General features: G+C 38.1%; 3 protein-coding genes and 1 pseudogene across 3 annotated transcripts; 3 read left to right on the forward strand and 1 right to left on the reverse strand.

Moving 5' to 3' along the window:
• The first annotated feature begins 18,534 nt into the window (after positions 1-18,534).
• On the forward strand, positions 18,535-21,183 carry LOC116584126 (annotated as a pseudogene).
• A 7,286-nt stretch (positions 21,184-28,469) lies between these two features.
• On the forward strand, positions 28,470-38,042 carry LOC116584127 (beta-defensin 43-like). The gene is made up of 2 exons (XM_032332065.1): positions 28,470-28,527; positions 37,861-38,042. Exons 1-2 carry the CDS (start codon positions 28,470-28,472, stop codon positions 38,040-38,042), a joined length of 240 nt encoding a protein of 79 aa, XP_032187956.1.
• A 5,208-nt stretch (positions 38,043-43,250) lies between these two features.
• Positions 43,251-46,240, forward strand: DEFB134 (defensin beta 134). Its single transcript, XM_032332063.1, has 2 exons — positions 43,251-43,308; positions 46,098-46,240. The coding sequence occupies exons 1-2, from the start codon at positions 43,251-43,253 to the stop codon at positions 46,238-46,240; spliced, it is 201 nt and encodes a 66-aa protein (XP_032187954.1).
• A 23,862-nt stretch (positions 46,241-70,102) lies between these two features.
• DEFB135 (defensin beta 135) lies at positions 70,103-71,924 on the reverse strand. The gene is made up of 2 exons (XM_032331576.1): positions 71,867-71,924; positions 70,103-70,272 (listed from the first exon to the last, which is right to left on the reverse strand). The coding sequence occupies exons 1-2, from the start codon at positions 71,922-71,924 to the stop codon at positions 70,103-70,105; spliced, it is 228 nt and encodes a 75-aa protein (XP_032187467.1).
• Between the last annotated feature and the right edge of the window lie 165 nt (positions 71,925-72,089).

The following is a 72,089-nucleotide window of genomic DNA, read 5'->3' on the forward strand; positions in this document are numbered from 1 at the left end:
ACCTTTGTTGTCTTTACTGTGTGGAATTGCATGAGTATGACAAATGTCATGGTGAAAATATCTAGATTTTCATTTATATGAGAAACATGATGGGAAGATAATTTTGTGATAGTGGTAAAAAAATATATATATCTTGGTGACACTGTGATAAGTCAGAATCTGTTTGTAGGTGCAGAGTGAGGAGTCTTTCCCTGCTACAAGGGGATGAACAGTAGACACTCAGAAGGACATTCAACCCCCAAAGCAGCAGCCAATGACACGTATCTGTGGGAAATGCCCACAGATGGAAAAGGACAGAAGATCGAGTCAAAAGATCCAGTCAGAAGCAGAGAATGCACATACAGAACAACATACAAGAAAAGAATTAAAAGACTGGTGGCTCTTGATACTTGACGAAGCACAGAATTTAGAGAAATGCCTTCGTTTGTATTTGTTGTTTTGTTTCTCATTGTTGTATGGCTTTTCATTGGTATACTTACCTTTATGAAATAAATACAAATACCAAATACACATGATTTCATATTTCAACCGCATTACATTTAGGTGTCTATCAATAGTTTTTATAAGAAAAATACTTTTTGTTCAACTACTCTTGAAAAATAAAAACTTATTTTTGGCTCAATTAATGTGTATGTAATCTGACACACAATGGAAGTTGAAAGTGCTTCCCCAAACAATACTTTCAATCAAAACCTGGAATCCTTTGGGGCTATTGTTAAAAAAGAAGGTTTCTAGAGCCCTCTAAAGTTCTGATTAGGTAAGCTCCTTGGAAACCACTATTTGACATCACCAACTGTTAACTCTAGCATAATACAGAATAGAATATACCAATGCACTTACTGTCAGTGTCCACACATGATTTGGAGTTATATTTTCATTTGTTACTTGTATAGGCCTTTCTGTATCTGTATATAATGCTTGACTATTTAAACCTTTATTTTAATTCAGTTGGCTAACTAACATACAGTGTTATATTAGTTTCAGGTATATGTATAGTGATTCAACACTTCCAAAGGAAAGAAATTTTAATGGTTGTTTTCTGTAAAGCAAAGTCAATCCCAAGGAAAGTGGATAAAGCAGATTAGTAAGGAAGGCACAGTTTACTAGGTGTAATCATTTATTAAGGTAAAAAATTCTTTCAGGATATAAAAATAAAAGGGATTATTTTACACTGAATTACTGGGTAAATGTCTCAAACTTTTGCCTTGATTTTAGGATTAGAAATTGATAGTTCCACACCTATACTCAATCTATTTCAGGATTCCATCATTATGGAAAGTCGTGGTGGCCTCTTTAACATTCATTTTAAAGATTATATCTACTCTAATTATTAATATTTTTATTAATATTTATGTGTCTCTGGCATTTGAAAATTTATCTATGCCAATTTGTAAAACAAAAAACAAAACAAAAGCACCTTTCTACTCCCATCCTCAAATGCTTAGTTTTATAAATATATTACGTGCTTTACAAATAATACTACGCTCAAATTTTCAGTGTTTCATTGATCCAGGTTTTTCTTTAGCCATGTTTCTGTAATTCTGTCATTGTGCCATGTTAATTCTATACCTTGGTCTTTTTAGACAGAGGGGTCCCCATAAGTGTGACTTCTCTATGAAAGCCCTTATAATAAACCTTAACTCATTGGAAAATGTAGTTACTCTACTCTTCACGGTCCTTAATTTGATCACAGGCCAATAGTTTAATTAAATACTATTATTTAGTTAAGTTGACATCAGTTTTGTGGAAAAAGTATTATCCCTGGAACACAAGACTACCAATTTCGGCAGTCACCTACATTTCTGTGTCTCCATCTATAAAACTGGGGTAATTTGACCTCTTGCTTCCTTTGACAGTTTTAAGGAAAAAATGGGAAAATAAAAATAAAATTGCTTTTAAAAGATTATTTTGAGGGCGCCTGGGTGGCTCAGTGGGTTAAAGCCTCTGCCTTTGGCTCAGGTCATGATCCCAGGGTCCTGGGATCAAGTCCCATGTTGGGCTCTCTGCTCAGCAGGGAGCCTGCTTCACCCCTCTCTCTCTGCCTGCCTCTCTGCCGACTTGTGATCTCTCTCTCTCTCTCTGTTAAATAAATAAATATCTTTTTTAAAAAAAGATTATTTTGAATAGCGCTCATAAATATAAGTATCAGTAAATCTGAGCTTGAAGTTAACACATAACTTGTGTCCTGCTGAACTGCTTACCAACAACTATGGATTTGCTCTTCAGGAACACTATATCCAGATCTATGGGGAAAAAACACTGGAAATGGGTTGTTACTCACTGATAGGCCAGTTCGCTTCATTTCTTTTAACTTCAGCTTCATTATTAAAGTGGAGGAATTATGCTGATCAGTACACAAAGGAAACTGCTGTGAGGCTCTGAAGCTGTGTTCAGAGACTGAACTTACAAAAATTCTAAAATAATAGATGAAATCAGAAATGACTAGTCCTGCGGCACCTGGGTGGCTCAGTCTGTTGAGCGTCTGCCTTCAGCTCAGGTCATGATCTCAGGGTCCTGGGATTGAGCCCTGCGTCAGGTTCCCTGCTCAGTGGGGAATCTGCTTCTCCCTCTTTCTCTCCCTGTCACTCTCCCTACCTGTTCTCTCTCTCTCTCTCTGAAATAAATAAATAAAATCTTAAAAAAAAATGACCATTCCTAAGGAAGAATAAAATATACCATATAAGGTAAAAAAGGGTAAATCAAGAAGATGGAAAAGTAAGGTGTTTCTTCACATATATAAATACACGCACATCCCCCTCCCTCCTAGAGTGAGTGTCATGTAGGAAATTAGTCAAAAGAGCATGATTATTTGAACAGAGGCTCAAGGATGACAGGAAACCTGCCAGAGAAAGACAAGGGGAAGGGGCATTCCTGAAAGAGGAAACAGCCAGTGGAAAACTGTGGGTAGAAAGTAAGTTGGCCTTGCTCCCATGAGACTCAAATTTAAAGGCATGTGGAGGCCAGCTCACTTGGGACCTTGTGATAAGAAGCCATTGGAACAGTAAGCAGGAGACTGACGTAGTTTAAGACTTGAAAGATTACTCAGCCGGTTCTGTGACAATGGACAATACATAGACAGGTGACAGCAAGGAAGCCCACTGAAGAGGTACCTGTGATGATTCAGGCTGACAATAATGGGGGCTGGGCCAGGTTGGCAGCTTGGAGGGAGTGTAAAGTAGCTGGTTGTGAGATACATTTTGAAGTTGAACTAATAGGACCTATTTGATGGATTGGCTCAAATGCTCAGTAGACAGTGTGAATTTTGGTGAAAGGCTTTGGGTCCAAATACCCACAGTGCCCTTTGTTATGGTTAGGGCCAATTTAATGTTAAAACCTGTTTAACTATTAGGGCCTGCTTAGCCAGAGCAACTCCATATTGCCTAGGTAACCATATTGTTGTTTACATCCACAGACTTCATTCCAGGAATAAACACCCCCTTAGTTCCTGGTATGGTTCCAGGTATCGATTCCGGGAGTAAACACCTTAACAATAGAAGCCACATACCTTGGGTCTGCCGTTATGCCCTATAAAACCAGCCTGTTAGATCGGGAGGGGGTCGCTCTCTTCGGAGGTGGCCCTGGCCGGTCAGTCTGACTTCTAATGCTTGGCATAGAATAAAGCTTCACATAACTTTCCCTTTGTGTCAGTCTCGTTCCCCTGGCTGGTCAGCCTAACTTCTAATGCTTGGCATAGAATGAGGCTTTGCATAACCTTCATTTTGTCTCAGTCTCATTCCTTTGATAACAGACCCCAACAGTTATGAGTGTGAATTTCCTAGTGTTCACTTTCCTCATTTGTAAGATAAACATGAGCAAATATCACTGATCTCAAAGGATTGTTGCAAGATAGAAGGAAATAATCCATAACAGCTTTCAGTCTAAAAAACGTTCACTGTTCTTATCACCACTACTATAATTCCTACCACTTTCCACAGACAATTATATTAAACCTTGGGACTGATCTCCCAGCTACTGGTCTTCCTGTCCTCTGTACTCTTAAATTCCTCTTTCTCAGATACAAATTTCACAGCTCTGTCCTGCTGAAAACCTTCAGTAGCTCCCCATTCAGATAGAATCAACGATTGAGAATAGTATATTTGGTACTCGATAATCTGATCCCTTTCTTACCTCTGTCACACTTCAACCCACTTCTCACTTAACCTTTGGGTTCTAAGGAGACATTTTTTACAGTTCCGTCAAGAGGTGACAGGTCTTATTTCCTTGCTGCCTGTGCCTTTTCTTGTGCTTTTCTCTCCGCCTGAAATGACCTTTGCTGAGGTTCTTTTCAGGACTCAACTTGAGTTGTAGCCTCCTCCAGGGAGATTTTCTTACTTAACAATCCAATTCAGAGTCCTCTCTTAAGAAACCCCATAAGGGGGGGACAAGATGGCGGGGAAGTAGGAGGAGGCTCCTTTTCAACCTGTACCCTAAAGTGAGCTGATTACCTACCAAAGAACTCTGTTCACCCATGAAATCAGCCTGAGATCAGAATTATACACGTCTGGATCTCTACAGGAACAGAAGACACCAGTGGGCAGGTAAAGCGGAGTGGGAACGAAGGACTGATATCGGAAGATAAACAAAAGGGGGAGGGAGCCACCAGAGGTGACCGGTTGGAAAGTAATACCCCTAATACGATCAAGAGTGCCTCGCGTCTGGGGACCAGCATTAACTTGGAGACTGGTTGAAAGCACTCCAAAAGAGCAAAGGATCGCGGGGGGGCAGGGAATTGTAAGAAACCAGGTCTTGGTCCCTGAGCCACCAGCGCGCCCAAGATTGCTTGGGGTCCGGCTCCTGTGAGGGGATGGGAGCCACGCCGGATGGCAGAATGCGCAAGCCCTGCTACAGAGCCTGAGACACGCACGCCCCTCATCCTCCCCTGAGAGAGGTACACAAGGGCCCAGCCGGCGCTCTTTGACCCATGCCATCATTTCAGAGCCTAAGACGCGCGCCCCAAACTCTCCCCTGAGAGAGGTGCGTGAAGGCCCAGCCTAGTGCTTTCGGACCTGTGCCCCGTTCTCAGAGCCCGAGATGCGCGGGGCCCACAGCCTCCCCTGAAAGAGGTGCGTGCAAGCCGGGCGCTCTTAGACACAGAAAGACAGGCACTCCCAGCCTGGGCCAGCGGGAAAATCTCAGTGTGCTATCGCTGCTTGGGACCTCTCTGGCAGTCTGGAGCTGCCCAGACAGCAGCCACTGCCCTGGTTTTGGGTACAAGCAGAAGATCCTGCGTCCCCAGGGACCGTGACTCGGAACCTGCTCTGCCAGCGGCCAAGGGGAAATTTATATGGGCTCTGTAGCCAGACTGAGGCTTCTCTCTGAGAGGGAGGTCAGGGTACAGTTTGCTTTCCTCTAAACCTACAAAAACCATCAAAAGCGGTCAAGGCGAGAGGGGGAAAAAAAAAAAAGAAAAAAGTGAACAAACATAAAAACCTCCAGAGAACAAAAGCCCGAAAAAACCGGTTTCCTCAGAGCCCACCCCCTTGAGGGGGACTGGAGGACTTAACTCAGGGAACATTATTGACTGAAAACCCACATGGCAGGCCCCTCCCCCAGAAAACCAACCAGGAAAGAAAAAAAAAAAAAGACTACAGAAGAACCACCATCACTACTTCATAGGACAACTTTTATTTTTAATTTGTTCCCACTATTCTGGCTCATTTTTTTTTAAATATATAGATAATTTTTTAACCTATTTACCATCACAGCGAGCTGTCCAGTACATTGAATTCCATAATAAACTTCTAACCTGAACTTTTTGATACATACACCTGTGTTTTTCTTTTACATTTTTATTTTTTAAATTTCTTTTATTTTCAATTTTAGTTTAGTTTAGTCTAGTTTATTCCTTTTATATTTTTATTTTCTAATATTCATACAGAGTTAAACTTCAAAAGTAATCCCCTTTCCCCAATCAATACTACCCCTATAGGCAAACCAATTTTTAATTCCCCTTTATCTTAGGAAAGTTGGGTCCTTTAACAAAGATATCAAGATACATCCAGGAAGAATCAAAACGACCTTCCTCGCCCACACTGAGAATTTATAACCACTCTCCCATATTTTTCTCACACCACTGTTTCTGTGTTTTTGTGTTTGTCCTGATAGTATATAAATCTAACATTTGGGGTTCTTTTTGACGAGGTTCTTCCTTTATTTGCATATATTTTTTTTCTCTCTTGTCACATACTTTTATCAGTCTTTTTGTTTGTCTGTTTTTGTTTGTATATTTCATAAATCTTACCTTGGGGCCCATTTGGGCTGAACCTTCTCTTTCATCTTCCCTTTCTTTCCTGTCTCTCTCTCTCTCTCTCTCTCTTTTTTTTTTTTCTTCCTTTTTCTTTTCTTTTTTCTCTCATTTGGGCAGGGAATCCTGATTGCTCAGAAGGATTCCAGGATGCACCTTGACTGCACCACGGTCGATACATGTAGCTACATCTGTTCAGTCATCTCTCACCAAAATGACTAGGAGGAAGAATGCCCAACAGAAGAAAAATACAAAGGATGGACCTTCTGCAACAAAGCTAACAGCTATCAACATAGACAATATGTCAGAAAGAGAATTCAGGCTAACAAATATCCAGGCAATAGCTAGGTTGAAGAAAGCCATGGATGACCAAACGGAATTGAATAGGGCCAAGCTGAAAGCTTCCAGAGAAGATGTTCACAATGTTAGGGCAAAGCTAAAAGCTACCAGGGCTGAGGTTCACAATGCTCTCAATGAATTCCAATCTAATCTAAATTCTCTCAAAGCTAGGGTAACTGAGACAGAAGACAGAATTAGTGATCTGGAGAACAAACAGATAGAGAGAAAGGATCAGGAGGAAGCCTGGAACAAACAGCTTAGAAACCACAAAAACAGAATCAGGGAAATAAATGATGCCATGAAACGTTCCAACATCAGAATTATTGGAATCCCTGAAGGGGAGGAGAAAGAAAGAAGTCTAGAAGATATAGTGGAACAAGTTCTTCATGAAAATTTTCCCAATCTCGCAAATGGAACCAGCGTTCATGTACTAGAGGCCGAACGGTCTCCACCCAAGATTATAGATTCCAAAAAAACATCAAGGCACCTGATAGTCAAATTGAGAAATCATAATTGTAGGTATAATCTCTTGAAAGCTGCTAGGACAAAGAGGCTCCTTACTTACAGAGAAAAGCCCATCAGAATAACGTCAGACCTGTCCACAGAGACCTGGCAAGCCATAAAGGGCTGGAAAGATTTATTCAGGGCACTAAATGAGAAGAACATGCAGCCAAGAATACTTTATCCAGCAAGACTGAAATTCAAAATGGATGGAGAGATAAAGAGTTTCCAAGACAGGCAAGGCTTATAAGACAATGCAACCACCAAGCCAACACTGCAGGAAATATTAAGGGGGGTTCTATAAAAGAGGAAAAATCCTAATAATAGCATTGAACAGAAATATAGAGACAATCTACAGAAAGAAAGACTTCAAAGTTAACACGATGCAATAAAAATGTATCTATCAATAATCACTCTCAATGTGAATGGCCTAAATGCACCCATAAAACAGCACAGGGTTGCAGATTGGATAAAACGACCGGACTCATCCATATCTTGTCTAAAAGAGACCCATTTTGAACCTAAAGATACACCCAGACTGAAAGTGAAGGGATGGAGAAGTATCTTTCATGCCAATGGGCCTCAAAAGAAGGCCGGGGTAGCAATTCTCATATCAGATAAATTAGATTTTAAACTAAAGACTGTAGTCAAAGATACAGAAGGACACTACATAATTCTTAAAGAGACTATCCACCAAGATGACCTAACAATTGTAAATATCTATGCCCCCAATATGGGACAGCCTATTACATAGAAAAACTGTTAATCAAAATAAAGAGTCATATTGATATGAATACATTAATAGTAGGAGATCTTAACACACCTCTCTCAGAAATAGACAGATCATCAAAGCAGAAAATCAATAAAGAAACAAGAGCATTGAATGACACATTGGACCAGATGGGCCTCATAGATATATACAGAACATTCCACCCTAAAACAACAGAATACTCATTCTTCTCAAGTGCACATGGAACTTTCTCCAGAATAGACCACATACTGGGTCACAAATCGGGACTCAACCAACACCAAAAGACTGAGATTATTCCCTGCATATTCTCAGATCACAATGCTTTGAAACTGGAGCTCAATCACAAGGAAAATTTCAGAAGGAACTCAAACACCTGGAAGCTAGAGACCACCTTGCTTAATAATGCTTGGATCAACCAGGAGATCAAAGAAGAACAGAAACAATTCATGGAAACCAATGAGAATGAAGACACTTCGGTCCAAAACCTATGGGATACAGCAAAGGCAGTCCTAAGGGGGAAATACATAGTCATCCAAGCCTCCCTCAAAAAAATTGAAAAATCCGAACACACCAGCTGACTCTACACCTTAAAGAACTGGAGAATCAACAACAAATCAAACCAACTCCACACATAAGAAGGGAAATAATCAAGATTAGAGCTGAGATCAATGAGATAGAAACCAGAGATACAGTAGAACGTATCAATGAAACTAGAAGCTGGCTTTTGAAAGAATCAATAAGATCGATAAACCATTGGCCACACTAATCCAAAAGAAAAGAGAGAAAGCCCAAATTCATAAAATTATGAATGAAAAGGGAGAGATCACAACAAACACCAAGGAAGTAGAAACAATCATCAGAAGTTATTATCAACAGTTATATGCCAATAAGCTAAGCAACCTAGATGAAATGGATGCATTCCTGGAAAACTATAAACTCCCAAAATTGAACCAGGAAGAAATCAACAACCTGAATAAACTGATATCTAGTAAAGAGATTAAAGCAGTGATCAAAAACCTCCCAAAAAACAAGAGCCCAGGACCTGACAGATTCCCTGGGGAATTCTACCAAACTTCCAAAGAAGAAATAACACCTATTCTCCTGAAGCTGTTTCAAAAAATTGAAGCAGAAGGAAAATTTCCAGACTCTTTCTATGAAGCCAGCATTACCCTGATCCCCAAACCAGGCAAAGACCCTACCAAAAAGGAGAATTTTAGACCAATATCACTGATGAATATAGATGCTAAGATTCTCAACAAGATCCTAGCAAACAGGATCCAACAGCACATTAAAAAGATTATCCATCATGACCAGGTGGGATTCATCCCTGGGCTACAAAGATGGTTCAACATTCACAAATCAATCAATGTGATAGAATAAATTAATAAGAAAAGAGAAAAGAACCACGTGGTCCTCTCAGTGGATGCAGAAAAGGCATTTGACAAAATCCAGCATCCGTTCCTGATTAAAACGCTTCAAAGTATAGGGATAGAGGGAACATTCCTGAACTTAATCAAATCTATCTATGAAAGACCCACAGTAAATATCATCCTCAATGGGAAAAAGCTTGCAGCCTTCCCGTTGAGATCAGGAACACGAGAGGATGCCCACTCTCACCAATCTTGTTCAACATAGTATTAGAAGTCCTAGCAACAGCAATCAGACAACAAAGAGAAATAAAAGGTATCCAAATTGGCAATGAAGAAGTCAAATTCTCTCTCTTCGCAGATGACATGATTCTTTCTATGGAAAACCCAAAAGACTCCATCCCCAAACTACTAGAACTCATGCAGCAATTCAGTAATGTGGCAGGATACAAAGTCAATGTACAGAAATAAGAAATCAGGGCGCCTGGGTGGCTCAGTGGGTTAAGCCGCTGCCTTCGGCTCAGGTCATGATCTCGGGGTCCTGGGATCGAGTCCCGCATCGGGCTCTCTGCTCAGCAGGGAGCCTGCTTCCCTCTCTCTCTCTCTGCCTGCCTCTCCATCTACTTGTGATTTCTCTCTGTCAAATTAATAAATAAAATCTTTAAAAAAAAAAAAAAAAAAAGAAATAAGAAATCAGTGGCCTTCCTATACACTAACAATGAAAATACAGAAAGGGAAATTAGAGAATTGATTCCATTTACTATAGCACCAAGAACCATAAGATACCTGGGAATAAACCTAACCAAAGAGGTAAAGGATCTGTATTTGAGGACCTACAGAACACTCATGAAAGAAATTGAAGAAGACACAAAAAGATGGAAGACCATTCCATGCTCTTAGATTGGAAGAATAAACATTGTTAAAATGTCTATACTGCCTAGAGCAATCTATACTTTTAATGCCATTGCGATCAAAATTCCACGAGTATTCTTCAAAGAGCTGGAGCAAATAATCCTAAAATTTGTATGGAATCAGAAGAGACCCCGAATTGCTAAGGAAATGTTGAAAAATAAAAATAAAACTGGGGGCATCATGCTACCTGATTTCAAGCTTTACTACAAAGCTGTGATCACCAAGACAGCATGGTACTGGCATAAAAACAGACACATAGACCAGTGGAAAAGAGTAGAGAGCCCAGATATGGACCCTCAACTCTATGGTCAATTAATCTTCTACAAAACAGGAAAAAATATACAGTGGAAAGAAGACAGGCTCTTCAATAAATGGTGCTGGGAAAACTGGACAGCTATATGTAGAAGAATGAAACTCGGCCATTTTCTTACACCGTACACAACGATAAACTCAAAATGGATAAAAGACCTTAACGTGAGACAGGAATCCATCAGAATCCTAGAGGAGAACATAGGCAGTAAACTCTTTGATATCAGCCACAGCAACTTCTTTCAAGATATGTCTCCAAAGGCAAAGGAAACAAAAGTGAAAATAAACTTTTGGGACTTCATCAAAATCAAAAGTTTCTGCACAGCAAAGGAAACCATCAAGAAAACAAAGAGGCAACCCACGGAATGGGAGAAGATATTTGGAAATGACAGTACAGACAAAAGGTTGATATCCAGGATCTATAATGAACTCCTCAAACTCAACACACACAAAACAGATAAGCATATCAAAAACTGGGCAGAAGATATGAACAGACACTTCTCCAATGAAGACATACAAATGGCTATCAGACACATGAAAAAATGTTCATCATCACTAGCCATCAGGGAGATTCAAATTAAAACCACGTTGAGATATAACCTTACACAAGTTAGAAAAGCCAAAATTAGCAAGACAGGAAACAACATGTGTTGGAGGGGTGTGGAGAAAGGAGAACCCTCTTACACTGTTGGTGGGAATGCAAGTTGGTGCAGCCTCTTTGGAGAACAGTGTGGAGATTCCTCAAGAAATTAAAAAATAGAACTTCCCTGTGACCCTGCAATTGCACTACTGGGTATTTACCCCAAAGATACAGATGTAGTGAAAAGAAGGGCCATCTGTACCTCAATGTTTATAGCAGCAATGGCCACAGTCGCCAAACTGTGGAAAGAACCAAGATGCCCTTCGATGGACGAATGGATAAGGAAGATGTGGTCTATATACACTATGGAGTATTATGCCTCCATCAGAAAGGATGAATACCCAACTTTTGTAGCAACATGGACGGGACTGAAAGAGATTATGCTGAGTGAAATAAGTCAAGCAGAGAGAGTCAATTATCTTATGGTTTCACTTATCTGTGGAGCATAACAAATAGCATGGAGGACATGGGGAGGGGAAGGGAGTTGAGGGAAATTGGAAGGAGAGGTGAATCATGAGAGACTATGGACTCTGAAAAACAACCTGAGGGTTTTGAAGGGACAGGCGGTGGGAGGTTGGGGAACCAGGTGGTGGGTATTAGAGAGGGCACGGATTGCATGGAGCACTGGGTGTGGTACAAAAATAATGAATACTGTTATACCGAAATAAAAAGTAAATAATTAAAAAAAAAAAGAAAGAAACCCCATAACATCTGATCTAGATTATAAAGTCTAAACAAGAAAAACTGCTGTCTAATCAAAGCTGGGTGCAGTGCAGAGCAAAAGTAGATGCTCAATAAATAAATGTTGAGAGAGTTGCACTTTTTTAAAAAACCTTAAAACATAAAATGTGTTCTTTTTTCAATTGTCTTTTGAGCAGAGCAGGGAAGACCTCATATGGGACCCAGGATTGCTGAGATTCTCAGCTGTCATAAAAGAATGCTAACCCTACTCACACAGCATATATTACATATGCTTTTAAATTCAACAGAAAGCTACATGAAGTTAGTTTTCAGAGACTAGCCCACTGGACTGAACAGTATTATACCTACTCTTATCAATCTAGATCAGTCAAGGGATGTGTATTTAAACCAGTTCATTTTTGCCCCCAACCAAATTATTTTTACTAAAAGGAGCTCCAGGGCGCCTGGGTGGCTCAGTGGGTTAAGCCTCTGCCTTCAGCTCAGGTCATGATCCCAGGGACCTGGGATCGAGCCCCGCATTGGGCTCTCTGCTCAGCAGGGAGCCTGCTTCCTCCTCTCTCTCTCTCTGCCTGCCTCTCTGCCTACTTGTGATCTCTCTCTCTGACAAATAAATAAATAAAACCTTTAAAATAAATAAATAAATAAAAATAAAAGGAGCTCCAGTGTAGGGATGCTTATGTGGCTCAGGTCATGATTCTGGGGTCACAAGATCGAGCTCCTCATTGAGCTCCCTGCTCAGTGGAGAGCCTGCTTCTCCCCATCCCTCTATTGTTTCCCCTACTTGCGCTCTCTCATGCACTGTCAAATAAATAAATAAAATCTTCAAAAAAAAAAAGGAACTCCAGTGTAATGACATCAACATATATTGTGGATCATTAAAATCGTCCTTGAAACACTATAAGAATATTGCCCCAAAGTTTGTGGAAACACGTTTATATAATTGCTACTTTTGGTTGAATGGCAAGAGAAATCCTTATATTGTCATACTTCATCTTGTGAAATTGCTCGCATTTGTGTTCTTATATGGTAATTTGCTTATTAATCAGAATTCCTTAGTCTCTTTTGTCTTAGAGCCAAATCAGTATAGAAGTTATAATAGTGTGGGGTTTGTGTTGTTTGCCACATTCCTAATCTATTGTCCTCACCCTGTTCTATTTTCTCCTTTTGTCTGACCTCAAATCAGGAATTCCAGTATTAACTGGTAACACTAGGGATGCCTGAGTGGCTCATTTGCCTTCAGCTCAGGTCATGATCTCTGCGTCTGGTCCCAGGATGAAGCCCCACCCAAGGGCTTCCTGTTCATCAGGGAGTCTGTTTCTCCCTCTCTCCCCCTCCCCCTGCTCCTCGCCACTGCTCTTTTTCTCTCTCTCTCTCAAATAAATAAATAAAATCTTTTTTTAAAAAAATTGGTAACACTAGTTATAATAAAGAGTAACAAATGTGCTGCAGAACCTCTCCCACGCACAAAATCTATGGACACGTACAGTCCAGGAAAGTTGTCTCAAGCAGGCTGAGTCTACCTCTAGGTGGTCACTCCAGAACCCAGCTAACAACGACTTTGCCATCTCTAGTACGTGGCTTTCAATGTAACAGACATCATTTATACCCCATTCAACAGGAAGAAAGAAAGAACATGGAGGAATATACATAGAACTTTCTTCTGGCCAGGCCTGGAAGGGATACCCACCACGTCCGCTCACACTCTCTGGCTAGAATTCAGCAGCATGGCCTCACTTACCTGCTCTGGAATCTTGGATATATAATTTAACTATAAACCCCAAGCAGAAGCCAATGGTAACTTGTTAAATGGTTAACAGTATCTTCTATAAACATATTGGCAAGTCCCAAACCCTTACTAGACAGAGTAAGATTAAATAGAAACATCCATATGGAAAAAATGTTTTTAAGACATTTATAATATAAGCAGGGTATTAGGAAAAAAACAAAAAACAACAACAACAAAAAAAACCCTCAAGTTAAATAATGTAGGATATAAAAGTAGTTAAAATTTCAATCTCCCTTAATCTCATATTTTTGTCACATTTGAGGAAAATTAAACACTTAAGAAAGTAAATATTGAGTGTTCTTTATTTGGATTAAGTAAATGTATCTTCATTTTGGAAGAGAAAACATAGCCAAAACTAAACTGCATTTAGTGTATAGTGTTTATATTTTGTGGAACATATATTTTTCAGATTAAGTTTCATTGCTGATTCATGTATACAGGATTTATTGGAGAATGAACATAATATTTTATTAGCAATTCCGTCTTGTTATGCTGAATTATAGAACATTTTAGAGAATGAGCCAAATAAAGAAGAAAATGTTTTTCATGCAGCGCCAACAGGGAGATGGGGACATCTTATATACCAGTACTACATGAGTACCTAGAGTTGTCAAAATCATAAAGACAAAAAGTGGTGGTGGCCAGGGATAAAGAAGGGGGAGCCAAGGTACAGTTTGAGCTTTAGCTCAACTTCACAAGATGAAAAGACTTAGGGGCAGGGATGGTGTGTGGTTGCACAACAGTGTGAATGTATTTTGTACCGCTGAACTGTACACTTAAAAATGGTTCCGATGGTAAGTCTGTGTTATGTGCATTTTAGACCAACTGAAAAGAAGGGAAAAAACCCAAAGGATCACACACAAAGAAGAAAGAAAGGGTTAATCTGGCCTTTCAAGTATGAGCAAAACTCCTAAATAAATACTAGCCACGTGAGCCATGCACTGTACTGAAAGCCTAATGCATTGTGACTGTCTTAGAAATCCAAGAAGACTGCAGTTTATTAGAAAAACTACTAAGGAATGAGTGTCAGCGGATGAAAGGAGAGCAACCTCTCATCATCCATAGATACTGAAATGGCAACGGACAGAATGCAACATTGCTGCTTTAAAAAATCCTAATCAGGTAGAGAGAGGGTGGCTCAGTGGGTTAAGCCGCTGCCTTCCGCTCGGGTCATGATCCCGGGGTCCTGGGATCGGCCCCGCATCGGGCTCTCTGCTCAGCAGGGAGCCTGCTTCCTCCTCTCTCTCTGCCTGCCTCTCAGTGTACTTGTGATCTCTGCCTGTCAAATAAATAAATAAAATCTTAAAAAAAAAAAAGAAAGAAGAAAGAAAGAAAGAAAGAAAGAAAGAAAGAAACCTCTTTAAGTTGCTGAAGGCATACGCGGCATAAGCCAGCTGGGGCAACAGCCAGGGAGTCCCTGGCATTATCACCACCAAAGTGTCTCTCTATTGACCTGTCTGTGCCTGGGGCTTGATCCCTGTGAGGAAACTTAATGTTTACTGTAGGTTCAGTTTAGTAATCGCATTCTGTTTTAAGAAACAAAAGAGGAAACAATGGCTCCAGGAGATGATTCAGTCTTGTAGTTTCTAGAATTAAACACAATGGCATTTTAAAACTCTGATGGGAATCACCTATAATTTCACTGCTTTGTTTGTGACATTCCTTGGGTATTTATTGCAACCAATTTTGAGTTGGGAAAACTATGTGCCTTAATTTTACCTATCTTTTTTCCTTCTTCCCCATTAACTCTTTAACTGGCCCCCATATTTAGAAAAGTATGTGCATTTTCTTGTTCATTGTACATTTTTCCCCCACGCACGTATGAAACACTGAAGTATAGGCAGGGTGTGTGCTCAGAAAACAGGACGTGCATGGGAAAGCAAGAAGCCGTACCCTTGAGCTCTACTACCACCTTCTGTACAACCAGAGAGGATTCCAGTTGCCAACATGGTGAGGCTCAAGAACCAAAAAAAAAAAAAACCATAAAAACTTAAGAATTCTGCCAAAGGGGAGAGCAAAAAGAGTGGAGCAGGTGTGCTGATACAAAGAGAAAGCCTCAGTTAATAACAACACCATCAAACAGAATACCCTGTCTAAAGGTAACTAGCAAAGATTTCTGTTGCTTCAAATGTAAAGACAGCAACATAAAACTGTAAGAAACATGAAAAATCAAGGAAACATGTCATCACAAAAGAAAATAATTTTTCAATAACTGAGCTTGTCTTCCCAGCTGTGCTGGTCATGGCCAGAGAAGTCTTGTTTCTCTCAGGCAGCACTCAGAGTTCTGACGCATGACCTCCAAATCTGAGGGGAGGGAGAAGGAAAAAATGGGAGCAAATAAGAATTTCAAAGGGACACAGCTCCTGCTGACTGCTTCAGAATCCTGCATGCAAGCTTTTGGGAGTAACCCACTGGAGGATCACCCCACAGGGGCACCCTCAACACCCCCCTCCCCAATGCTAAACTCAACCCTCCACCCCACCCCACCCACCCCCACCTCCTAGCCAGACCCTCAGACTTGCTCCCAAGTGCTGTGGGAGACAGGTCTGGTCAGAAGAATGCTCGCAGAAAAACAGATCAGGGCCAGCAAGGGAAGAACTACAAACTGGTGCTTTAGTGCCACCCTCTGGAAAATAAAAAAAGTTTCCAGCAGCCAGCCTGGTGAGTTGTAACACAGGAAAGCATAAAGAATTTAGAATTTTGCCACAAGAGGGAGAGAGGAGTGGAGCAGGTCCACCGCACAACTCCTCAACAACCCCAGATAAAGCAACAACAATGAAGAGTGTCACCTCTGAATAAAACTAATCAAGGAAATACATCATCACCAAAAGGAAAATAATAATTCCCAACAACTGCGTTCAAATCCTTGGAATATTGTGACCTAGGTGATGAAGAACTCAAAATAGCTGCTTTGAAAAAACACTAATTCAGAAAGATATCTGTATCCTCGTGTTCATACCAGCATTGTTTGCAATAGGCATGGACATGTAAACAACCCAGGTGTCCATCAGCAGATGAATAGATAAAGAAGTTGTGGTACAATGGAACATTATTTGAAAAATGAAAAATACAATGGAGCATTATTTAACTATAACACACACACACACACACATATACAAAGGGGGCACATGGGTGCCTCAGTTGGTTAGGCAGCCAGCTCTTGATTTTGGCTCAGGTCATGATCTCAGGATCCTGAGTGTGCTTGAGGATTTTGTCCCCCCTCTCCGTCTGCCCCTCTTCCTGTATTGTATTTTCTCTCTCTCACTCTCTCAAATAAATAAATCTTCAAAAAAGTAAAATTAAAATTTAAAAATGCGAGGAAATCCTGCCATTTGCAACAACATGGATGAACTTTGAGGGCATTATGCTAAATGAAGTAGAGAGACAGAGAAAGGCAAACCTATATGACCTGACTTGTATGTGGAATCTAAACAAACAAGCACACGAAAAAACACACCAAACTCAGGCAAAGATATGATTTGTGGTTACCAGAAGCAGAAGGGTAGGAGGGGAGGGAATGGAGGAAGGAGGTCAAAAGACAAAAACTTCCAGTTAGGTAAATTAGTGTAAGAGATATCATATATAGCATGACTATAGTTGATGCTGTTATATTATATACAGGAAAGGTAAGAAAAAAAATCCTGAGTTCTCATTAAAAGGAAAACTTTTTTTAATTTACTTACTTTCTCTTTTTATTGTATCTATATGAGACAATGGATGCTAACTAAACTTGTTGTAATCATCTCACAATATATGTAAGTAAAGCCATTACTCTGTACCCCTTAAACTTATACAATGATGTATATAAATTCTATTTCAATAAAACTGGGAAAAAATTTAAAATAGCTGTTTTGAAGAAAAAAAAAACAGTGAGCTACAAGAAAACTCAAATATCTCAATGATATAAGGGTAAAAAATATACAACCAAAATGAGCTTATTACCAAAGATACTGTTACAGAACTTGGACTAGTTCCTGGCCAAAGAACCACTCAGGACTCAGAGACCTTGGAGGATGGGAGGTTTATTTAACACTAGCGGGCTCAGAGGAGCATAATCTCTCAAGGTCTGAGACCCAAGCACAAACAAAGGAGGTAGTTTATACACTTTTACTTCCATATCTGTGCCACTCTTGTGCCTGTGGCCAGGGCGGGGGGGTGGTTAGGGGGGAAAACCTGTAATGGCCCTAGGACCTGGACTGGGATTCCCCTTCTGGATCGATTGGCCAACTTAGAACACAGATTTCCCTTATCAATATCAACAAATTCCAAAGTTAAGAATTCAGCAAATGAGGACAGGGTTCAAGGTGGCCATGTAGGAAAATCCTGAGCTCACCTCCTCTCGTAGACCCAACAAATCCACAACTACATATGTAATAATTCCCTCCGAAGGGGACCTAGAAACTAAATCTATAGAGCCTCTACAACAAGGGACAGTAGACACCCAAAAAGATAAAAGACGTTCCACAGCTCTCAGATCCTGCATAGGAGAGAAAAGCCCCCAAAACACATGGATTTGAAAACCAACAGGGAATATCTCCAGGAAAACTATCGAAGTGAAGGGAAAGGAAAACCCACTCTTAAAGGACTCATTCACAAACTCACTCAACCTGGAAACCAGCACAAAAACACCAGACTGAAAAGCATATAGACCATAGGTGATGGAGACCCACTGACTAATCTTGGAGTGCCTACAGGAGAGGGAGGAGACAGCCAGGACTCTCCCTGAGGATTGGGACACTGGTAGCAGCCACTTTGCTATCTTGCGCTGCTCCACTAAACCTGGATCTGGCAGGCAACATTTTAGAATCCTCCCTTTAGACTAATAACACCAGGTGTCCTACCACATTGCCAGCCATGCACAACCATTCACGGTTGCCAGAACTATAGGTGACACAACAATATCTTCACCCAATAACACTCCCACAGCAGTCACAACCAGTCTTCGTAACCAACCTGACTGGTGGGCCACTCTCATCTACCCGCATGATCTTAGGAGTTATGGAGGAGCCAGCCAGGAATGGGATAGTCCTACAAATCAGTACATCTCCAGCAGGTACGGCCCCACCACAATAGGAAGATTGCATTAGAAATACTAAAAGCACTTCTTTAAGTGAAAAGGAAAAGGCCATTACTAGAAATAAGAAAATATATGAAAGAAAAAAAATCTCACTGGTAAAGGCAAACATGTAATATAGGTAAAGGATCAATCACTTATAAAGTTAGTATGAAGTTGTTGAAAGACAAAACTTATAAAATCAAGTATAACTGCAATATTAGTTAAGGGATACACAAAATAAAAAGACTTAAAAGATAACAAAAATGTAAAACATGTAGGGGAGAGAAATGTAGAGCTTTTATAATGCATTCCAATTTAAATCACCACCAATTTAAAATAGACTGTTTTATATATATAGGTTTTTATACATGAACTTCCTAGTAACCACAAACAAAAAAACTATAATAGATACACAAAAAGTAAAGACAGTGGAATCCAAACATAACGCTAAAGAAACTCACCAAATCATAAGAGAAGAGAGCAAGAGAAGTAAAGAACAGAGAACCACAAAAACAGTCAACAAAATGGCAATAAGTACATACACATCAATTGTTATTTTAAATGTAAATGGACTAAATGCACCCAGCAAAAAACATAGGATAACTGAATGGATTTAAAAAAAAAAAAAAAAAAAAAAACCACCAAGATCTATTTACATGCTGCCTACAAGAGATTCACTTCAAACCTGAAGACAGGGGCGCCTGGGTGGCTCAGTGGGTTAAAGCCTCTGCCTTCGGCTCAGGTCATGATCCTAGGGTCCTGGGATCGAGCCCCACATCCGCCCTCTGCTCAGCAGGGAGCCTGCTTCCTCCTCTCTCTCTGCCTGCCTCTCTGCCTACTTGTGATCTCTGTCAAATAAATAAATAAAATTTAAAAAAAAAAAAAAAAAACCTGAAGACACACACTGAAAGTGAAAAGATACAAAAAGATATTTCATGCAGGGACACCTGGGTGGCTTAGTTGGTTAAGTATCTGCCTTCAACTCAGGTCATGATCTCAAGGTTCTGGGATTGAGTCTTGCATTGGCCTCCCTGCTGGGCAGCAGTTTGCTTACAGTGTAATCAGTTTCAAGTGTACAATATAGTGATTCAACACCTCCATACAACACCCAGTGCTCATCACAAGCACACTATTTAATCCCCATTACCTATTTCACCTATCTTCCCCCACCCTTACGTCCCCTCTGGTAACCATCAGTTTATTCTCAAAGGTTGAGTCTGTTTTTTGGTTTGTTTCTCTCTTTCTTTCCCCTTTGTTTTGTTTTTTAAACTCCACATATGAGTAAAATCATATGGTATTTGTCTTTCTCTGACTGACTTATTTCACTTAGCATTATACTCTCTAGCTCCATCCATGGCTAGCTTTCATTCTTTTTTATGACTGAGTAACATACTATATCTTCTTTATCCATTCATCAATTGACGGACACTTGGGCTGTTTCTATAATTTGGCTATTGTAGATAATGCTACTATAAATATCAGGCAAACGAGATTTTAAAACAAAGTGTAACAAGACAAAGAAGGTCATTACATGGATAGGAGCACCTAAACATACAAAACAAATATTAAAAGACAAAAAGGGAGAAATTAACAATAACACAATAGTAGTAGGGGACTTTAATAGCCCACTTACATCAATGGATAGACAAAAAATTAATATGGCAATGTTGGTCTTAAATGATACATTAGGCCAAATGGAACTAATAGACATATATATAGAATATTTAACCCAAATCAGCAGAATACATATTCTTCTTAAGTGCACATGGAACATTCTTCAGGATAGATTGCACATGAGGCCACAAAACATGTCTCAATAAAGTTAAGAAGATTGAAATCATATGAAGCATCTTTTCCAACCACAATGATATGAAACTAGAAATCAATTACAATAAAAATGGAACAAACAAACATACACATGGAAACCAACATGCCACTAAACAATCAATGGGTCAAGAAAAAAAAATCAAAAACTACCTAGAGACAAATGAAAATGAAGACACAGGCCTTGCAGACACAGCTGCCCTAGAACGACCCATATCACCAGCCAAGGACAACCCCACTGTCTTCTTCCACATTTCCATGGATAGAAAGCCTTTAGGTCACATCTCATTGAGCTGTTTGCAAACAAATTTCCAAAGACAGCAGAGAACTTTCACGAACACCAGGGAAAATGGATTTGGTTATAAAAGCTCCTGTTTTCACAGGATTATGCTAGGATTTATTTGCCAGAGTAGTTATTTCACATCCTATAATGGCACTGGCAACAAGTCCATCTCTGGGGAGAAATTTGAGAACGAGAATTTCATCCTGAAGCATACAGGTCCTGGCATCTTGCTCATGACAAATGCTAGACCCAATACAAATGGTTCCCAGGATTTCATCTGCACTGCCAAAATTGAGTGATTGCATGACAAGCACATGGTCCTTGTAAGGTGAAAGAGGGCATGAATATTATGGAAACCATGAAGTGCTTTGGGTCCAAGAATGCCAAGACCAGAAAGAAGATCACCATTGCTGACTGGACAAATCTGATAAATTTGACTTGTATCTTATCTTTTAAAAAAATGAAATAGGGGGCGCCTGGGTGGCTCAGTGGGTTAAAGCCTCTGCCTTCAGCTCAGGTCATGATCCCAGGGTCCTGGGATTGAGCCCCTCATTGGGCTCTCTGCTCAGCAGGGAGCCTGCTTCCCCCTCTCTCTGCCTGCCTCTCTCCCTACTTGTGATCTCTGTCTAATAAATAAATAAAATCTTTAAAAAAATAAAATGAAATAGGTCCACCTCTGGAAACAAGAAAAATTTCAAATGTAAGCAATCTAATCTTACTCCTAAGGAAATTAGAAAAAAAAAAAAAAGGACAAAATTAGTTGAAAAAAGAAAATGATAAAACTGAGAGCAGAAATAAACAGAGACTAAAAAAATAAAGCTTTTCTTCAAAAAGATAAACAAAATTGATAAACCTTTAGCAAGACTCATCAAGAAAATAAGAGAGAGGGCCCAAATAAATAAAATCAGAAATGAAAAAGGAGACATTACAACTGATACCACAGAAACACAAAGAATCATTAAAGACTACTAAAAGCAGTTATACACAAATAAATTAGAAAACCTAGAAGAAATGGATAAACCCCTAGAAACAACCAATATTCCAAGACTGAACCAGGAAGACACAAAAATCTGAGCAGATTAATTACTAGTAATGAAAATGAATCAGTAATCAAAAATCCTGACAAACAAAAATCCAAGCCCAGATGGCTTCACAGTTGTATTTTACCAAATACTTAAAGAACAGTTAAGATCTTTCTCAAATTATTCAAATTATTATTGAAACGGAAGGAATTCTTCCAAGCTCATTTTATGAGGCCAGAATTACAGTAATACCTAAACCATCCAAATTAGAAAGGAAGAAGTTAAATTGTCAACTACATTCCGGTGACATAATGCCATATATATATAGATATATCTATCTATCTATCTATATATATATATATATATCTCAATCATATATATATATACACATATATATACTTTAAGGCAGCCACCAAAAACTATTAGAATAAATAAATTCAATAAATTTGCAGGATACAAAATCAATATTTGGAAATCTGTTGTCATATACTAATTTCTAAACACTAATAATGAACTATCAGAATGAGAAATTCAGAAAACAATGCCATTTACAATTATATCAAAAAATAAAATAAAATGCCAAGGAATAAATTTAACCAAGGAGGTAAAACACATATATTCTGAAAGCTATAAGACACTGATAAAAGAAACTAAAGATATCACAGATAAATGGAAAGGTATACTATGCTCATGGATTAGAAAATTTAATATGGTTAAAATGTCCATACTACAAAAACAATCTTCAGATTAATGCAATATCTATCAAAATACCAATGGCACTTTTCACAGAACTAAAACAAATAATCCTAAAACTTGTATGGAAGCCCAGAAGACCCTGAATAGCCAAAGCAATCTTGAGAAAGAAAAAAGCTGGAGGTATAATTGTCCCAGGTTTCAAATCATACTACAAAGCTATTAGTAATCTAAACAGTATGGTAATGACATGAAAATAGACACATTGATCAATGGAACAGAATAGAAGCTCAGAATTAAATCTATGGCTTAAATGGTCAATTAATCTGTGATAAAGGAGGCAAGAATATACAATAGGGAAAATACAGTCTTTTCAGTAATTGGTGTTGGGAAACTGGGCAGCTACATGCAAAAGAATGGAACTGGACAACTTTCTTACACCACATGCAAAAATACATGCATAATGAATTAAAGATTTAAATATAAGCTCTGAAACCATAAAACTCCTAGAAGAAAACTTGGGCAGTAAGCTCTTTGACATTAGTCTTAGCGGTATTTTTTTGGATCCATCTCCTCAGGCAAGGACAACAAAAACAAAAATAAACAAATGAGACTACATCAAACAAAAAGATTTTGCACAATAAAAAATACCATCAACAAAATAAAAAGACAACCTGCTGAATGGGAGAAGATATTCACAAGTAATATATCAAATAAGGGGTTGACATCCAAAATATACCTTAAAAACATAAAACTCAATATCAAAAAAATCAAACCATCTGATTGAAAAATGGGAAGATGGCATTTTATCCAAAGAAGACATACAGATGTCCAATAGACATATGCAAAAAATGTTCAATATCACTAACCATCAAAGAAATGCAAACCAAAGAGTGCCTGGGTAGCTCGGTGGGTTAAAGCCTTTGCCTTCGGCTCAGGTCATGAGCCCCGCATCAGGCTTTCTGCTCAGCAGCGAGTCTGCTTCTCCCTCTCTCTTTGCCTGCCTCTCTGCCTACTTGTGATCTCTATCAAATAAATAAATAAAATCTTTAAAAAAAAAAAAAAAAAAGAAAGAAATGCAAACCAAAATCACAGTGAGCTATCACCTCACGCCTGTCAGTATAGCTATTAGCAAAAAGACAAGAAATAACCAGCATTGACAAAGATGTGGAAAAAGAACTCTCATGCACTGCTGATGGGAATGTAAACTGGTATAGTCACTATGAAAACCAAAATAGACATTCTTCAAAAAATTTTAAAAAGAACTATCAAACAATCCAGGAATTTCACTTCTGAGTATTTGTCCAAAGAAATGAAAACATGAATTCAAAAAAACATATGCATGCCTATGTTTACTGCAGTATTATTTACAATCACCAAGATGTGGAAGCAACCTAAATGTCTGTCAATAGACAAGTGGATAAAGATGTGGTGTGTGTGTGTAAGTAATATTACTCAGCCATAACAAAGAATGAAATCTTACTATTTGAGGCAACATAGATAGATCTAAAGGGTATTATGTTAAATGAAATAAGTTAGACAGAGAAAGACAAAATACTATGTGATTTCACCTGTATATAGAATCTAAAAAACAAGCAACAAACAAACAAAACAAAACAAAAAAAGACTCATTGATACAGAGAAAAAACTGGTAGTTACCAGAGGGGAGGTAGTGGAGGAATAGACAAAATAGGTGAAGGGGATTAAGAGGTATATTCTTCCAGTTATTAAATAAATAAGACAGGGAGATATAATATATAGCATAGAAAATATGGTCAATAATTATAACAACTTTGTATGATGACAGATAAGTTTGCAATATATAAATACCAAATCACTATGTTATGCATCTGAAACTAATACAATATTGTATGTCAGTTATACTTGATTTTAAAAAAGGATTCAATGAATGAAATGAAGAATGAATAGAGAATGCCTGTAGTAGAGTAGAACAGATAGAATAGTAAATAAGTTAGAGAATAGGAATTTTGAAATAACACAGTTGGAAGAACCAAAACAAAAGAATTTTAAAAAGCAAAACAAGCCTGAAGGATCTATGGCATTCAAACAAAAAAAATGTTAGAATAAACTGGATTCCAGGGGCGTCTGGGTAGCTCAGCCAGTTGGGCATCTGACTCTTGGTGTCAGCTCAGTTCATGAACTTGGGGCTCAGGTCATGAATACAGCCACCTGCCAGACTCTGTGCTCAACGGGGAGTCTGCTTGAGATTCTCTCTCTCCCTCTCTGCTTCTCTCTCTCTCTCTCCAAAATAAATAAATAAATATTTAACAAAGAAAAGAATAGAAAAGAATCTGGATTCCAGAAAGAGAAAGAGGAATTATGGGACAGAAAGTTTATTTAAAAATGTAATAGTTGATTAATCTCCCAAACCAAGGGAGAGATTTGGACATTCAAGTTTTCAAAGCTAATAGATCATTATCTGTGCCCTATTATCTCAATGTGAAAAGATGTTCTCCAAGAACATTTATAACAAAACAATTGAAAATAAAAAATAAAAAAAGAAACCTAAAGAAATTGAGAGGGAAAGAGTGCATAACTCACAAAGGAACCACTATTAGTCTGTCAGGGACTACCTCAGTAGAAACCCTACAGGCCAGGAGAGTGTAATAATGTACCCAAAGTGTTGAAGATAGTAACTGGCATCCAAGAATAGTCAATGGCAAATTCTGCTTCAGATATGAAGGAGAAGTAAAGACATTCCCAGATAAACAAAAATGAAGAAGCTGATCACCACTAGATCAGTACTTCACAAAAATAAAATAAACTGAGTCCTTCAAGCTCAAATAAAAAGATGTTAGTCAGCAACATGAAAACATATGAAAGTATACAACGAACTGTTAAAAACGAAAAATATATTGTCAAGTTCAGAAAACTTTAAGTCTATAATAAGATAGTGAGTTAACCACTTAACTATAGTATAGAGGTTAAAGAAGGGAAAAAGTACTAAAGTAACTCTAGTGACTTTAATTGGTTAATAAATGAACAATATATAATGACATAAATTGGGACATCAAAAATATAGAAGGTAGGAGTAAAAGTAGAGAGCTTTAGTCAGCTATTGAAGGTAAATTGCTATAAACATAAAATGGTCACCTAGCTAAGCCACACCCAGATTCTTGACCCACAGAAACCTTAAGATAATAAATGTTTGTTATTTTAAGCCATTACATTTCAGGGTATTTTGTTATGCAATTAATACGTAATACATTGTCCTTGTGACGTTTCTATATAGTAGTCATTCTATTTCATTAAATGTTGATAAGCTATTTTATTCTATCATGTGAATTACTCTCATAAAATAGAAATTATCCAAAGAAGATGTAGTGTACACACACACACACACACACACACACACACACAGCGAATACTATGCAGCCATCAAAAGAATGAAATCTTGCCATTTGCAATGACATGAATGGAACTAAAGAGTATTATGCTGAATGAAATAAGTCAATCAGAGAAAGACAATTATCATAGGATCTCTCTGATATGAGGAATTTGAGAGGCATGGCAGGGGGTTGTGGGGGTAGGGAAGGAAAAAATGAAACAAGATGGGATCAGGAGGAAGACAAACCATAAGAGAATTAATCTCACAAAACAAACTGAGGGTTGCTGGGGGCTGGGGGGAAAGGGAGAGGGTGGTTGTGTTACGGACATTGGGGAGGGTATGTGCTATGGTGAGTGCTGTGAAGTGTTGTAAGCCTAATGATTCACAGACCTGTACCCCTGGGGCAAATAATACATTATATGTTAATAAAAATAATTTTTAAAAAAGAGAAATTATCCGTTTCTTGAAAGTTGTACATAAATTCTAGCTTGAATGTGAAAAGACAGAACTTTGACTACCTGCAATTTTATTTTATTAGCCAACTTTGTTGACAACTGTATTTCCCTTAAAGTGTCCATTTAATTCAGATATTTGATATAGGAAGTTTGTGGCATCGTGTTATAATCTTTAAGGTTTCTGTGGGTCAAGAATCTGGGTGTGGCTTAGCTAAATTCTTCTCTACCTGTTATTGGAAAAGAAATAAACCAAAATAGTAGTGAACTTTAAGTGGTAGAATAATGCATTATATTTCTTATTACCTTAATATTTTTATGGGTTTTTCAATTTTAAAATAAAAAGACTATTGAGGAATCAAAATTTGAAAAAAATGAAAATATAACAGTTTATAAGCATCTATGGGTATATATGTGAACATGTATTTGTTTATATAGAGAGAAAAGTTATAAGTGACTTAGCACAAGTATTTTCAGTAGAAAAATGAAGGAAAATGTCAGAAACCTACAAGGTAGGAAGTGACTGGAAAGAATTGGGTTTAAACAGAACATATACTACTATTTTCCTGAGAGGAAAGGTGAAAAAGGTAGAGTCTTACATAAAAAGTAAACTAAAGACAAGAAAAATAATTTTATATTTTGTTTTTAAAGTACAAGAACTTGAGGCTCTTTACAGACCAAAGGTAAGGAAACATTTAATTTAGGAAGACTGCAACAAGAAGAAAAAGAAATAATTGATGCATTAAGGACTGCACAGCTTTCAATATTACTGAATACAGGGAGGGAAAGCAGACAATAAACACTTGATTATAAATTATTTATTGAGTATTTAGTGCCTTTCTGGAGAGCTATGTCCAATCAAACCCAGTAATTTTCCTAGTTCTAATTTACTATCTCATGGTAAATTAACTCCTATCTCCTTCTGCTGTGACAGTTTGTACTTTGATAACTTGATAGCTATCTGATTTTCTTCTCCGTGTTCTTCTAAGGAAAGGTATTTCTCAATGTGCCTTTTATTTCTCAATGTGCCTTTTCCCCCACCCCGAGGCCCTAAACAATTTGGTGATAAGCAACCTTTCAACATTCACCTGATGCACACCAACCCACCCCCAGAACACAGTGAACTTCTTCTTATCCTTTCTTTGATGTCCCTGATTGCCAGCCCATGGATCACACAATGTTCTTGGGCCTCCTGGGCAGGCTATCAAGCCCACCTCCTGGTTCCAGATTTACCTGGATGGGAAATAAATATTTATAGAAGATGTCAAAGTATCACTGAAAATTCTGCCCTCAGTGTCTCATAAGGGATCTTGATGATGTGTGTCCATAAATTTGATTTCTTTGCAATGTAAGCTATACCTCCAAAGCTTTTCCTCACAATCAAGAAGGCAAGAATTCCAAGACACATAAGAAAAATCAGTAACTTCTGAATTTATAATCAGAGATACTAAAGAATCCAGGTCAGAAAAGTTTAAGTAAATGGAACAGTCCTCAATAACCAGCACACACCCCCAAAGACCCTAAAATCTCACTGTGAGTTTTTAGGGTTAGGGGAGATACTTATTCCCAGGTACTACTGTCCCAGCAATTTCAGAGGAGAAAAATCATGAACCCAGACTTAGGGAAAGTCATCTCCAGAGCTTTCAGCAACCCCACTGGCTTAGACTAAGACTTCGGAGGTTTGTCTTTCAAGACCTACAGTAATAGCACCACGTGCCTCCACCAATCTCATATCTTGAGTCAGCTCAAGAAGTCATTTTCAAAGTCTCAATAGCCAGGGAGGACCTTCTCAAATAATGAAACTATGTGTCCCATTCTCCTCCTGTTAGTGAGGAAATAAATTGAATAGTTTAACTCTGGAAATGCCTTAACCTTTACACTTCTGCCAGGACCCATAAGACAATGATTTTTCACAGACTCTCTTCTCCCTTCACTATGGTTTTCCTCCTCTGTAAGTGTTGTGCATCCTATTGTCCTTGCCTACACCCAATCAACCATTTGACAAATGTACTTTGAATGACTGATAGTCATCACTTCTCGGCCTTTCCGCTAAGATCAAGTGAATGACTGATAGTCATGTCCATTGCATGCTGTTTCCTGATATGAAGGCTCATTGGAACACAGAAATGTTCTTGCTACTCAGAGGTTCAATAATCATACAACAACTCATCTCTTGAGTCCTAAATATGCAAAGACATTCTCTTCATCCAATCTACTGATTCTCTCCAGTTATTCAACCATGAGGGTCTTGTATTCCATCCTTGGAGTCCTTGCTTTGCTGTCCATAGTTCCTCAAGGTAAGACCAAAATCTTTCATTCCAGAGATATGAAAATATACATGAAAGAAAATACAAGGTCTTCCAAGAGTTTAAAAATAAATTAGACAGTTGCAGATTAATGAAGAATGTGAGAGGAGTGAATTGGCCCTCACAGGAAGAGTTCATGCTCATGACAAATTCTTAAGGTGGTCCCCTTCAGTGATTACACTTATTTTGAACTCTAACTTGAGGACTGTTGTTTGATGCAAAGATGGTGAGAGGATGTTCACAGAACACAGGAAACTTGGGCAATTGAAATAATGGGAAGTAAGTGGTGATTAGAAAGGCCAAGGGTGAAAAGAAGGCTTCCCCATCATAATCTGTGGTTCACAGAACTCTGATCACCAATCTCAGTAAGGACATCAGTGGAAATGACTTTGTGTATGGTGGGAACTAAGATTCCATCTTAACACTATCCAAATGACCAATTATACAGGCATATTATTGAATGATTAATCTAACCATCCCAAGTTAATTTTTAAATCCACCAATACTATTTAATAAAAGTATATTCATCATTGGATTTATTACAGGAATTTATATTATTATCTATGGATTTACCTCTCTTTTCTGATGCACCCATTACCTTAGAGTACATTTTAATAGCTGGCAATTTAAGATTCCTCTCTTTGTTCTTATTTTTTAATGTACTTTTGATGAGATAAAATTAACTCTTTTAAAGTATACCATTTCAGTGGTTTTCTATATATTCATAAAGTTGTGCAACCATCACTACTATCTAATTTCAGAACATTTCATCAATTCCATAAAGAAACTCTGTGTTCATTAGTAGTCATCCCCAATTCTCCCCTCCCTTCAGACTCTGGCAGTCTCTAATCTACTTTCTGTCTCTATCAATTTACCTATTCTGGGTATTTCATATAATCAAACAATATGTGACCCTTAGAGTCTGTTTTCTTTTACTTGGCATATTTTTCAAAGTTCATCCATGTTGAAGCATCAGTGCTCAATTTCTTTCAACTGAGGAATGGTATTCTATTGAATGAATATACTACCTTTTACTCATCCATTCCTCAGTTAATGGACACTTAATGGACACTAGATAGTTTCTACTTTGGAGCTATTATGGATGGTGTGCTATGAACATTTATATCTAGGTTTTTTTGTGGACATATTTTCAATTCTTTTGAGTATAAAACTTAGAATTGCTGTGTTATACAATAACTATGTTCAGGGGCACCTTCATGGCTCAGTTGATTAAGCATCTGACTACTGATGTGGCACAGGTCATGATCTCGGGGTCCTGGGATCGAGCCCCAAATCAGGCTCCTCACTCAGTGGAAAATCTCCTTGTCTCCCTCTCCCTTTGCCCCTCCCCTTGCTCACTCTTTCAAATAAATAAATACATCTCTTTTTAAAATGTACATTTGGGGCACCTCGGTGGCTCAGTGGGTTAAAGCCTCTGCCTTCAGCTCAGGTCCTGAACCCAGGGTCCTGGGATCGAGCCCCGCATGGGGCTCTCCGCTCATCAGGGAGCCTGCTTCCCCCTCTCTCTCTGCCTGCCTCTCTGCCTACTTGTGATCTCTGTCTGTCAAATAAATAAATAAAATCTTTTTTAAAATGTGCATTTAACTTTCTGAGTAATTGTCAAACAATTTTCTACAGTTGTATGTTTCATCTTATAATCCTACGCTGTGCATGAAGGTCCAATTTCTCTACATCTTCACCAACATTTGCTATTGTCTGTCTTTGTTATTATCATTATCCTAATTGCTGTAGCAATATCTCATTGTAGTTTTAATTTGCATTTAACTTGCAACTTAATGATGCCTATCATCTTTTCATGTTTTATTGGCCATTTTTGTATCTTCTTTGTAGAAATGTTTATTCAAATCCTTTATTCATTTTTTAATTAGGTTGTCATTTATTATTGAGTTGCCAGTTCTTTATTATTCTGGGTGAGAAACCTTTATCAGACATAGGTTTGCCAACATTCTCTCCCATTCTGTGAGGTTTTTTTCTTTTTTAAATATTTTACTGTAAATGTTTGCTCTACCACTGAGTATGTTTTCAGGTTCAAGCTACAAACAACTCAGATTCAACGGACTTAAACAATAAAAAAATATATATTATTGCACATAAGAAGTCCAAAGGTCAGAGAGTTCTGAACTGGTTAATCCAACAGATCACCCATACCATCAAATGTTGGAAGAGAGTCAGATTTATTCTTGACTAGCTTTTCCTATGGTCACAAGATACCTGTCACTGCTTTGGACATCATATCCAGATCCACCAAATTACATCAGTATAAACAGAGTACATTTCTTCTTATATTGAAAAGGAATATTTTCTCAGAAGCTCCCCAGAAATGAATTGCATACATACCCTCAAACTAATCACTGGCAGAGAAATAAAGAACACTATCATTGGCTTAAGCTAATACAGATTTTTGCCTAGGATAACTAGAAGAATGGTAGACAACCAAACATTAGTATTTTAGCTATAAGAACACATACTAAGATTCTGATTCCAAAGCACATATATCTATACACTGTTATTTAGTTTTGTTACCTTGCTTTATGTTCCTTCATAGTAATATGCCACAATACATTTATTCATTTTACCATTGAACATTTAGGGCGCCTGGGTGGCTCAGTGGGTTAAGCCGCTGCCTTCGGCTCAGGTCATGATCTCAGGGTCCTGGGATCGAGTCCCGCATCGGGCTCTCTGCTCAGCAGGGAGCCTGCTTCCTCCTCTCTCTCTCTCTGCCTGCCTCTCTGCCTACTTGTGATGTCTCTCTGTCAAATAAATAAATAAAATCTTTAAAATAAATAAATAAATAAATAAATAAATAGAAGGGAAATCAAACATAACACTACAAAAGTCATTAAGTAACAAACAAAAAGAGCAACAGAAGAAGAAAGGAATGGAAAGCTACAAAACAACCAGAAAGCAATTAATAAAATGACAGTAAGTACATACCTATAATAATTACTTAAAATGTAAATGGACTAAATGCTCCAATCAAAAGACATAGGGTCTAAATGGATTTTTTTTAAATGAAAAAAAAAAGATCCATCTATATGCTGCCTAAAAGAGACTTCCTCCAGACTGAAAGATACATACAGACTAAAACGAAAGGTTGAAAAAACTTTCTACAGCAGTCATCCCTGGTCCAGCAAGTGAACAGAATTTTCATTCCAATATTCAAGCATATTTAAAGCTGATTATTGGAAGATTTATTGTTCTTCCTGTAAATGTTTGTCAGAATCTGAAATTATTGAAAGAATTTAAACAGTTTATTAACCTTCAAAGCAAATCATCATGTTAGAGTTGCATGTCTGGAATTTTCTTCTCCTACTTCTTTCATTGCTACCACCTTTCCAAGACAGTAAGAACTTTTTATTCACTCTAAACTTCAGTGTCCATAAACATGGCAAGCATATAATCTCTATTTGTGAAACAGGTGAATTAAGCATAACATACTTCATCATCAAATACTTGCTAAAAGCCTAAGCTTTTAATTCTTTTACATATAATAAAGAGAAATAATATCTTAAAAATGTAATCCATAAATTCACTGCAACAGCTCATATAAATTTCAGCAATCAGTCCACTGAAAAAATACATATGTAAATTGCATCACGGGTTTCTGAAAAGCTCTTTTAAAACATTAGGCTCTTAACTCTAATTCCAAATTCAATATAAACAATTCAAAATTGCCATGGAGACTTTCTTCTGGTTTCTGGTTTATTGTTTAAGGAGCTTAGAGCCATCACTGCCATTTTCATAGCAAGAAAAAAAGCTGAACAAACTGAAAAGCAGCAACTCTTCTTAGATCCTCAAAGAAGTGAAGTCACAAGGCAAAGTGCAACCCCCAAAATTAGACAGAGAGGTGGATACAGGGAGACTCAAAACTTCCCAGAATACAACCCCACATGCAACATCCATGAGAATCAATACAAGGGTAACTGACAAATTGTAGGAAGCTCAACACAAATTTGAGAGTTAAAACTCCAGAGATTTAAAAAAAAAAAAAAAAAAAAAAACAGACTTAAGGGTACTCTCACACTACTGTGAATTTTACCTATTGGAGCACTAACAGGTTTTCTTATTGATGACGGGGAAGAAAAATCCTTTCATATTTCCAGTGGAAGGAGACAAAAGTAGTCATTTTGAAATATACTGAGAGCAATCTGTTCTTCTTAATGAAACCTGCCCTCAAAAAAAACTATTTCAGCAGAACCTAACCACTTGGGGTCTTACCAGGGTCTCCGTGACCAGGTGAAAGTGAAACACCCAACTCTAACCCAATCTACCCTTCCACGTCAGGAAAGGAAAATAGCCAACTAGTCTTTTCAAGACTTTTTGTCTCACCTAAGTTGGGGAAGGGGGGCTGAGAAATAGTCTGTGAAGTTCATGGCCCTTTGAGGGGCATAGGCTCACGAAAAGACTGATATCTAACCATAGGACTAGAAAATGATTTCTCTGCCCCCACACCAAAGTATCACAATAGGGGACTACAATTAAAAGAACTGCATGCCTCAGATATTATTCAAGAGGTCATCTCAAGGGAAATCCAAAAGCAACTGAGAAATACAAAAGCAAAGAAATCTTGGGAAATTTTAACTTCTAAAAGCATTTCATTGCAAATGGTTTTTCATTTTGTATATTATTACACAAAACAATCACATCTCTGAGAACAACTTATTAAGAAACACAACCAGGAACAGTTTTGTCTTTGTTTTTGTTTTACCTTCTCTGAGCATAAATTTAATTTTTTTCCAGCTTTATTGAGATATAATTGACATATAAGACTGTGCATGTTTAAGGTAATAATATATGTTGATTTGGCACACTTATGTATTACAAAATGATTACCACCATAATGCTAATTAATACCTCCATTACAGCATGTAATTACCTTCTTTTTTTGTAGTGAGAACATTTAAGCATTGTTCTTTTAGCAAATTTCAAGTACATAATCTAGTATTATGAACTAGAATCACCATGCTGTACATTAGATTACTAGAACTAGTTCATCTTATAACTGGAAGTTTCTTTCTTCATTTCCCTTACCCCATCAGCCCCTAGTAATCAATAGTTTTTTCTACCTCTATAAGATCAGCTTTTTCTATATTCCACATATAAATGCTAATATGTAGTATTTGCCTTTCTCTGATTAATGAAATAAAAAATTTATAAGACAAATTTGAGAGAATGTGTCACTAGAAGAAATGCCTTACAAGACATGATAAAAGAAATTCTTCAGGCATCCCTGGGTGGCACAGTCAGTTGAGTACCTGATTTAAGATCTCAATTTACATCTTTATCTCATGGTCTAGCCCCTCATTGTGCTTTATGATGGACATAGAGCTTACTTAAAAAACATAACAACAAAAATGAAAGAAATTCTTCACTTATATTCAACAGTAAAACACTGAAAGCTTTTCCTGTAAGATCAGGAACAAGGCAAGGATGGCCACCTCTCCCATTCCTAATTCAACATTCCACTAGTACTTAGGTAAGTAAAAAAGATAAAATCATCCAAATTTTTTAAAAAATGATTTATCTTCATGGGCAATGACATGGTTTTGTATTTATAAAACCCTGAGACACAACCAAAAACTGTTAGAAGTAATAAAAGAATTCAGTAAGCTATAGACCACAAAATCAGCATACAAAAACCAGTTGTGTTTCTACACACTAACAACAAAGTATTCAAAAAAGAAACGTTGAAACCAATCCCATTTACAATAACATCAAAAGAACAAAATACTTAGGAATACAAAGTAACCAAGGAGATGAAAGATTTGTACACTGAAAACTACAAAATATTGAAAGAAATTAAGGAAGACACAAATAACTGGAAGGATAACCCATGTTCATGGGTGGAAAGAATATTGTTAAAATACGCATACCACTCAAAACAATCTACATGTTCAATAAAATCTTTATGAAAATCCCAATGTCATATTTTTGCAGAAATAGAAAAACAACACCAAAATATTGTTTAAGGAAATATTTAAAACAAAGATTAAAAATTTAAGAATAGTAAAAAGTGTAAGAATGGAAATAATGAAGGAAGAAAGGAAGGAAGAAAACAAATCCTAAAATTTATATTAAACAACTAAAGTCTCTGAATAGTTGAAGCAATTTTGAGGAAGAAGAAGGAAGCTAGAGGTATCACTCTTCCTGATTTCAAAATATATTACAAAGCATCTGTCCTTGGTTTAAAAAGAAAAAGAAAAAAAAAACCTTCAAAGTAGGGATTAAGGGAACATAATTCAACATTATAAAGTCCATATCCAAAGACCCACAACTAATATCATTCTCAAAGAGTAAAAACAGAGCTTTTCCTCTATGATCAGGTACAAAACAGAGATGTTCACTCTCACCATTGCTATTTAACGTAATATTGGAAATCCTAGCCTCAACAATGAGACAACAAAAAGATGTAAAAGGCATGCAAATCAGCAAGGAATAAGTCAAACTTTCATATTCACAGATAACATAATATTTTAGAAACCTAAACATAGAAAACCTGACTAGGGGCTCCTGGGTGGCTCAGTGGGTTAAGAGGCCAATTCTTATTCCGGTTCAGGTCATGATCTCGGGGTTGTGAAATAAAGCCCCACTTTGGGCTATGCACTCGATACAGTCTGCTTGAGATTCTCACTCTCTCTGCCCCTCCTGTGGTTCTCTCTAAATAAATAGATAGATGAACATAGAGAGATGTTAGATGCTAGATGATAGGTTAGATAGATGATAGATTAGATAGATAGATGATAGATAGATAGATAGATAGATAGATAGATAGATAGATAGATTTTAAAAATCTTTAAAAAAAAAAAGAAGAAAAGAAAACCTGAATGACTCCACCAAAAAATTGTTAGAACTGATACACAAATTGAGCAAAGTATTATGATATAAAATCAGTGTATGGAAATCTGTTGCATTTCTATGCACCAATAATGAAGCAGCAGAAAGGAAAAGCAATGAATTGATCCCATTTATAATTGCACCAGATACCATAAGAAACCTAGGAATAAACCTAACCAAAGACATAAAAGATCTGTATTCTGAAAACTACAGGACCCTAATGAAAGAAATTGATGTTGACACAATAAAATGGAAAATTTCAGGCAGAAACCTCTTTGACCTCAGCTACAGCAACATCTTATTAGATATGTACCCAGAGGCAAGGGAAACAAAAGCAAAAATGAACTAGTGGGACTTCATCAAAATAAAAAACTTCTGCACAGCAAAGGAAACAATCAACAAAACTAAAACAACCTATAGAATGGAAGAAAATATTTGCAAATGACATATCTGATAGAAGGTTAGTATCCAAAATCTATAAAAAACTTATCAAACTCAACACCCAAAAAAATAAATAATCCAGTTAAGAAATGGGCAGAAGACATGAGCAGGCAGACACAAATACTGCATGATCTCACTTACATAGGGAATCTGAGAAAGTTAACATCAGTCATAGTAACAGAATGGAATGGTTGTTACCTGAGGCTGGTACAAAAAAGGAGTCAGTCAAATGGTACAAAGTTTCAGTTACTCAGTTATACAATATAAATGAGTTCTCAAGTTCCACTATACACGTAGTACTTATAGCTAACAATACTTATTGTTTACTTACAACTGGCTAAGATAATAGATCTTACACTAAGTATTCTTACCGTAATAACCACAACTATAATAGTAATAAAGGAGGTGGGGGAAAATTTTGGTAGGTGATAGTTGACTTATGACGTTAATGGTGATGATGGTTTTATAGGTGTATGCTTGCCCCCAGATGTATCAAGTTGTATATAATAAATATGTACAACTTTTACATTTCAGTTATATCATAATAAAGATTTAAAAATCAATTAAAGTGTCTATGAAAGTATTATAACTAAACAATGAAAGACATCATATAGATGATATAACTAAACAATGAAAGACATCATATGGATGGTGTATAGAGCATCACCAGTATACAACCCCCATGGTATCAGTGACTGTAGCCATTGAGCATCAGTAGCTGTTATCATCTTCAAAAGAGAGACAACCAGACATTATGGGTCCTCCCAACAATATGCACACACACAAAACACCAACTATGCTACAGCTGGTTCTGGGAGTCAAACATGAGTCTAATCTTTGAGCCTCAATCCAGTTGCCAGTCTGCTGAAATATGGAGGACACAAGAACATGTTGAATTCCCCAAAAGTATGCAATCATGCAATCAAAAAAATATAAACTGGGAAACACTACAGCTTAAACATCTCAAGTTCTTCAACTGAAAAACTATAAAGAAAGAATTAGGAAAGGACCTATAGATTTAAAGGGAATATCAAAAACTGTAATGAGAAGAAAACCAAACTATAATGTCTAGGAATGAAACCCAGGTAATAAAACTATTTTTTAAAGAAATGATCATTATAAAACTTAGATTTCAGGGTGCCTGGGTGCCATAGTCAGTTAAGACTCCAAATCTTGGTTTCTGCTCGGGTCTGGTCTCAGAGTTGTGAGATTCAGCCCCAGGTCAGGCAGCGAGTCTGCTTGAATTTCTCTCTCCCTCTGCCCTTCCCCAACCTGTCCTCACTTGCTCTCTCCTTTTCTCACTCTCTCACTCTCTAAAATAAACAAAACTTTTAAAAAAAAACAACAACATAGATTTATTTGGGAGCAAAAGATAGAAGGAAATGCCTACATGACACAGAGAAAGAAACCAAAGTGAGACATTATGACTTATGGGAGTTTGTGCAATCTTAAAAATGTCCTCAGTGAGGGAGACATGGCTTCGAGCCTAAATGGACTGCACAGTTAGAACAAGACCCAGCTTCCTCAGTTCCCTTCTCATACTCAGTTGATGATTTCTTTTTATTTCACCAAGAAAGTAAAAGCACCAAGAGATAACTTCCTCATTTTCCCATCACCATATGCTTTCACCTTATTTTATCTTACTCCTCCTTGTCTCCATTCTCCAATTTAGGGAGATCCTAAATTGGAGGGTCTCCACTCACTTTTTAAAGACTTCACTCCTGAGGTCAAACATTGTTTGTTGCATCATGAATTCCCACCCCTAAACAAATTGCCCATTTAACACAGAAATATACCATAATAGGTCTCATCAGAAACTCTCCTCTTCAGCTCACTGCCACACTCATCTACCCTATGGAAAAGACCTTCATTTATCTTTCTTCAGTACCTCTACTTTTTTCTTCTGCTTACTTTTTTCTGAGCAAGTTCTCTATTGATGTTGTTTCCATTTATTATAAAACACTTTAGACATTAAAAGATACAAATACAAAATATAAGCTAATAAGTTTTTTTTTTCTCTTTTCAAAGCCAGGATCTTATTTTTTAAACACACATGCTCTTCAGACGTCTACAGCTGCAGAATGAAGTGCAATGCTGATGAACATGCAATTAGATACTGCTCTGACTGGACCATCTGCTGCAAAAGGAAGAAATATCAACCTACGAAAAAAAAGTACTGGCAGGAAGATCTGGGTGGCTCCGACAGTTAAGTGGCTACCTTTGGCTCGGGTCATGGTCCCCAGGTCCCTTTGCCTGGTGCTCCCCCTCCTTGTGCTCACTTGCTCTCTCTCTCTCACTCTCTAACAAATAAATAATAAAATATTTTTTAAAAAAAGAAAGGAAGGAAGGAAGGAAAGAAGGAAGGGAAGAAAGAAAAGGAAAAAAAAGAAAAGAAAAGAAAAGAAGGAAGAAAAGAAAGAAGTGGTGAAAAGTCTAACTCCATCTTCTTCAGATTCCAGGAAAAGAGGCTGAAAGTGTTTAAAACTATCTTTTCTATATAAGGGTAATTAATATGATGGATAAATTAAATTCATGGTAATTGTATGTTTAAATGGTAAGATTAAAGTAAACATGAGTTTTATAAAGACTTACACTTTTTTTCACGTGTGTGCTTTTACATTAACTTCTTTCCTTCATCTCCACCACCATGTGTTATTCATCTATAATACCATATCCCAGCCCCATGAAGTACTGCCTGACCTTGGGCAAGTTCTATAGTCTCTCTCTCTATCAGTTTCCTTGTCTACAAAATGAGATAACAATAGTGCCTATATCATGGTGTTAGAAGAATTATACTAGGATATGTGAAGTTCTTAAGCAGTGCCTGACCCCAGTGTTAGCTCCATGTTAACTGTAATTTCATGGGACCACAGAATGTAATCTGTTCTCTAGTTTTTTGGAATTTATTGAATCATTCCTTGCGATCTAAGTTAAAATTGATATTTGCTAGAAGTCCATGTGATCTTGAAAATAAGGTGTATTTTCTATTTGTGAGATATATAATCTTACATAAAGAATATGCTTATTCAACACTATTATATTTCAATAATCAAGGACTTCAACACTGGTAGTGAGGACTAAGAAGAAGGAAGAGATTCAGGATGCATCTCAGAAGTAGGGCTGACAGAATTTAGTGGCCATAGGACATAATGAGAAGAAGGTATGAAAGATGATACTGTGATTTCAAAGCTTGCAAAGAGATGGTCAGCAATACAGCTCACTAAACTAGATAGGCCAGAAGAGAAAGTAGGCTAGGAGAAGGGAGAAAGTCAGTAAGGAGATGTTTCAGCATAATGGAGTCATGCCAGGGATATGAATATCAGATCACTGGACACATTTGCAAAAGTGTAACTTTATTTTTTTTATAAATGAACCTAATTCCTATTATGAGCCTCATTCCTCCTGGTCATAGAACTTTAAACTTGGTGTATTCAAAATTGCTTCTTTTCTCTAAATTATTTGTAAGTTCGAGAAGACTTGAGCAGTGGTGAGGCATCTGGGAGAGCCTTGATTATGTTAACATTACAAAGATAATCATCATTCCTGCTCGGTCTTCAGTCACTAGCCAAAGTATAACTGCTAAGTTACTTCTTGTTCTTAATAGAATTCTTAACCTCTGGGTGAGTGAATGGGATAATTCTGCCACTGAAGCATCCTTCTAGTTTACCATAAATTCCAGTGGGAATATCTATTGCTCCACCACATCCATGGTGATCTCAATCATACAAGGATTCTACTATTACTCTCTTCCCATGCTGGGAGAACCTGTGTGAGGGAAGAGGGACCAATGCCATGAGATGACTTCAGACCTATCTACCAAAGAAAACCAGTCAATTAATGTTATTCTATGTATGGTCTTGCCCCTGCCCTGAGCTCCATTCACATAAGGTAACACCAGAGCACCAAGCCATCAGACTTTAACCAGAGTTTCTATTCTCCATTATTTCCTCCCATTTCCCTTCTCTCACACTATATGAAACCCAGGACTGAAGATAAAAAACAGTGATACCCCTCCCCACTGTCTGTACTGTTCATCTTCCTTCACTCCTATTCTATCCCTCTTCCCTTTTATTCAAGACTTGGTTTAGGGAAGGAATAAATTCTTAATTCATCTGCATTCTCCAAAATCTATTTTAAAATCTGAATCCAAGTGCTCCTTTCAGTGCCCTAAAGAATGTAGTCTTTTTTTTTTTTTTAATTCAATTTAGCTAACATGTAGTATATTATTAGGTTCAAGGGTAAAATTTAGTGATTTATCAGTTGCATATAACACCCAGTGCTCATTACATCAAGTGCCCTCCTTAATATTAGGCCATCACCCAGTTGCCCCATCCCCCTTTCTCCTCTCCCCTCCTCTCCAGCAAACCTTTGTTTGTTTCCACCCCATTTGGGACCATCCCCTGCCTGCTCTGTTCTCACAGGTCTGTGCCACATCTGTAATTTTTTCATGCTTCCAAAATGTACTGAACTGCTGTGCAGATTGCTCACAGCACAACCCTAGGAGGCACCATTCACAGAGGCAAAGAGGTGCATTGCACATCGGTACATAACAGCTCAGTGGACCCCTTCCATATTTCATACACTTTGTCATTTCAGAGTCCCTCAGAGACTTCCCTGAGGTGGCACCTCTGATTTCCTTTCTCCGTTTGTGAGAGAGTCTTGCACAGAGATATATTTCTCAATTACAAGAAAAAAAGTTCATTACGACCAGTGTATGTCTCAGTATTTAGAGAGAAGCTTGAGGAATGGTGAGGAGAGGGGAGCCATGGAGTATACAGGCCTTACGTGAAAGGTAACTTCTACTCAGTTCTAGCAGATTCTTGCCATGCAAGGGATGCCAAAGGAATGTTGCTGATTATACAACTATATATCTATATATCAGATTTATCTATAAGTATATATATGAGATATATATTAGATTTTATTTTATATATAAGAAATATATATTTATATTTCATATATGAAATAGAATGGGTAAATATAATGGGTATATAAGAAATATAATGGGAATATATATTTCATATATTATATTTCATAAATGAAATATAAATATATATTATATATAAATATATATTCATATATTTCATATATCTATTTATACATATATCAGATTTTCTTTACCCATTCATCTGTCCATGGACATCTGGGCTCTTTCTATATTTTAGCTATTGTGAACATAATCTTTTGACATGCAGAAGTCTGCTGTTTGTTTCTCTCTTTTCAATGGGAAATAGTACACATTGTTCAGAATATGATAATGGTGAATTGTTTCAGACTTTTGAAAACAGGAAAAAAAGAAGATGAAATATGTTTTTCTTAATATTCTTAAAATCAAAAATCTAATAAATTAGTAAGAAATTCCCAAATACTGTGAAGTGTGTAAACTGGGCGATTCACAGACCTGTACCCCTGGGGATAAAAATATATTATATGTTTATAAAAAATAAAAACTAAAAAAATTTAAATTAAAAAAAAAAAGAAGAAATTCCCAAATAAAATCCAGGTGTAAGGTAGGCAGCTTCTAAGATGGCTTCCAATGATTCCTGGCTCCTAGTATCCACGCTTTTCTATAATCCTTTCTTGTTGAGCCACTCACTTCTAATGGATCATATAGCATTGACTCTTGACAACATGGGTTTAAACTACATGGCTCCACTTACTACACAGATTTTTTTTTTCAATAAATATATTGGACAGGCACCTGGGTGACATAGTCTGTTGAACATTCAACACTTGATTACAGTTCAGGTCATGATCTCAGGGTGGTGAGATCTAGTCCTCATGGGGCTCTGTACTCAGTGGGGACCCTGCTTGGGATTCTCTCCCTCTCCCCTTCTTCATACCCTTCCCTATGCTCTCTCTCAAATAAAAACAAGTCTTAAAAAAAAGTATGTGGCATATATACAATGTAATATTATTCAGCCATAAAAAAAGAAGGAAACCCTGCCATTTATAACAACATGGGTAAACCTAGAAGATATTATGCTAAGTGAAAAAGCCATATATAGACAAATATTGTATGATCTCACTTCTGTGTGATATCTCAAGGAAGTCAAACTCATAGAACTAGAAAGTAAAGTGGTAATTGCCAGAATTTGGAAAGTAAGGGAAATGGGGAGATGTTAGCCAAATCAAACTTTCAGTTATAAGATGAATAAGTTCTGATGCTCTAATGTATGGTATGGTGACTCTAATTAATAAAATACCATATATTTGAAATTTGCTATAAAAGTAAATCTTACATATTCTCATCACAAAAAAAAAATTAGAACTATTTGAGGTGATGGACGTGTTAATTAGTTTGATTGTGGTAATCATTTCACAATGTATATGTACTTCAAATCATTACATTTGACTGCTTAAACATAAGCAATTTTTATTTGTTAATTATACCTAGGCGCACCTGTGTGGTTCAGTCATTAAGCATCTGCCTTCAGGTCAGGTCATGATCCCAGAGTCCTAGGATTGAGCCCCATATCAGGCTTCTTGCTCAGCAGGGAGCCTGCTTCTCCTTCTTCCACTCCCCCTGCTTGTGTTCCCTCTCTCACTGTCTGTCAAATAAATAAAATCTTTTTAAAACTTTTTAAAAATTGTACCTCAATAAACCTGGGGAAGAAAAGTCATAAAGAATGGTTGGTGTAACAGATATGTTCACTATCTTGAATGTGATGATGGTTTCATAAAAGTATATTTGTCACAACTTATCAAATGCTTTAATGTTTTAATATTTAAATTTTTATGTCATTTCTATCTCAATAGTTTTTTTTTTTAATAGTCATAGTTATAAAAAATGACCTTGATGGGATATTATGCAGCTTTGGAAAATATCACTTATGAAGAGCCTTTAAAGAGACAAAAAATACTTATGGTATATATCATGTTACAAAAGCAGGATATCTGAGTACAAGTATATGGTTCAGAACTACTTATAGCAAAATATTAAATAATAAACTAGGTATACATAAAATTTTCTTAAGAAATATACTGTTTCCTTCTGAGAGATGGAGCTCAAGTGTTAACTCTTCCTTCTTTGTAATTTTTAGAATTTTATAAATTGCCCAAAATTAGCAATTAATTTTTGTAGTAACATAAAAAAACCAAAAAGGTTTATTTACTTAAGAAAAGAAAAAGTGTATTTCTCAGTTCTCCATTAGTACCTTTGGAAAATCCAGGTCCAGGAGGAGCCTCTGTCAATAGGAAAAGCTGTCAAACAGGAAAGGGCCCTCAAGTTTTTTCCTCACATAAGCATTGCCAGCTCCTCTGCCTCAGGGAAGATCGGTGTAGCATATCTACCTGAAGCAGGGCATACCCCAGACCTGAGAAGTTTGCATGAGAGGGTGTGCTCAACCTTCCCTTGCTGCTCTCTGACAGCCAGAGTCAGACACTGCTACCAGCCTCCTCAACCGAGGCTCCCAGCCATGAAGCTGCTCTTTGTCATGCTTGCTTTGCTCTTCTTTTGGGACACAGTGCTGGCAGGTAAAATGGGAATTTGGTGAGGGGGTGGGGAGGGGAGTCATTTGCCTAGAAAAGCAATTCCACTAAGCAAACCTATAAATGTCTTACCACCGTGGACCCTTCTATTTTCAAAGTGGAAACAGCATCAACTGGTCTGACGTTAGCAAGACCTGAGCTTGAATTTTGGCTCTCCAATTTGTGTTAGCTGTGCAGCTTTAGGCAAAAGTCTAATCTTCCCTGAATCCTAGTTTCTTCATTCACAAAGTGGCAATAATACTAACCTCAGTCTTGCAAGGATTAAGTGTGATAATATATATAGAATAGACCTGTACACCACACATATCGTACCTGACTCATGAGAGCTATCATTATATCATCATTAGCAATACCCCAACCTCTTTTGGCACTATTGTTTTGTCCCTAAGTGAGGAACATGTCCAGCCATAATAGTCAAAACCAGCAAATGTGATAACTCAATTTGTTAAGCTTTCTAATTTGCTGAAATTGTTTATAGTTAATTTATTATTTGTAGATGTCTTAGATACATGGGGAAACAGATTTGGAATGGCATATTCCAAGAGAATTAATAAGTTTTATGTGCTAAAAGAAATGTCTGATCAGAGGAGATAGCAGGTAGGGAGACATGAGAAAGAGCACTGACTGGTCTCATAGTTTAGCTTGCCCATATTCATTACTGACTTTAAAAACTCCTTCTTGAATATTCTCTTCACTCAGGGCTATTAAATCAGCTCAAATTCAGATATTATAGGATCGCATTTAATTTCTCATTCTCCCTCAAGTAATCCCTAGGTAGATGAATCACATTTTGGAGTCATGTGACTCAGTAGGCTGGATATAAGAATCCATACAATCCAGATCTCTTGAAACTGTTGATGGGACCAATCCCGCTTTGGTTATTGGCAATGGTTTCATGGCCCCTAGATAGCCAACAAGATAGTATACAATATTGCCTTTAGTGTCTTATACCTTCCCAAAGCTCATCATTTTTATAGGAATTCCTTATCTTATTATGTGGACCATTACACTTCATCTTCTCTGGCTTTCATCTTTTTTTTTTTTTTTTGCATGTTAGGAACACCTTTCATATTTTCATACTGCCTTGTATTTTTTTATTATTAACATATAATGTATTATTTGTTTAAAGGGTATGGGTCTATGATTCATCAGTCTTACAAAATACACAGTGCTCACCTCAATACATACTCTCCCCAATGTCCATCACCCAGCCACCCCATCCCTCCCACCCCCTCCACTACAGCAACTCTCAGTTTATTCCCTGAGATTAAGAGTCTCTTACAGTTTGTCTCCTCTCTGGTTTCATCTTGTTTCATTTTTTCCTCTCTTCCCCTATAACCCTCTGTCTTATTTCTCAAATTCCACATATCAGTGAGATTATACAATAATTGTCTTTCTCTAATTGACTTATCTCACTTAGGGTAATACCTTCTAGTTCCATCCACATCGTTGCAAATGGCAATATTTCATTTTTGATGACTGCATAATATTCCATTGTAGATATACACATCTTCTTTATCCATTCATCTGTTGATGGATATCTGGACTCTTTCCATAATTTGGCTATTGTGGACATTGCTATAAACATTGGGGTGCAGTTGCCCCTTCAGATCACTACATTTATATATTTGGTGTAAATACCCAGTAGTGCAATTGCTGGCCATAGGGCAGCTCTATTTTCAACTTTTTGAGGAACCTCCATTTTCCAGAGTAGCTGCACAAACTTCTATTACCACCAAGAGCATAGGAGGCCTCCCCTTTCTCTGCATCCTTGTTCAGCTTTCATCTTGCCAGCTAAGTAACCCTGATCCTTTTCTCTCCTTATAGGATAATTATCTTCCAAAGCATGGTAACTTGAACAGGATGTGTTGGCTCAAAATTTCTACAGATGACCAAATATTTGACACCCTTTTCCTTTTAAGACCTTCTTATATAGGTAAATTTAAAATATTCGTATTTTGATAATTCTACAGAATAGCAGTTCTATAAAAGCGTAAGTTCGAAATACCTTGGACCCCAATAAGACATAGTAAATCTTCAGAATAGATTTCCTCCTCCTCTAAACTCATAACACCATTCTATGCTTCACTGCACTTGTCATCTTTATTCCTCTCTCACAGATATTTGTGTTTCTTCTCTTTTTTTTTGTCTAGACTGAAAATTCTTAAGGTATATATCATACTCAAATCTGTACCCCAACAGCACCTGGATTTATGAAAACTGGTTTGGGAATGAATACAAAATTAAATGATGAGCAAATGACTACATGCATAGGTAATCTGATTGTTCCAAGTATATTAACTGACCAGTTTGGGCAGACTTCCAAGTTATTAATTGTCATAGCTCAGACTAACATAACAAAATACTGAGGATTGTGTGGTTTAAATAAAATGTATTTCATCACATTTCCGGAGGCTGGAGAGTCCAAGATCAACTGCAGGCTGATTCAGTCTCTGATGAGAGCTCTCTTCCTGGCTTTTAGACAATCAACCTCTCCACCAGTCCTACAGAATCAAGGCCCCACACTTACAACCTCAATTAACTATAATTACCTCTCAGAGTCCCTTTCCCAAAATAGAGTCACATTGGAGTTTAGAGTTTCAACTTATGAATGGAGGGGGAAAAGGAGGAAAGATGTATTTTTTTTTTTCAATTACAGAACCAAACATTATAATCAAGTCTCCTTGGAATCCAGTTTGACAAAAATGGAAGTACCAATTCTATAGTCCAAAAAGACCCATAATGAATTATTTATTTATTCATTTTCTTTCTAGGCTTGAATCCACTGGCAACAGAAATACACAAAAAATGCTACAGGAATGGTATCTGCAGACTTGAGTGCTACACAAGTGAAATGTTAGTTGACTACTGTGGGTTTCAGCTAGAGTGCTGTGTCAAAGGAAACCCAGACCCCTGACAAGAGAAGCTAGAGAACACCAATGAACTTCAAAGTCTTTGACACCCTCTCCACTGTCTTTCACACAGCGAGGGAATTTAGATTACACTGTGACCTGTCATGTGTCCACGACTGTGGTTTTTAGCATTTTTTAAAAGCCATCAGAATCTTAGGATTTTGTATTTGAAAAGCTGAACTTCTGCCTTCCTAAAGACAGCTAAGCTTCTCATGAAAACTTAGGATGTATTTTATCATTTCAAAGTGATATCCATGTTCTTCTCAGTGCTGATTTCTCTCTTTCCTCATAGAAAGGATGTTTTAAGTATTTATCAAGGCCTCAAGTTACAGAAACATCTTTTTACACTTGGGCTTTACCCTATCATCCCTTCAGCTATCTTTTTGGACTGTGCATCTTAGAGAAACAGATCTGCCCTAGCCCCCTAATGACCCTGTATGCTTCTCACATAGACTGCATAGACAAGACATAACTGCACACTGGCCCAAGTCTTGACTGAGTCTGACCACACAGTTCTTCTTGAAACACAGGGAAAATATCATGTTGTAATGGGCAGTCTTTAGCAGGTTCTCAGCCACCTCCTTTCAGGAAGTGAAAGCACGGGACTTTCCATCGCAACCATCTTAGGTTCAGCTACAGTTATCAGACCACTTGGCTATCGTTTGCAGCTGACTCCTCAGCAGCACAGTGACCCAACATCTCTGCTACCCATCATCTGGTCCCTTTGGTTGGGTTTATCTGTAGCTCTAGGAGCTAACACCATGCTGATCTTGCTTTGATGTGTATGTAAGTAATAAATTTTCTCAGTTCATTTTGACTCACTATTTTCTTTACTGGTCAACATTATGTAGGTGTGGTGGGCAAACCTACAACTTCTCTTATGGTGCTCGTTATCCTACTGACTACAGCGATGCTGTTGCATGTCTGCCTAATTTCTCAATACCATCAACCCACATACAGATGCATGAGTGTGGCGTTCTGCACATGCAGTTCAGCATGAGGGTGTAGTAGCAAAGAGGGTAGGTTCTGGGCATGGAGCAATTCTTTTTAACCTCAGTGTTGAATCCAGCTTGGACTCTGGCAATTCTGAAAAGGTGGAGTTCTAGCTGCAAATAGCTGATTGCTGACCTGGTACATGGTTGAGGAAACAATACCTAAGTCCTGACTTAAAATGACAGTACCATCTTTGGAAGCAATGAAAAGAGAAGAGTAAATGAGAAAAATGAGGGGTTGTGAGAGGTCCTACCCACTCAGATGCTCTTCAGCCTTTGATTAAACCCAGTGTTGGTATCTTTAGGGAGGAAGATGTTAAAAACACAGTAGAGTGTGTCCTCCCCTCAGAGACCCAAACTCTCCTGTGGAGTCAGTAGGAGATGGTTTAAATGGAATGGTATTAAAGATGGTCTGGGGGGCGCCTGGCTGGCTCAGTGGGTTAAGCCTCTGTCTTCGGGTCAGGTCATGATCCCAGGGTCCTGCGATCGAGCCCCACATCGGGCTCTCTGCTCAGCGGGGAGCCTGCTTCCTCCTCTCTCACTGCCTGCCTTTGATCTCTCTCTCTCTCTGTCAAATAAATAAAATTTAAAAAAAAAAAAAAAAGATGGTCTGGAATGGCAGTCACAGGTCCCCGTAAAACTCTCAGACTCTGAAGGAGGCAGGAGAGTCCTTCCATGAAAGGCACCGAATCTTATGGAGCTGTGACCTTACAGCATCCAGGGAGGCTTAGGCTTGCTTCTCATTTGACTCTTTCACTTCAGATGTACACTCTCTATACACACAGGTATATAATTGCTGAAAGCAATTCAGTCTGCTGACTATCTGAAGAGCCTCTTTTTCCAAATGGGTAAAAGGACACTGTCCTCCCATCAGAGAAGTGATCTCCAAAACAATGGGGAAAAAACTTGAGTTTTCTCTGCTGAAACAATATAAACTCTCAGGAATCCTGTTAAGTCTTGGACAAATAGAACTTCCCACTACTACAAAAAAATAAAGATGGGTGTAGGCCAACACAACACCTTCCTTATCTTACTGTTCATAAACCCAAAACTTCACATCCATATGCCATGTCAGGAAATGAATTCTGTTATTAACAATGGTAGCTGCAAACTGTTTTATTCTTTTGATGCAAAGTGTTTATGTAACCCAAGCAACCTCTAGCTTTTCTGGGCTCCTGTAAATATGGAACCTGAAAGAAAATTGGCTAACGATGGCTAGTCTCTGTACCTGGAGACATCCAAAAGAATCTTAATTCTAAGATCAAAAGCCTTCTTTAAAATAATGTACTTACCAAATATCTCAGTAAAGCAACAAAATGTGGAAGGGTATTTTCACAATTTAGAGCAAACTTCCTTCAGAATTCTTTTTGGATATCACTCCCTGACACCCTACTCATCCAGTGACAAACTACTACACTCTTTAAAAATAATACATGATTTCCATCAATAAATGAATGGATAAAAAAGATGTGGTGTGTGTGTATAAAAATGTATATATTATTAAATATTATCAATAAATAGTATATATATTATATATAATGTATATACCATTTCCTATATATATAAAATATAATAATTACACTGCATATGTTATATATGCATTGTATATACACACACAACAGAGTATTAGTCATAAAAAAGAATAAAATCCTGACATTTGTGACAAGGTTGGCCCTAAAGAGTATTATCCTAACTGAAATAATCAGACAGAGAAAGAGAAATACCATATGATTTTATTATATGTGGAATCTAAAAAACAAAACAAATGAACAAACAAAACAGATTCTTAAGTACACAGAACAAACTGGTTGCCAGATGGGAGGTAGGTTGGAGGACAGGTGAAATAGAGGAAAGTAATTAAGAGATACAACTTCCAGTTAGGGGCGCCTGGGTGGCTCAGTTGGTTTAGCACCTGCCTTCAGCTTAGGTCATGATCCCTGGAATCAAGTTCCGCATTGGGCTTCCTGCTCAGCAGGAAGTCTGCTTCTCCCTGCCTGCTGTTCCCCCTGCTTCTGTGCTGTCTCTCTCTGTCAAATAAATAAATAAAATCTTTAAAAAAGAGAGATATAATTTCAGTTATAAAATACATAAGTCGCAGAGATGAAAAATACAATAGAGGGAATATAATCAATAACATTGTAATAATGTTACAAGATATCTGGTGGCTACACTTATCATGGTGAGCGCTGCGCAATGTACAGAATTTTTGAATCAATATGTTGTACACCTGAAGCTAATATAACATTGTGTGTCAATTACACTTCAATAATAAATAAGAGAAAATAAAATAAAGAAAGAATAAAAGTGACACTTTTACTCTAGAAGCTGGAATAGAGATTCTGAGAAGACTCAAGAGCAAGTAAAAGCTCTGTTTTTAAGGAAATTCACTTTTGCTTATAACTGACTTAAATAAGAAATAGAACCGACCTTTCTCAATTAACCAAGGAGCTGATAAACTAGAACTGCCTTCAAAGATTCTGAGATCAAGGCAACTACCACAGAGATCAATTTTAATCTGGTCTTCTCCTTTTGCTCAGTTTTTCTGGAGTGACACAAGACAGCGTAGAGAAAGAAAATCTATTGCTTTTCCTAGTGTTCTGAGTGACTCTCTTCGCCAACTGCTTCCTGGGACCATGATTCAGGAAGACAGAGACATCCTAAACTCCCTCCTCTTCTCATATATCATAGGATGGTGGGACAGACTCCTTAGTTTGAATGTGTCCTAAAATCACTTAGAATATAAAAATGATCATGTGTGCCTTGCTTAATTGGATCAGAATTCCATAAAGAACAGGATGTTGATTTTCTGTTGCTTTCTATTTCAGAACATTTATGACTCAGGATTTGCATTTCAAATCCTACTAGCTTACTTAAATACTGGAAGCCCCCATTTATTCGTATATTTGCTTGAATGTGCAATCCATGCTCTTCTGAGTCAACACCTGTGAATTATTTGCTTTACTCCAAAGAGTTCATTCTCTTTTTGAGTTTTTTTTTAACACCTATTTTGAATTGTCAGATATCCTTGTCTTCTTTGGGTTTACTGGACCCAAAGTTACTGGAGGATTATTGTGACATTTTGTGATGTCACATTTCCTTCATTCTTCATGTTCCTTGGAGTTTTGTATTGCTGATCTCACGTCTCAAGTAGCAGTATCCTCCTCCAATTGTTATTAGCTTCATTCAGATGGCAGACACTTTTCATTAGTCTTGCTTATTTCTGGGACTTTCTCTGACCTGGTGTGGATAGACCTGCTCCTGTTGTGGCAAAATTCTTAAGTTTTTGTGTCTTCTCTCAAAATTCAACACACGAGGGTGATTGCTAAAAAACCTGTTCTCCCAAAGGTAGAACTATGGCCCAGCATTGTAACTTCTCCCTTGTCATAGACTTTGGCTTCCCTACTGTGTGCACTCCCTTCTTCCAGGGCTCATTCTTGCCACCACCCTCAGAAGCACACACAAGGAGACAGCCACAGAGTGGGGAAATATGAGTTTGGCACTCAGAATTAGGGGAGTCTGCAGGCCAGGTAGCTACCACTGTATATGTATTAGAATGACCAAAACTCAGAACATTGACAACAACAATCCTGGCAAGGATGTGCAGTAACAGGAACTTTAATCCTTGCTCTAATCAATGCAATTTCAGAACTGCAGAAATTCAGAAATCCAGCCATTTCGGAAGACTGTTTGTGAGTCCTTAAAAAGCTAAACATACTTTGATCGTATGATCCAGCTATCACACTAATTTGTATTTATCCAAAGAAATTGATAAAACACAAAAACCTGTATAATCATGTTATCAGCAGCTCTGATAATTGCCATAACTTTAAGGTAACTGTAACATCCTTCAGTAAGTGAATGGATAAATGAACTATAGTATCCACAATGGAATTATTCAGCACTAAAAACAAATGAGCCATCAAGCCATAAAAAGATGTGAAGGAGACTTATATTCATATTGCTAAGCAAAAGAAGTCCATCTAAAAGGGCTACATACTATATGATTCCACCTATATGATGTTCTGGAAAAAGCAAAACTATGGAGACAATTAAAAAATCAGTGGTTTACACTGGTTTAAAGGTGAGGAAAAGATGAATAGATGGAGCATAGAGGATTTTTAGGGCAGTGAAAATACTCTGTATGATACATAATGATGGACACATCTCAATATGTCCAAAACCATGGTATGTACAACTTCCAGAGTAAAGCTTAGTGGCAGCCTGGCTGGCTCAGTCAGTAGAGTGTGCAACCTTGATCTCAGGGTTGTGAATTCAAGGCCTATGTTGAGCATAAAACTTACTTTAAAAAATAAAAAAAGGCACCTGGGTGGTTCAGTGGGTTAAAGCCTTTGTCTTAGGCTCAGGTTATGATCCCAGGGTCCTGGGATCAAGCCCTGCATTGGGCTCTCTGCTCAGCAGAGAGCCTGCTTCCCCTCCTTCTCTCTCTGCCTGCCTCTCTGCCTGCTTGTGATCTCTGTCTGTCAAATAAACAAATAAAATCTTTAAAAAAAAAAAAAAAAAGAGAGAGAGAGAGAAGCTTAATGTAAACTACAAACTTTGGGCAAAATGATGTGTCCATATAGATCAATCAGTTGTAACAAATGTATCTCTCGTGCAGGGTGTTGATAGTGGGCAGTGAGTAAATGGAAATCTCTGTACTTTCCACTCTATTTTTCTGGTGAACCTAAAACTGCTCTAAACAATTACAATCTATTAATATTTCTAAAAAAGAAGGAATGATGCTGATGTATCAGCTGCTGATATATGCTACAACATGGCTAAATCTCAAATGCATTATGATTTGGGTTTTTTTTTAAGATTTTATTTATTTAACAGAGAAAGAGGGACAGCAAGAGAAGGAACACAAGCAGAAGAGCAGCGGAGTAAGAGAGAGAAGCAGGCTCCCAACAGAGCAAGGAGCCCAACACTTGGTTTGATCCCCCAGATCATGACCTGAGCCAAAGGCAAATGCTTAACCAACTGAGCCACCCAGGCACCCCATAAAGTGCATTATGTTAAATTTTAAAAGCCCTGGGACAAGACAGCAGAGAACTAGGAGGAGGTGCCATTTCAACCTGTCTGCTAAAGTGAGCTGATTACCTACCAAAGAATTCTGATCACCCATAAAATCAGCCTGAGATTAGACTTATACACTTCTGGATCTCTACAGGCAGTGGGCAGCTAAAGCAGAGTGGGAACATTGGACTGATACCAGAAGATAAACAAAAGGGGGAGGGAGCCACCAAAAGCGACCCATTGGAAAGTAATACCCCAATACAAGAGTGCCCTGTTATTGGGACCAGCATTAACTTGGAGTCTGGCTGAAAGCACTCCAAAAGAGCAAAGGATTGTGGGGGGAAATTGTGGGGATCGGGTAGTTAGGGACAGGCGCTTAAGTCCACCGACCCAGGACAGCCACCACTGGCGCTGAGTCAGAGAGAGTACAGCAAAGAAGCCAGGTCTTGGACCCTGAGCCACCAGCACCTGAGAGCATCTGGGTGGCTGTGCCCGTGAGTGTAAGGAAACCTTGCCAGCCAGCAGAACCACAGCCTTTTGCACTCTCCACGAGCATGCTGCGGGACTAGAGTCTGAGTCACGCCCTACACCCTCCCCTGAGAGAGGTGCGTGCAGGCACCAGCCAGTGCTCTCTTGGACCCAGAGACTCTGAGCACTCCCAGCCCAGGCCAGCTGGAAAGTCTCAGTGCGCTATTGCTGCTTGAGACCTCTCTGGTTTTGGGTACAAGCAGGAGTTCTGTGACCCCAGAGATGGTGACTGGGAATGTACTCTGCCAGTGGCAGAGGGGGAATTTCTGTGCTCTGGAGCACACAGAGGGGCAGAAACTGAGGTTTCTCTCTGACAGGGAGGTCTGGGTGCAGTTTGCTTTACTCTAAACCTCCAAAAACTATCAAAAGCTGCCAATGGGCAAGTAAACAAACAGACAAACAAACAAAAAACCTCCAGAGAACAAAAGCCTGAAAAACCGGTTTCCTCAGAGCCCACCCCCTTGATGGGGACAGGAGGACTTAACTCTAGGAATGTTTTTGCCTGAAAACCCAAAGGGCAGGTCCCTCCCCCAGAAAGCCAACCAAAAAAAAAAAAAAAAGACAGGAGGACAACCACCACTACTTCATAGATACAACTTTTATTTTTAATTCATTTGCACTATTCTGGTTCTTTTCATATATCTATATCTATATCTATAGATATATATATATAACTTTTTAACCTATTTACCATCACAATGAGAGGTTCAGTACATCAAATTCCATAATAACCTTTTAACCTGAACTCTTTGATACATATACCTGTGTATTTCTTTTGCTTTTCTATTTTTTAATTTTTATTTTATTTAATTTTTTTTAAATATTCAAATAGAGATAAACTTTAAGGTAATCCCCCTTCCCCCAATGAATGTTACCCCTATAGGTAAACCAGTTTTAACCCCCCTTTATCTTAGGAAAGTTGAGTCCTTTAACAAAGATATCAAGATACATCCAGGAAGAATCAAAATAACCTTCCTCACCCACACTGAGAATTTATAACCACTCTTTCATCTTTTTCTTCTGTCAGTGTTTCTGTGTATTTGTTTTTGTCCTGGTAGTATACAAATCTTATACTTGGGGTTCTTTTTGATGAGGTTCTTTTTTTTCCCCCCCCTCTGTTGCTCTTTTTGTTTGTCTGTTTTTGTTTGTATACTTCATAAATCTTATCTTGGGGCCCATTATTTTATCTTTCCTTTTTTTCTCTATCTCTCTCTCTCTCTTTTTTTTTTTTTTTCTCCTTTCTTTCTTTTTGGAGGGGACTCTTGATTACTCAGAAGCATGTCGGTACATTCAGCTACACATCCATTCAGCCATCTCTCACCAAAACGACTAGGAGGAGGAATGCCCAACAGAAGAAAAATTTTGAGACTGGGCCTTCTGCATCAGAGCTATTGGATATGGACATAGACAGTAAGTTGGAAAGGGAATTCGGGCTAACAACTATCCAGGCAATAGCTAGGTTGGAGAAAGCTGTTGATGACAAAATGGAATTGATTAGGACACAAGTGAAAGCCACCAGGGATGATGTTCACAATGTTCTCAATGAGTTCCAAACTAATCTAAATTCTCTAAAAGCTAGGGTAACTGAGGCAAAACATAGAATTAGTGATCTGGAGGACAAACAGAGAAAAAGGATCAGGAGGAAGCCTGGAAAAAACAGCTTAGAAGCCATGAAAACAGAATTAGGGAAATAAATGACACCATGAAACATTCCAACATCAGAATTATTGAGGGGAAGGAGAAAGAAAGAAGACTAGAAGATATAGTTGAACAAATTCTCCATGAAAATTTTCCAAATCTCGTGAATGGAACCAGTGTTCATGTACTAGAGGCAGAAAGGTCTCCCCCCAAGATCATAGAATATAGAAAAGACTTCGAGACACCTGATAGTGAAAATGATGAATCATAACTGTAGACAGGCTCTCTTAAAGGCAGCTAGGACAAAGAAGCTCCTTACATACAGAGGAAAGCCCATCAAAATAACATCAGACCCGTCCACAGAAACCAGCAAGCCAGTAAGGGCTGGCAAGATGTATTCAGGGCACTAAATGAGAAGAACGTATGGCCAAGAATACTTTATCCAGAAAGACTGACATTCAAAATGGATGGAGAGATAAAGAGCTTCCAAGACCAGCAAGTTTTAAAAGAGTATGTGACCACTAAGCTGACACTGCAGGAAATATTAAGGGGAGTTCTATAAAAGAGGGAAAAAACTAAGAATATCATTGAACAGAAATATATAGAGACAATATATAGAAACAAAGACTTCACAGGTAACATGATGTCAATAAAAACGTATCTCTCAATAATCATTCTCAACGTGAATGGCCTAAATGCGCCCATAAAACAACACAAGGTTGCAGATTGGATAAAACGACAGGACCCATCCATATGTTGTCTACAAGAGACCCATTTTGAACCTAAGGATACATAAGACTGAAAGTGAAGGGATGGAGAAGCATCATTCATGCCAATGGGCCTCAAAAGAAGGCTGGGGTATCAATTCTCATATCAGATAAATTAGATTTTAAATTAAAGATTATAGTCAGAAATAAAGAAGAACACTACATCATTCTTAAAGGGTCTATCCACAATTATAAATATTTATGCCCCCAACAGGGGAGCAGCCATCTACACAAGACAACTGTTAATCAAGATAAAGAGTCATATTGATATGAATACATCAATAGTAGGGAATCATAACACACCACTCTCAGTAATAGATCATCCAAGCAGAAAATCAATAAAGAAACAAGAGCATTGGAGAGGAGTCAAGATGGAGGAGAAGTAACAGGCTGAGACTACTTCAGCTAGCAGGAGATCAGCTAGATAGCTTATCTAAAGATTACAAACACCTACAAATCCAACGGCAGATCAAAGAGAAGAAGAACAGCAATTCTAGAAACAGAAAATCAACCACTTTCTGAAAGGTAGGACTGGCGGAGAAGTGAATCCAAAGCGATGGGAAGACAGACCCCAGGGGAGGGGCCGGCTCCCAGCAAGCGGCGGAGCAACGGAGCACAAAATCAGGACTTTTAAAAGTCTGTTCTGCTGAGGGACATCGCTCCAGAGGCTAAACCAGGGTGAAGCCCACACGGGGTCAGTGCGGCCTCAGGTCCCACAGGGTCACAGAAGGATCGGGGGTGTCTGAGTGTAGCAGAGCTTGCAGGTATTAGAATGGGGAAGCTGGCTACAGAGACAGAGCTGAGGAGTGAGCTCCCAGCTTGGGGTTACCTTGAACCCGTCGCAGGCTTGGTGAGCTCGGAGCGTGGCTGGAAGCCAGGGAGACAGAAGTAATTGGGCTCTGTTCTCTGAGGGTGCACTGAGGAGTGGGGCCCCGGGCTCTCAGCTCCTCTGGGCCAGAGACCAGGAGGCCGCCATTTTCATTCCCATCTTCCAGAATTCTATGGAAAGCGCTCAGGGAAAAAAAGCTCTGGAAAGCAAACCCGAGCGGATTACTCAGCCCGGCCCCTGGTAAGGGCAGTGCAATTCTGCCTGGGGCAAAGACACTTGAGAATCACTACAGCAGGCTCCTCCCCCAGAAGATCAACAAGAAATCCAGCCAGGACCAAGTTCACCTACCAAGGAGTTCAGTTTCAATACCAAGGAGAGAGCGGAATTCCAGAGGAGGAGAAAGCAAAGCATGGAACTCATGGCTTTCTCCCCATAACTCTTTAGTCTTGCAGTTAATTTAATTTTTTTTTTCATTTTCAATTTTTTTCCCTTCTTCTGCTAAATTTAACTTTTACATTTTCTTTTTTAACATTTTTTAACTAGTTTATCTAATATATTTTTTTTCTTTTTTATACTTTTTCTTTATTCGTTTTCTTTTTTAAATTGTTTCTTTTTTTTTTCTGAAACTCTTTCTATCCCCTTTCACCCCCCTCACAATTTGGGATCTCTTCTGATTTGGTTAAAGCATATTTTCCAGGGGTTGTTGCCACCCTTTTAGTATTTTACTTGCTCCTTCATATACTCTTATATGGACAAAATGACAAGGCGTAAAAATTCACCACAAAAAAAAAAGAACAAGAGGGAGTACTGAAGGCTAGGGACCTAATCAATACAGTCATTGGTAATATGTCATATCTAGAGTTCAGAATGACGATTCTCAAGGTTCTAGCCGGGCTCGAAAAAGGTATGGAAGATATTAGAGAAAACCTCTCAGGAGATATAAAAGCCCTTTCTGGAGAAATAAAAGAACTAAAATCTAACCAAGTTGAAATCAAAAAAGCTATTAATGAGGTACAAATCAAAAATGGAAGCTCTCACTGCTAGGATAAAAGAGGCAGAAGAAAGAATTAGCGATATAGAAGACCAAATGACAGAGAATAAAGAAGCTGAGCAAAAGAGGGACAAACAGCTACTGGACCAAGAGGGGAGAATTCGAGAGATAAGTGACACCATAAGACGAAACAACATTAGAATAATTGGGATTCCAGAAGAAGAAGTAAGAGAGAAGGGAGAAGAAAGTATACTGGAGAGAATTATTGGAGAGAATTTCCCCAATATGGCAAAGGGAACAAGCATCAAAATCCAGGAGGTGCAGAGAACCCCCTCAAAATCAATAAGAATAGGTCCACACCCCACCACCTAATAGTAAAATTTACAAGTCTCAGCGACAAAGAGAAAATCCTGAAAGCAACCCGGGAAAAGAAGTCTGTAACATACAATGGTAAAAATATTAGATTGGCAGCTGACTTATCCACAGAGACCTGGCAGGCCAGAAAGAGCTGGCATGATATATTCAGAGCACTAAACGGGAAAAACGTGCAGCCAAGAATACTATATCCAGCTAGGCTATCATTGAAAATAGAAGGAGAGATTAAAAGTTTCCAGGACAAACAAAAACTGAAAGAATTTGCAAACACCAAACCAGCTCTACAGGAAATATTGAAAGGGGTCCTCTAAGCAAGGAGAGAGCCTAAAAGTAGTAGATCAGAAAGGAACAGAGACAATATACAGTAACAGTCATTTTACAGGCGATACAATGGCACAAAATTCATATCTTTCAATAGTTACCCTGAATGTTAATGGGCTAAATGCCCCAATCAAAAGACACGGGGTATCAGAATGGATAAAAAAACAAAACCCATCTATATATTGCCTACAAGAAACCCATTTTAAACCCAAAGACACCTCCAGATTTAAAGTGAGGGCGTGCAAAAGAATTTACCATGCTAATGGACATCAGAAGAAAGCAGGCGTGGCAATCCTTATATCAGATCAATTGCATTTTAAGCCAAAGACTATAATAAGAGATGAGTAAGGACACTATATTGTACTCAAAGGATCTGTCCAATAAGAAGATCTAACAATTTTAAATATCTATGCCCCCAATGTGGGAGCAGCCAACTATATAAACCAATTAATAATAAACTCAAAGAAACACATCAACAATAATACAATAATAGTAGGGGACTTTAACACTCTGCTCACAGAAATGGACAGACCATCCAAGCAAAAGATCTACAAGGAAATCAAGGCCTTAAATGACACGATGGACCAGTTGGACATCACAGATATATTCAGAACATTTCATCCCAAAGCAACAGAATACACATTCTTCTCTAGTGCACATGGAACATTCTCCAGAATAGATCACATCCTCGGTCCTAAATCAGGTCTCAACCAGTATCAAAAGATTGGGATCATTCCCCCATTTCAGACCACAATGTTTGGAAGCTAGAATTCAATCACAAGAGGAAATTTGGAAAGAACTCAAATACATGGAGACTAAACAGCATCCTTCTAAAGAATGAATGGGTCAATCAGGAAATTAAAGAAGAACTGAAAAAATTCATGGAAACAAATGATAATGAAAACACAACGGTTCAAAATCTGTGGGACACAACAAAGGCAGTCCTGAGAGGAAAATATATAGCAGTACAAGCCTTTCTCAAGAAACAAGAAAGGTCTCAGGTATACAACCTAACCCTACACCTAAAGGAGCTGGAGAAAGAACAAGAAAGAAACCCTAAACCTAGCAGGAGAAGAGAAATCATAAAGATCAGAACAGAAATCAATGAAATAGAAACTAAAAAAAAAAAAAAAAAAAAATTGAACGAATCAACAAAACTGGGAGTTGGTTCTTTGAAAGAATTAATAAGATTGATAAACCCCTGGCCAGACTTATCAAAAAAAAAAAAAAAAAAGAGAGAGAGAGAGAGAGAGAAAGGACCCAAATAAATAAAATCATGAATGAAAGAGGAGATATCACAACTAACACCAAAGAAATACAGACAATTATAAGAACATACTATGAGCAACTCTATGCCAACAAATTTGACAATCTGGAAGAAATGGATGCATTCCTAGAGACATATAAACTACCACAACTGAACCAGGAAGAAATAGAAAGCCTGAACAGCCCCATAACCAATAAGGAGATTGAAACAGTCATCAAAAATCTCCAAACAAACAAGAGCCCAGGGCCAGACGGCTCCCAGGGGAATTCTACCAAACATTTAAAGAAGAACTAATTCCTATTCTCCTGAAACTGTTCCAAAAAATAGAAATGGAAGGAAAACTTACAAACTCATTTTATGAGGCCAACATCACCTTGATCCCAAAACCAGACAAGGATCCCATCAAAAAAGAGAACTACAGACCAATATCCTTGATGAACACAGATGCGAAAATTCTCACCAAAATACTAGCCAATAGGATTCAACAGTACATTAAAAGGATTATTCACCACGACCAAGTGGGATTTATTCCTGGGCTGCAAGGCTGGTTCAACATTCACAAATAAAAGAAAGAACAAGAACCATATGATACTCTCAATAGATGCTGAAAAAGCATTTGACAAAGTACAGCATCGCTTCCTGATCAAAACTCTTCAAAGTGTAGGGATAGAGGGCACATACCTCAATATCATCAAAGCCATCTATGAAAAACCCACCGCAAATATCATTCTCAATGGAGAAAAACTGAAATCTTTTCCGCTAAGGTCAGGAACACGGCAGGGATGTCCATTATCAGCACTGCTATTCAACATAGTACTAGAAGTCCTAACCTCAGCAATCAGACAACAAAAGGAAATTAAAGGCATCCAAATCGGCAAAGAAGAAGTCAAACTATCACTCTTCGCAGATGATATGACACTATATGTGGAAAACCCAAAAGACTCCACTCCAAAACTAATAGAACTTGTACAGGAATTCAGTAAAATGTGAGGATATAAAATCAATGCACAGAAATCAGTTGCATTTCTCTACAACAACAAGACAGAAGAAAGAGAAATTAAGGAGTCAATCCCATTTACAATTGCACTCAAAACCACAAGATACCTAGGAATAAATCTAACCAAAGAGGCTAAGAATCTATACTCAGAAAACTATAAAGTACTCATGAAAGAAATTGAGGAAGACACAAAGAAATGGAAAAATGTTCCATGCTCCTGGATTGGAAGAATAAATATTGTGAAAATGTCTATGCTACCTAAAGCAATCTACACATTTAATGCAATTCCTATCAAAGTACCATCTATCTTTTTCAAAGAAATGGAACAAATAATCCTAAAATTTATATGGAACCAGAAAATATCTCAAATAGCCAAAGGAATATTGAAAAAGAAAGCCAAAGTTGGCATCACAATTCCGGACTTCAAGCTCTATTAGAAATCTGTCATCATCAAGACAGCATGGTACTGGCACAAAAACAGACACATAGATCAATGGAGTAGAAGAGAGAGCCCAGAAATAGACCCTCAACTCTATGGTCAACTGATCTTCAACAAAGCAGGAAAGAATGTCCAATGGAAAAAAGACAGCCTCTTCAATAAATGGTGCTGGGAAAATTGGACAGCCACATGAAGAAAAATGAAATTGGACCATTTCCTTACACCACACACGAAAATAGACTCAAAATGGATGAAGGACCTCAATGTGAGAAAGGAATCCATCAAAATCCTTGAGGAGAACACAGACAACAACCTCTTCGACCTCAGCTGCATCAACATCTTCCTAGAACATCGCCAAAGGCAAGGGAAGCAAGGACAAAAATGAACTATTGGGATTTCATCAAGATCAAAAGCTTTTGCACAGCAAAGGAAACAGTAAACAAAACCAAAAGACAACTGACAGAATGGGAGAAGATATTTGCAAATGACATATCAGATAAAGGGCTAGTGTCCAAAATCTATAAAGAACTTAGCAAACTCAACACCCAAAGAACAAATAATCCAATCAAGAAATGGGCAGAGGACATGAACAGACATTTCTGCAAAGAAGACATCCAGATGGCCAACAGACACATGAAAAAGTGCTCCACATCACTCGGCATCAGGGAAATACAAATCAAAACCACAATGAGATATCACCTCACACCAGTCAGAAAGGCTAAAATTAACAAGTCAGGAAATGACAGATGCTGGCGAGGATGCGGAGAAAGGGGAACCCTCCTACACTGTTGGTGGGAATGCAAGCTGGTGCAACCACTCTGGAAAACAGCATGGAGGTTCCTCAAAATGTTGGAAATAGGACTCCCCTATGACCCAGCAATGGCACTACTGGGTATCTACCCTAAAGATACAAACGTAGTGATCTGAAGGGGCACGTGCACCCGAATGTTTATAGCAGCAATGTCCACAATAGCCAAACTATGTTAAGAACCTAGATGTCCAGATGAATGGATCAAGAAGATGTGGTATATATACACAATGGAATACTATGCAGCCATCAAAAGAAATGAAATCTTGCCATTTGTGACAACATGGATGGAACTAGAGGGTATCATGCTTAGTGAAATAAGTTAAGTGGAGAAAGACAACTAGCATATGATCTCCCTGATATGAGGAAGTGAGATGCAACAATGGGGGTTAAGAGGGTAGAAGAAGAATAAATGAAACAAGATGGGATGTGGAGACAAACCATAAGTGACTCTTAATCTCACAAAACAAACTGAGGTTTGCTGGGGGGAGGGGGGATTGGGAGAAGAGAGGTGGGGTTATGGACATTGGGGAGGGTATGTGCTATGGTGAGTGCTGTGAAGTGTGTAAACCTGGCGATTCACAGACCTGTACCCCTGGAGATAAAAATATATTATATGTTTATAAAAAATTAAAAATTAGGGCACCTGGGTGGCTCAGTGGGTTAAGCCGCTGCCTTCGGCTCAGGTCATGATCTCAGAGTCCTGGGATCGAGTCCCGCATCGGGCTCTCTGCTCAGCAGAGAGCCTGCTTCCCTCTCTCTCTCTCTGCCTGCCTCTCCATCTACTTGTGATTTCTCTCTGTCAAATAAATAAATAAAATCTTAAAAAAAAAATTAAAAATTAAAAAGAAAAAAAAGAAACAAGAGCATTGAATGACACATTGGACCAGATGGACCTCATAGATAATACACAGAACATTCCATCCTAAAATAACAGAATACTCATTCTTCTTGAGTGCACATGGAACCTTCTCCAGAATAGACTACATACTGGGTCACAAATCAGGGCTCAACTGATACCAAAAGATTGAGATTATTCCCTGCATAGTCTCAGATCACAATACTTCGAAACTGGAGCTCAACCACAAGGAAAAGTTTGGAAGGAATTCAAACACCTGGAAGCTAAAGACCACCTTGCTTAAGAATGCTTGGATCAACCAGGAAATCAAAGAAGAACTTAAACAATTCATGGAAACCAATGAGAATGAAGACACTTCAGTCCAAAACCTATGGGATACAGCAAAGGAGGTCCTACGGTGGAAATACATAGCCATCCAAGCCTCCCTCAAAGAAAATGGAAAAATCCAGAATACACCAGCTGTCTCTACACCTTAAAGAACTGGAGAATTAACAACAAATTAAGCCAACTCCACACACAAGAAGGGATAAAATCAAGATTAGAGAAGAGATCAATGAGATACAAACTAGAGATTCAGTAGAACACATCAACAAAACTAGAAGCTGGCTTTTTGAAAGAATCCATAACATCGATAAACCATTGGCCAAACTAATCTAAAAGAAAAGAGAGAAGGCTCAAATTAATAAAATTATGAATGAAAAAGGAGAGATCACAACTAACACCAAGGAAATAGAAACAATCATCATAAATTATTATCAACAGTTATAAGCCAATAAGTTAAGCAACCTAGATGAAATGGATGCATTCCTGGAAAACCATAAACTCCCAAAATTGAACCAGGAAGAAATGACAACCTGAATAGACCAATATCTAGTAACAAGATTGAAGTAGTGATCAAAAACCTCCAAAAAAAAAAAAAAAAAAAGAGCCCAGGACCCGGCAAATTCCCAGGGGAATTCTATCAAACATTCAAAGAAGAAATAACACCTATTCTCCTGAAGTTGTTTCAAAAAATTGAAGCAGAAAGAAAACTTCCAGACTCTTTCTATGAAGCCAGCATTACCCTGATCCCCAAACCAGGCAACGACCCCACCAAAAAGGAAAATTTCAGAACAATATCCCTGATGAATATGGATGCTAAGATTCTCAACAAGTTTCTATCTAATAGGATCCAGCAATGCATTGAAAAGATTATCCACCATGACCAGGTGGGATTTATCCATGGGATCAAGGGTGTTTAAACATTCACAAATCAATCAGTGTGATAGAACAATCAATAAGAGAAGAACCACGTGGTCCTCTCAATTGATGCAGAAAAAGCATTTGACAAGATACAACATCGTTCCTGATTAAAACACTTCAAAGTATAGGGATAGAGGGAACATTCCTGAACTTCATAAAACCTATCTATGAAAAACCCACAGCGAATATCATCCTCAATGGGAAAAAGCTGACAGCCTTCCCTTTGAGATCAGGAACACAGCAAGGATGCCTACTCTCACCACTCTTGTTCAACATGGTACTAGAAGAGGTCAAACTCTCTCACTTCACAGATGACATGATACTTTATATGGAAAACCCAAAAGACTCCACCCCCAAACTACCAGAACTCACAGCAATTCAGTAATGTGGCAGGATACAAAATCAATGTACAAAAATCAGTTGCTTTCTTATACACTAACAGTGAAAATATAAAATGGGAAATTAGATAATTGATTCCATTTACTATAGCACTAAGAACCATAAGATATCTGGGAATAATCCTAACCAAAGAGGTAAAGGATCTGTACTTGAGGAACTACAGAACACTGTTGAAAGAAATTGGAGAAGACACAAAAAGATGGAAAACCATTCCATGTTCGTGGATCAGAAAAATAAACTTATTAAAATGTCTATACTGCCTAGAGCAATCTATACTTTCCATGCCATCACGATCAAAATTCCAATAGCATTTTTCAAAGAGATGGAACAAACAATCCTAAAATTTGTATAGAACCAGAAGAAACCCCGAATTGCTAAGGAAATGTGAAAAAGAAAAGCAGAACTAGGGCCATCAAGTTCCCTGATTCCAAGCTTTACTGCAAAGCTGTGATCACCAAGACAGCATGGTACTGACACAAAAACAGACACATAGACCAGTGGAACAGAGTAGAGAGCCCAGATATGGACCCTCAACTCTATGGTCAAATAATCTTTGACAAAGCAGGAAAAAATATACAGTGGAAACAAGACAGTCTCTTCAATAAATGGTGCTGGGAAAATTGGACAGCTATGTGTAAAAGAATGAAACTCAACCATTCTCTTACACCATACACAAAGATAAGCTTAAAGTGGATAAAAGACCTCAATGTGAGGCAGGAATCTATCAAAATCCTAGAGAAGAACATAAGCAGTAACCTCTTTGACATCAACCACAGCAACTTCTTTCAAGATATGTCTCCAAAGGCAAAGGATACAGAAGAGAAAATGAACTTTTGGGACTTTATCAAGATCAAAAGCTTCTGCACAGCAAAGGAAACAGTCAACAAAACAAAGAGGCAACCCACGGAATGGGAAAAGACATTCACAAATGACACTACAGACAAAGGGCTGATACCCAAGATCTATAAAGAACTTCTCAAACTCAACACACACAAAACAGAGAATCACGTTAAAAATGGGCAGAAGACATGAACAGACACTTCTCCAATGAAGACATACAAATGGCTCTCAGACACATGAAAAAAATGTTTATCATTAGTCATCAGGGAGATTCAAATCAAAACCACATTGAGATACCACCTTATACCAGTTAGAATGGCCAAAATTAACAAGACAGTAAACAACAAGTGTTGGAGAGGATGTGGAGAAAGGGGAACCCTCTTACACTGTTGGTGGGAATGCAAGTTGGTACAGCCACTTCTTTGGAAAACAACGTGGAGATTCCTTAAGAAATTAAAAATAGAGCTACCCTATGACCTTGCAATTGCACTACTAGGTATTTTTCCCAAAGATACAGATGTAGTCAAACTAAGGGCCACCTGTACTCCAATCTTCATAGCAGCAATGGTCTCAGTCACCAAACTGTGGAAAGAACCAAGATGTCCTTCAGCAGATGTATGGATAAAGATATGGTCCATATATACAATGGAGTATTATACTTTCATCAGAAAGGATGAATACACAACTTTTGTATCAACATGGATGGGACTGGAGGAGATTATGCTGAGTGAAATAAATCAAGCAGAGATAGTCAATTATCATATGGTTTCACTTACTTGTGGAGCATAAGGAATAACATGGGAGATGGAGAGAAGAAGTGAGTTGGGGGAAATTGGAGGGGGAGACAAACCATGAGAGACTGTAGACTCTGAGAAACAAACTTGAGGGTTTTGGAGGGGAGGAGGTGGAGAGTTGGGTGAGCCTGGTGGTGGGTATTAAGGAGGGCACGTATTGCATGGAGCACTGGGTGAGGTGCATAAACAATGAATTTTGGAACACACATACAAAAAAATTTAATTTAATTAAAAAAAATAAGTAACAAAAGAAGAAGAAGAGCAATTATGAAGGCCCTGAAGCAGGAATCAGTGTGGCATATGTAAGAAAAGAAACCACTGTGGCCAAATTACAGAGTAAGGGGACGACAGAGAAGAGGGTCTCAGGGAGATGGGCAAGGGATACCCCTGTTTGTGATTCTGTGTTACAGCAGTCCTGGGAAACCAATTCACCAACTTAAACTACCTCTAGAGGCCTCTTAGCATTTCTCTAAAATTTGCTTGTCATTGTAACTGCCCCTAGGGAGTTGAGCAAAGACACTGGTATGGACCTGCTTGCCTTTGTCTTTATGTTGAGATGAACCTTGAACTCCCCACTAAATTAAATATCACTCTCACTGCTGGGTTAGGAAAATGGCAGTGACTTTTTCACTAGGTATTGTGACTGATTAAAGAGATTAAAGACCTTGTACAGTGAAAGGTCAGGTCACAGTCCTGGAAAAGGATGAGCTAAAGAGGAATCACAGTTGTCCTAAGGAAATAATAAGAGCAGGAGCTGATGCTAATGAGATGTTGGGGACTAACCGCACTGAAGTGATGACTCATTTGTGGGTGGTTTAACAGGTTTTGTAGGAATAGGTTAGGCAGCGAGAATAGATACTATGAGAATAGTCAGCGCTGGTTGAGAGAAGTGAACAGACCTCCTGAATGTGCAAATATCAGACTTATAAGTCTATAAGTCCTTAGCAGCAATATCTTTTCTCTGTCCTCAAAAATAAAATGCTACTGTGTCAGTGTGAGTAGTAGGTATTTAAGTAACAATAATTTGAAATACATGAAACTGTAGCCAAGAAGGTTTAGGCAGATGAAGCTTTGAAAGAAAAAAAAGAAAAAGCAATTGCTTTCATTTTGTTACCAAACATAGTATATATTGCCCAAGCTAAGCTAAAAAGTACATTTTTATTGTTCACATAGAAATTAAGGGAATTTGGGGGGCACCTGGGTGGCTCAGAGGGTTAAGCCTCAGCCTTCAGTGCAGGTCATGATCTCAGTGTCCTAGGATTGAGGCCCAGATAGGGCTCTTTGTTTAGCAGGGAGCCTGCTTCCCCCTCTCTCTCTGCCTGCCTCTCTGCCTACTTGTAATTTCTCTGTCAAATAAATAAATAAAATATTAAGAAAAATTAAAGGAACGTTTTTGGAAACATCGTTAGTATATAACTATGGGCTTTTGGCAAAAAGAAAAATAAATATAATTGAATACCAAACATTTCCTTGATACTATACAAATCAATTATATAATAATATGCACTGAGTCCAAATATTCATAAATTTCATATGCATTCATTTTCTGCTTTATGACTATGAAACACACTGAGCTATAAATACTTAAAATAATTAACTAACCGCTGTAATTAAGAAACACTGAATATCATAAAACCAGAAGTCATAAGTGTAATAAAGAAAGCTCGACCTCTACCTGTGTTGTAATGTTTAGTGCAGTATCGTAAATCTTTCTCTTCTTTCAGCAGAAACTGGGGCAAAGTGAGTCCTTCAGCCACTTGCACAGGTGCCTCATCTTGCCATTCAAAAATGAGATCATTCACTGTGTTCCCAACTAAGAAAAACATAATAAAAATATTTATAGCGAAAAGGCCATTCAAAGAAATCAATTTTTTTTAAAGCTGGTACATTTCACATAGGGCAGGATGACCAGCGTCATCTTAACTCAAAAGATTAAGTTATGCGTTGCACAATTCCATCTCACCAAAGTCTACTGAAGTCTATTCACATGGAATATTCATCAAATAATGTAAGAAAATGTAGTAGGTTAATAAAAAGCATAACACGGCATACAGAAACTTCAAAGGACAGGCATATAAATTCCTTCCTCGGAATGGGCAGCTCCTGAATTAGTTCAACAATTCATTTTGGTTCCACTCCATCAGATATCCCCTTACCTCCTCTCAAATCATTCAGGGCTCTTTCAACAAAAAGTGAAATTGTCACTGGTCAGGAAAAGACCTAAACTACAATATCTGTGGGGGAAAGCACCAAGGCTTTTATCTTTCTTGATTTCATCATTAACTGTTTTAGTTTATGACATCTGTTTCTATGCTCCAAGTCCTAAAATGAACAAAATGATATTTTAAATAGAAATGTCAGCTATTCAGAGGAAATCAGAGTACAAAGAAAAAAACATGTGGAACCATTTCTGGAGGAGGAAACTCTTACACATACTATCAGTGAATTCAGGATAGAACTAGCTAACATATTTTGTAATAAAAAGTTAACATCTTTTAGTAAATGGAAAATTCATGTTTATACAGGAGAGGTATCTAAGAAAAGCAGGATTTCATCTTTTTTTTTTTTCCCCTTCCTCAGAATGAGAAGCTATTGAAATGTACACCCAAAGGCTGCCAGAGGAGAGACAAAAGCAAATTGTACTTGAGGGGGAAGACTATTGTTACAATGTACAACTACCCTGGAGGTAGAGAGAAGGACACAGGACTGGCTTTTGACCTAAGTCAAATGGACCGATTAAGGAAGCAGAAGCTCTAGACTCATGAAAAAACAAACAAGGGAAATTGTCCCAAACATGTTATCCTGGAGGCAACTTGGTATTGTTGGAAAGAGGCTGTTGAGTGTCTAGAAACAGCTGGCATAGAGCAGATATGGCCAGACAGAGCTATGTGAAAGGAAGGCATGATATGTGAAATTTGATCCCAATTTATACAGACCAATAGAGAAACTTCATTTTGCTTTTATATTCTAAGGTTTTCTTAGTGTCTTCTGTGAAATGAAATGAGCTCTCTGAGATTCCCTCAAAGACAAGCTCTAGTCTCTAATGCTAGCTATAAGCAGTATATTTAGCTTCCTTGCGCTAAATAATCATCCACAGTAAGTGATTTAGGTACGGGAAACCCTTAATCACACTAGGCTACTTCCTCACGGAATAGGAATAGGTTAGGCAGCGAGAATAGATACTATGAGAATAGTCAGCGCTGGTTGAGAGAAGTGAACAGACCTCCTGAATGTGCAAATATCAGACTTATAAGTCTATAAGTCCTTAGCAGACTTATAAGTCTATAAGTCCTTACCTCAGAAAGAAGGTAGTGAGTTGGCATGTGTAGGGGGTCACTCTTTTGTTCTGAGTAATTTACTTTAACGGTCAAAAAAATAACTAAAAAGAACTAAATAACTAAATAGAATATATTTAATTAATTGATAATTAGTAATTATTAAATAATTATAATAAATAATTTCTTCATAAATAACAAAGAAGAGACTTGTGGACTCTGAGAAACAAACTGAGGGTATTGGAGGGGAGGGCGGTGGGGGATGGGTGAGCCTGGTGGTGGGTGTTGGGGAGGGCAGGTATTGCATGGAGCACTGGGTGTGGTGCATGAACAATGAATTCTGGAACACTGAAAAGAAATAAAATAAAATGAAAAAGAAGAAACAAAACAGATGAACATAGGGGGAAGGAAGGAAAAATATAGTAAGGTAAAGAAGGGAGGCAAACCATAAGAGACTCTTTAGAGAACAAACAGGAGTTTCGGAGGGGAGGTGGGTGAGGGGTGGGGTAAATAGCTGATGGGCATTAAGGAGAGCACTGGTGATGACCACCGGGTGTTATATGCAAATGATGAATCACTACATGCTACTCCTGAAACTAATAATACACTATATGTTAACTAAATTGAATTTAAAATAAAAATAAATAAGTGCCTTTATATACATGTAATAAATAAATAAAATGGGAAAAAAAGAATATTCAAATATTCCCCAATATAATACTATACAGCATGAAGAATGAATAAACTATAATTGCATCAAACAATATCAATTAATGTCATAAAATAATGTAGATTAGAAGAAGCCAGGGGCGCCTGAGTGGCTCAGCGGGTTAAAGTCTCTGCCTTTGGCTCAGGTCAGGATCCTAGAGTCCTGGGATCGAGCTCCATATTGGGCTTCCTGCTCAAACGGGGAGACTGCTTCCCACTCTCTCTCTGCCTGCCTCTCTGCTTCCTTGTGATCTCTGTCTGTCAAATAAATTAAAAAATAAATCTTTAGAAGAAGCCAGATACAAAGGAGTACCTACTATATGATTCCACTTATATAAAGTTTAATAATAGGTGCCGGGGTTTATGGTATTAGAAGCCAGGCTAGGGATTAACCTTTGTGGAACAGTGACCAGTAGTGACCAAGTTACTGTAATAATCTCTTTTCCATCTGAATGCAGGTTACGTGGGAGCATTAAAATCGTGAAATTATTAATTGATGATCAGTGTATGATCAGTATATTTTTCTGGTTGTATCATACACTTGAAAAAAAGTTTTTAGGGCATGTTTAATAAGGAATAAATTAATCAAAAGAAAAATCATGCAGACAAAGAATTTAACCATGAGATTATTTGCACAGAAGAGACACTAAATTGCTTCTAAATAAAGAGAAACAATGCAGACACAGAAACACAGGCTAAACCATCATTTTAATGGGTTAGTACAACTGAGAAAGACCTGGGTCCCCAGAGCAAATTATCAGGAACCCCAGATACTCAGATACCTATTTTCCAATTTCTACAGGTAAATACTTTTTGTCAATGCAGCACAGATATGCACTATTACAAAAAATATTATATTCTTCTTTTTTTCCACATGATTTCCTGCAAACTCTTTTGTTTCGCCAGCATGTAGAAAAGACTCTTCTTAAATACATATTCGGTCTACTTCTAACTGTCAGCAGAAACAAGGGTCAATGCACAGAGTTCTGCAGGGTTGTGATACCATGGATAAAACATAACAAATCAGATTATGTTTTATTACTTTTTAATGTTAAATTGGATGAGATCAAAACATCCCAGTCATGTTACAGCTGAGTGACTTCTTCTCGGTGGCTCTTACTTTCCAAAGCCCCTTTTTATTATAAGTCATCAGTTCCCATAGTCCCCACTTACTTGAATCACTAATCAAATATATGCAGGTACCAGGGCCCAGCACATTCAGCTTGGGACTCTTTGCCATGGAAAGAACATTAGAGAAGTCCCAGGAATCTGCAGAGGCCCTATACCAGGAAGCATGCCAGAATCTGTTAAATAGTACCAAGGCAGTTTGAGATCATCAAAGTATCAGCTTGAAGAAGAAAAAGATCACTGACCTGGAATTAGAGAAGCTCATGCTTCTAGCCCTGCATCCCAACAGCATTCTGTGTGATTTTTAGCCAAGTACCTTATTACCTGCCTTGGCTTTGCCACTGGGTACTTGAAAGCATGACATGGGATAATGAGTGTGAAACGGTGTACAATACCTGAAACCCATTCCTAAATCTTTTGCTAGTCTTTTCTCCAACCCTAAGACCAGGGTACCTCTGGAAGCTAAGGGGTGGAAAGGGTTAGTAGGAAGGTATCCACTCAGCAGGTTCATGGACCCATCTGTTGGGCCTTTGCAGTACAAGAATAATCCATGAGGTATGACCAAAGTCCACTGGCAAGCAAACTTGCCTGCCATGTGCCCGTTAGTCCTGAGGCACCCTTCTGGGCACAGAGAAGTCCAGCAGCAATACAGTGCACCATGTCCTCCCACCCAGAACAGCAGCAGTCTCAACACAATCTTCATCTGGGCCTGTCTTTTGAGTCCTTCACACTTGACCTTTAAGTGATACCTTTTGAATATGAAGGTCTGGGCAGCTTTCTGCAGACCCCAGCAAATGACGAGCAAAAAGTGTTTGAGAACCTCCACTTCAGTGACTTCAGTAGACCTTCTTCATATTACCAAGTTGCTAGTTTCTGTGCAGAGGGTAAATTCTGTGCAGAGGTAAATTCAGACCCCTCCCACGGGTGTTCCCAAGGATCCCATCATGCAGTAAATTAAAACTTTGGAGCAACCAGCTTGGTTTGTTAATTCTGCTCAGTATCTAATCTGCTTAGGCGTCTCGGTGTGAGAAAAGTAATTCAGGTAATGGACTTAGGAGTGCAAATTCTAAGAGTCCTGAAGGAATATGGTCTCCCTCCCACTCCCCAATCCTACCTGTCTTCTAAAAGTCTTGTGCTTTTTCTCTGCCCCACTTCTGCCAATATCATAGGTCCAACTTTCCTCTCAAACTTCACAGACTCCCCAGACAAAAATCCAGAACCATCTTCTTCACAGGAGAGAATGACCTTTGCCATGTGTCCTTTAAGTGTGTCTTCTCTCTATTTTCTGGAACAGTCCAAAGTGTCCATCTCTGTTCACATGCCTTCCTGTTTCAGCTTCCTTTATCCAAGTCCTGCTTTATTCTCATCCCCTTTCCTTTCATTGTTTGTAAATGCACAGGGAGAATATTTCATTTTACCTGGTGGAACACAGGAAAGCAAGACAAGGACCACAAGGACCATTAGTAAGCTCTTCATAGCTAAACCAATCAGGAAAGAGAAAACTGGAAGGTAAGAGATAGTCACTCTATATGTAGCTCTCTAGACATGGGGACCTGCATAGCTAGTGAAACTTTCAGGAATAAGAACATCTGCTTGCTCCACTGAGCAGTCCAAAAAACTAAAGGTCTGGCTTAGAACATG

The sequence above is a fragment of the Mustela erminea genome, chromosome 2, assembly GCF_009829155.1.
Source record: "Mustela erminea isolate mMusErm1 chromosome 2, mMusErm1.Pri, whole genome shotgun sequence".
NCBI classification, from domain to species: Eukaryota; Metazoa; Chordata; class Mammalia; order Carnivora; family Mustelidae; genus Mustela; species Mustela erminea.

Excerpts from the sequence above, each read along its gene's own strand:
- LOC116584127 (XM_032332065.1), top strand. The coding sequence starts at position 28,470 with ATGAGGGTCTTGTATTCCATCCTTGGAGTCCTTGCTTTGCTGTCCATA. Across the intron at positions 28,528-37,860 it reads GCTGTCCATAGTTCCTCAAG|CCAGGATCTTATTTTTTAAA; the intron begins GTAAGACCAAAA and ends CTCTTTTCAAAG.
- DEFB134 (XM_032332063.1), top strand. The coding sequence starts at position 43,251 with ATGAAGCTGCTCTTTGTCATGCTTGCTTTGCTCTTCTTTTGGGACACA. Across the intron at positions 43,309-46,097 it reads TTGGGACACAGTGCTGGCAG|GCTTGAATCCACTGGCAACA; the intron begins GTAAAATGGGAA and ends TTTTCTTTCTAG.
- DEFB135 (XM_032331576.1), bottom strand. The coding sequence starts at position 71,924 with ATGAAGAGCTTACTAATGGTCCTTGTGGTCCTTGTCTTGCTTTCCTGT. Across the intron at positions 70,273-71,866 it reads GCTTTCCTGTGTTCCACCAG|TTAGAAGTAGACCGAATATG; the intron begins GTAAAATGAAAT and ends TTCTGCTGACAG.